The sequence below is a fragment of the Hyla sarda genome, chromosome 11 (assembly GCF_029499605.1).
Source record: "Hyla sarda isolate aHylSar1 chromosome 11, aHylSar1.hap1, whole genome shotgun sequence".
NCBI classification, from domain to species: domain Eukaryota; kingdom Metazoa; phylum Chordata; class Amphibia; order Anura; family Hylidae; genus Hyla; species Hyla sarda.
This window is the reverse complement of record NC_079199.1, coordinates 51,652,650-51,724,738: the sequence shown is the minus strand read 5'-3', so window position 1 is coordinate 51,724,738 and position 72,089 is coordinate 51,652,650. Positions and strand designations below refer to the sequence as shown.

General features: G+C 43.7%; 1 long non-coding RNA gene across 1 annotated transcript; it reads left to right on the top strand.

The window, feature by feature from the left end:
- The first annotated feature begins 15,679 nt into the window (after positions 1–15,679).
- Positions 15,680–65,717, top strand: LOC130294856 (uncharacterized). Its single transcript, XR_008848641.1, has 3 exons — positions 15,680–15,740; positions 52,432–52,499; positions 65,667–65,717. It is a non-coding gene; the product is annotated as an uncharacterized LOC130294856 (long non-coding RNA).
- The last annotated feature ends 6,372 nt before the right edge of the window (positions 65,718–72,089 follow it).

The window sequence follows — 72,089 nt, the reverse complement described above, 5'->3', positions numbered from 1 at the left end:
AAAATGTAGGGAAACCTTAGTAAATACTGTGGAAAATAAATAGTAGGGAATTAAAACCCACAAAGAAACCTACACTCCACTCTTAGTAAATAAGGGCCACTGATTATTCAAGAGGCGTGAGGGCCCTGCTTGTCAGAGCTTACTGTCTTAAAGGTATGGGGCTGAGACCAAAGTTAGCAAAGGCTTTGTATACTCAATGGTCCAGCCATGTTTTATAAATAAAGTGGATTATATAAAGGTGAGTGAACTGGTAACCAGCTAATCTGCGTGTTTAAAGTGCAAAGCGCTCAGGGGCAGTGCTGAATGATCGTAGGGTTGGTCAATTACAAAAAAGATATAGGACTGCTTGAGTCTTTAAGGTACATTTAAATCTCTGGCATTCGGTAAAAGTCTGAGGGAAAGAACTGGTGAGAGGTTCGGATTATAGAAGATGGAAGTTTTAGATCATTAGCAAGAGCGGAGAGCACATGTAGGATGGTAGACAGAATGAGGAGGAGATGTGGGGAGGTGCAGCACTGGGGAGAGCTTTGTGGGTAAGAGTGAGGATTTTATACTGTATATTGGGCTGAATGGATACAGTGTAGTGACTGGCACAGTGGGGAGGCATCGATGTAATGGCTGGCGAGGAAGATGAGTCTGGCTGCAGCATTTAGGATGGACTAGAGAGGGGAGCGATTAGGGAAAGGAAGGCCTATTAGTAGAGAGTTACAACTGTCAGGGCGAGAATGAATCAAAGCAATAATGAAAGTTTTAGCTGTTTCAAGAAATGAGCGGAATTGGTAGATATTTTTGAGGTGCAGGTGACAAGAACTTGAGAGGGATTGAATATCAGACAGATCAGAGTCTAGCATAACTCCAAGACACAAGCTTGCTACCCTGGAGTTATAGTAGTACAAACACCGAAATAAAAACATCAGGGTTGGGTAGTTTTTTTAATGGAAATAGTTACTGATGTTTTGTTGTTGTACAGGAGTGATGTCAAGGAAAGAGGTATAGAGTTGGGTGTAATCAGGGAAGAGATAGTACTGAAAACAAAATCTACTGATAGTTTGTCCAATGGGGCGGTGTAGAAAGTAGAGAAAACAAAGCTGGAAAATGATACACTGAAGAAGTGGTCAGAGATGTAGGAAAAAAAAACAGGAGAGAGCCTTTAGATCAATGGACAGAGACTACTGAGGAGGAGTTGGTGATCTAGGTCCCTGAGGAATGGGTATGAGCCCCAGTATGCAATGGATGTACGGTATTTAATAGATTTTTTTAATTGTTCATGCTGCAAACTGTGAACAACAGTATGTTATTGATACCTTACACAAAGCAGAACAATCAGTAACAAAGGCCTATTCTGTAAATGCTAAGCAGAAGAATCCATCAGAGGAGAAGTGGATGCAGCTGAAGATGCTTGCAGGAGAAGGATGAGATATGTGATCCTGGCCAGGGAGGATCAATACACCCTATTCCAAATTATTATGCAAATGATATTTAGGTGTCACAAAAATTAAATATTTTGTTTTTCAGTTTAACTCATGGATGGCATTGTGTCTCAGGGCCAATCTCGGACACCTGTGATAATTAGATTGCCAGGTGAGCCCAATTTAAGGAAAAACTACTAAAGGTGGGTGTTCCACATTATTAAGCAGAGCACCATTTTCAAGCAATATGGGGAAGAAAAAGGATCTATCTGCTGCCAAAAAGAGTGAACTAGTTCAATGCCTTGGACAAGGTATGAAAACATTCGATATTTTACGAAAACATAAGCGTGATCATCGCACTATTAAGAGATTTTTGGCTGATTTAGAGCACAGATGGGTTTGTGCAGATAAAGGCACATTGAGGAAGATTTCTGCCAGATCCATGAATCGTATCAAGAGAGCAGCTGCTAAAATACAATTACATAGCAGCAAACAGATATTTGAAGCTGCTGGTGCCTCTGGAGTCCCACGGACATCAAGGTGTAGAATCCTCCAGAGTTTTGCAACTGTGCATAAACCTTCTATTTGGCCACCACTAACCAATGCCTACAAGCAGAAATGGCTGCATTGGGCAAAAAAATACATGAATACTAATTTTCAAACAGTCCTGTTCACTGATGGGTGCCGTGCCACCCTGGATGGTCCTCATGGATGGAGAAGTGGATGGTTGGTGGACGGCTGCCCTGTTCCAACAAAGCTGCAACATCAGCAAGGCGGTGGAGTCATGTTTTGGTCCGGAATCATGGCACCTTTAGGGTCCCTGAAGGTGTAAAGATGACCTCTGCAAAGTATGTGGAGTTTCTGACTGGCCACTTTCTTCCCTGGTACAGAAGGAAGAACTATGCTTTCCATAATAAAATCATCTTCATGCATGACAATGCACCATCTCATGCTGCAAAGAATACCTCTGCATCAATGGCTGCTATAGGCTTAAAAGGAGCGAAAGTCGTGGTGTGGCCTCCATCCTCCCCTGACCTAAATTCTATTGTAGAGCATCCTCAAGCAAATTATCTTTGAGGGTGGAAGGCAGGTTACATCTAAACAGCAGCTTTGGGAGACATCTTACAAACAAATTGAAGCAGAAACTGTCAAAAAAACTCGCAAGTTCAAAGGATGCAAGACTTGTGAAGCTGCTATCACATAAGGGGTCCTATGTTAAAATGAAACGTGACCTGTTAAAATGTTTAAAAAGTTAAAATGTTATTAAAAGTTTTGTGGAGTCGGGGTGTTGCAATGGTGAATGAAGGGTCTTTTGGTATCAACCTTTACTTGTCGTGACGTCAGGGTGAAGTTTACTTAGTATTAAAGGACCTGCCGCCAACCGGCCCAGAAACGGCAGGGATAATAAACGGAATGTCCACAGCAGATTTTTTGAGACAACTGGAAACTTTTACTTGAACTTTAATGCAACAGTCTTTACAAGTATATAGTGTCTCTCGCCGGAAGGCAGGTCCCTCACAGGCTTTAAGCAGGCCATTGTGCTACTAATTATAAGATTTTAGTGGAATAGTAGTCACACAGGATTTGTAGGTTGAGCTTTATAACTCACAGTTTTAGTGGCTGCTGGTTCTTTAGGCTTTGGCCTAGTTGAGAGGAATGAAGATATGCTGATTGGGCTTGCTTTGGATCCGGGAGATAAGAGAGAGAATTTAGTGACTACAGCCCCTTATATATTAAGGGGGCTACACTAATCCCATTGGTTGCAAAGCCTGTACGTCCTGAACCCAGAGAACTCTGGGTACATCACATGACATGATCACATGACCCCGGAAGGTCCTACATCCATTATCATATACCACATGACCTGGGTAGGTCCTATACATTTATATACTTTACAAAAATATATTTATATGAGGCGGCCAAGGGGCAAGCCCTACAGTAGAGCCCTGTGGAATGGAGTGACTCTAGTTGAGGGGACTTTAGACAGGGACAGGACAAGGTCCTGTACCGGGACACCACAGTTTGATTAAAATAGTTTTTGATTTCAGGAAATATGCTGCAAACACAACAAATGATAACTTTAAGTTCTTTACAACCTATAAAGTGTTTTGAAACTTACTGTGCGTAACAATTTGGAACAGTGCATTGTAAGTTTTTTATGTTTAAAAAAAATACTGTTATCATTATAATATATTATGATGTCCAATAAAATTTGGATTGTACTCTTAAAGGGGTACTCCGCCCCTAGACATCTTATCCCCTATGCAAAGGATAGGGGATAAGATGTCAGATCGCCGCAGTCCCGCTGCTGGGGAGTACCGGGATCTCCGATGCGGCACTGCGCTATCATTGCTGCACAGAGCGAGTTCGCTCTGTGTGTAATGACGGGCGATACAGGGGACGGAGCAGTGTGACGTCATGGCTCCGCCCCTCGTGACATCACGGCCCGTCCCCATAATGCAAGTCTATGGCAGGGGACATGACGACCGCCACGCCCCCTCCCATAGACTTGTATTGAGGGGGGCAGGCCGTGACATCACGAGGGGTGGAGCCGTGACGTAACGATGCTCCTGCACCTGTATTGCCTGCCATTACGTGCAGAGCGAACTCACTCTGTGCAGTAATGATAGTGCGGTGCCGCAGCGGCGATCCCGGGGCTTCCCAGCAGCGGGACCGCGGTGAACTGACATCTTATCCCCTATCATTTGGATAGGGGATAAGATGTCTAGGGGCGGAGTACCCCTTTAATAATTGATAACATGAGAATTATGCTGACTGTTATTTAAATAAATTATTTAGGTAAATGAGAAAAATATAATTTGCTAAATAATTTGAAACAGGGTGTAGATCTGCTTCCCACAGAGAAGTAAGAGTAATGAGTTGATCGTTGGATGCTTTGTTGCATCCATGGAAACTGTAGCCTTCTCATTTTATCTTTATTGTTATTTGTATTATATGTTGCAATTTGGCAGGATTTCCAAGGATCACCAGGAGAATAAAAGTGGGCCACAGGAGTTGTGAACAATGATTCTTCTTAGATGTGATTAGTAGAAATTTACCACTCACCAGGTATAAATGAATTATTTTTACAAATTTTTTTTGCGGATGTTGGTGCATTCTCAGTGCCACTCAAAAGTTTATTTATTTATTTATTTATTTAGGTTTTCCAACTGGATGTGTCCAGTGCAGCCTCATGGTTTTGCCATCAAGCTGCTTGTGCTGGCATGAGACATCTGCAGCTTCATCTGATTCCTTGCAGGCCGCAAACATAAAGCTGCTTGTGTCCACATGGGAGATTGAAAGAGCAGGGAGCTGATGACTCTTCTTTTCATCACACTATAGCAGTGTTTAGCTGGGATCTGGGGCATATAGCCCTGGATTTGCTGATTGGGGTCCGCACCCTTATTTTAATCTGCCACTGGTGACCGATATAACTTTACGTCACATAGTGATCTTCTGAATTGGAATCTGTGGCCCCTGCAGAAAAAACTTTAGATTAAATTCTGTCATTCCAACAAAGAGTTATCTATGAAAATGCAATGACTGGCAAGCTCCACCAGAGTAAGGGTCACCTTGTGGGGGGGGAGCCCCTTTAAGGTCACTTTTTGTATAACATTTTCCATTTTTGTGGGGGGTTGACTCCCTACACCCCCATTGATCAGATGTTTGAACTGGCTGTGGCTCTCACATGAGCCTCTCTAATGTTTATCAGCCCTCATTCCTACACTGCCATACTATTAGTAGGGGTGGCGTAAGTTACTGCAACTTAATTCCCTTCAAGTGAAAAAAGTGACACTGCAGTACCTTGCACTGCAGTACCAGTGGTGTTGATTTGAGGTGCACCCGAGTGGAGTGACCAAGTAGTATCACCCCATCCGGCATTTTGCTGCTGGTTTAAAGTGAAAACTGGCAGCAGAGAGTGAGAAACACATTCTTCCTACACAAATGATGTATTCAAAGACCCCTGAGGGAGTGTCACCAACCTTAGTTACGCCACTAACCATCACTGCTAATAGTACAGTGATGCAGGTACAAGCACTGGTGACCATTGAAGAGCTCAAACAGCTAATCATCAGGGGTTGTCGAAAATTGGACCCCTCCCAATCTAATATTTCTGGTGGATCCTGATAGGTTATCATTTTTAAAAGCCCCCAAAAACCCCTTTAAGGATTTCTGGATAATATATGTCAGGTTATTGTACGGTAAGTTTTGTACTTATTGTATAATTATACAATATATTATGATGAAAGACAAATAGCAGAAAAAATATGTTCTATTAATGGATGTCCAATTAAAGCTATAAAGTCCTGAGGATGGAGGGGATTTGTCCTGGACTTGAAATATAATCTTATCATAACCCACTGCAGGAGTGGATCAGCCTGTCTTTGGGCATTCAGCACGTTCCATGTTTTATAACCTTTTCTTGGTTTCCGAGACTTCGCTTTGAATCAGTTCCAGTTTTTCACCTTTTCTCCGCATATTATGAAAGCAATAAATAAGCAGGGCTAAAATTGCGAGCCAATCAAAAACGGGAAGCAGAAATGTCAAAGCACTACATCACTTCTGTACCATTTAAGGTGTAGCCGTATATTCGGGTGACTTATGTTGTTGAGGCGGTACAAATTATGTTTAATCAAGCAGAGAAAAATGGATACTAACCTTTGCTTTGTCATTATAAAAATACCAAAAGCAAATGTTCTAAGGTGAACACATAGCTGAAGGTTGCAAATAAATAAAGTGAATTCCTGAAAGTCAAGTTTTATAGCATCCTTTAATGCCTCCGAGATGATTATGTGGGTTATCAAAACTAATGTTTCAAACGAAACAGAAAAAAAAGAAACTAAACAGCATAAAGGTCATGCACACTTTTGCAACAGCTTTTCATTGCTCTAGTGCATCTCCAAAAATAAAAAATTAAATAAAATAAAAGTCTTGATTAAAAATATCCCACCTTTAATGCTCTAGGTAGCTACCCTTTCAGCTGTTGCAAAATTACAACTCTAAAGGCTACAGGTTGGACACTTAGGTTTTAGGCACAGCTCCTACACAGACCTATGTGTTTCCATGGTTGCAGAACCATGGAAACTCAGACTGAATCAGTAATTTCTTTGCAGATGTGCTTCAGCTGCATTTTAGCTCTGGATTGTCCTTTGTACTGATCATTTGAGAAAATGGCTGTTTATTTATGGTGAAGGGCACAGGGAGACCATGCTCTTCACATTAAAACGTAAGAAGAAATCAATAGGGTATTCTGTATCATTGGCACAAGTGATTTCAACATCATGCTAACCAAAACTTGCTAACTCTCAACTGCCTGGCATATGTTTAATCTTGAGACCATACCAGTTGCAAATAGTGCGGGCTCTTCATGCAGATAACAAAAATAGAAGTTTAGTGATGCAATGTTACAGAACATGGAGTACCATAATGGTAAAGTTAACTGTTACAATATTCGCACATGGGAGACTTGGGGCTAGACTCTTGACCTCTGAGATCCTACTTTTTCTTGTGGGGACATGTCAAGTACTATGTTTTTGTGCCACCATTAGCATCTGTTTGACCTTAAAAACAGAATCATGGCAATTGTGAACTCTGTGAAAGAATACACTTTAAGAGGCATCTGTGTAGAATTCAACTATTATCTTGATGCTGTGTGTACAGTAGGTAGAGGGTTCATAGGGGGGGGGGGGGGGGGGGGATTTATCAAAACATGTCCAGAGGGAAAAATTGCAACAAATCTGATCGCTTCTATCATGTTAACCGTATGGACCTACAGAATAAAGATAAGGTGTCATTTTTACCGAAAACCCCAAAAGTTACAAAATTGCATTTTTTCTTCAATTTTGTCGCACATTGAAAGCAAAATTGAAAGTGTTATGATTTTTAGAAGGTGAGGAGGAAAAAATGAAAATGCAAAAATGGAAAAACCCTGCTTCATTAAGGGGTTAAACCATTTGTAAATGTTTGCATAAATGTAACATGTTTCTATCATTAGCAAAAATAAAAATAAAATTGCCAGCACAACTACCTAATACATGGGTGCACGCTGCTGTGGTAAATACAAAATATACAAAAAGAAGGTTGCAGCAGTACTCTTGGTCAAAAAATTGAGGCTCTTAGCGCACTTTTTGATCAGCGCACATCCACCACACGGAGGAGGAGGACATGGAGATGGCCTTACTTTGGATGGGACACTAACATGCTCTACGTGAGTAGAAGTGAGTAGAATAAGCGTAAATAAAGGTCTCATCCGAAGTAAGACCACCTCCGCATGGGGGATATGTTTTGATCAAAAAGTGCACTAAGAGACGTTTTTTTTTTGACCAAGAGTGTTGCTGCAACCTTCTTTTTGTATACTATGTTTCTATCATTAAATATACTGCTTTGTACACAGTGCCTTCCACAGAATGCAATAAATTTAATAGCCATGTTTGCCCTAACTATGTAGCCATGCCAAGGTTGTCTACCCTGCCATACAGTCCATACACTTTTTGGGCAGGGCTGTGCTTGGTTTCCAGGCAGCAGACCTGGTCTTACAACATCTCTGCATGGTAGGCTAGCTCCAGTACAAGCAAAAAAAACCTTAGGAAAGGTGAGCAGTAGGATGAGGAGCCGGAGGGAGCAACTTGCAAGCAAGCATTAGGTGGGTGGAACCAGTAAAGCACTAGGGTGGCTACCCAAAGGGACTCAATCTCCTACTTTGCTCCACTCTGGTGTATGCTGGGCAGCATCCTAGCATATAGCACATCTGCAAGCTACTGCAGTGCTTTTAAAGTGACAGTTGGTATTGTGCAATGGTGATGTCACATCGGGCAGGGATAAGTGCAGCCCTATGCAACGGATCCTAAACTGGATGACGGTTCCTGTTCTAAGTAAGCACAGAGGCATAACACAGTAGATACATTGTAGAGACATTGGGGAGAAACACACCAACAGATATATAGTGTAATTCATAAAGAAAAAGGCGTCAAACAGGACATAATTGACACAAAGTATACTTTATTAACATGAAAAATGACAAGACATTTAAAATAATTTAAAAGAATACATATATAGTAGTAAACATGAATCCAAGAGATGCTGAGAGAGAAGAACGGGGGCTATGCTTGTCTGCCAGGGAAAGAGTTAAATAAATAGTGCACATAAGTATTGTTTCCCATGAATTAATGAGGGAGGCTACGGCTCAAGGGTTGTGGAATAGATATTAGGAACTGATCCGGCAATGCTCGGATCGCAATTAAATACAGAAAATCAGAGAGCAAGAGAGAGCCCCAGGGGATCAAAAGCGCATTATAAGTAGAACAAACCCTAAGCTAGACAATATAAGGAAATACTTTACCAAGTGGAGCAGAGAGTACAATGCTACAGCCACCCGCCACCCAACGTTTCACCAATGAAGGCTTCTTCCAGGGTGTGGTCAATAGAGTGTGGGGTATGTATATATGCAGAGACTTAACCAATTAAAACCAGGGACAAAAGCACGTGATGTAATTAGGGCGTCGTAATCGCCCATAGGTCACTGTTACCAAGCCTCGCTTTCATACCGAGGTCCGGAAACAGATACGTCTGTCAGCGTGCATCACCTGGCAAACCAAGCCTCGCTTCCAAAGCGAGGCTCGGATGTACGGGCCAATCGTATACTGGGATGTGTCATTATCCAGTAGAGAGCCAAGCCTCGCTGTCAAAGCGAGGCTTGGAAAGTGCTCAGATGCGGAGATCCCTACTAAAGCGAAAATTCATAACTCTAGGTAGTTAGTTATAATTATATACAGGCACAATTCAAACATAAATAAAAAATAAAATATATTCATTTCTATATCAACATATTATAGATTACATATCAGGGACTAAAGTGTGTACTTAAGTGTGTACTCTTTATGTATTTACTCACAATATGTACCCATCATGATATTTAGTCCCTGATATGTAATCTATAATATGTTGATATAGAAATGAATATATTTTATTTTTTATTTATGTTTGAATTGTGCCTGTATATAATTATAACTAACTACCTAGAGTTATGAATTTTCGCTTTAGTAGGGATCTCCGCATCTGAGCACTTTCCAAGCCTCGCTTTGACAGCGAGGCTTGGCTCTCTACTGGATAATGACACATCCCAGTATACGATTGGCCCGTACATCCGAGCCTCGCTTTGGAAGCGAGGCTTGGTTTGTCAGGTGATGCACGCTGACAGACGTATCTGTTTCCGGACCTCGGTATGAAAGCGAGGCTTGGTAACAGTGACCTATGGGCGATTACGACGCCCTAATTACATCACGTGCTTTTGTCCCTGGTTTTAATTGGTTAAGTCTCTGCATATATACATACCCCACACTCTATTGACCACACCCCGGAAGAAGCCTTCATTGGTGAAACGTTGGGTGGCGGGTGGCTGTAGCATTGTACTCTCTGCTCCACTTGGTAAAGTATTTCCTTATATTGTCTAGCTTAGGGTTTGTTCTACTTATAATGCGCTTTTGATCCCCTGGGGCTCTCTCTTGCTCTCTGATTTTCTGTATTTAATTGCGATCCGAGCATTGCCGGATCAGTTCCTAATATCTATTCCACAACCCTTGAGCCGTAGCCTCCCTCATTAATTCATGGGAAACAATACTTATGTGCACTATTTATTTAACTCTTTCCCTGGCAGACAAGCATAGCCCCCGTTCTTCTCTCTCAGCATCTCTTGGATTCATGTTTACTACTATATATGTATTCTTTTAAATTATTTTAAATGTCTTGTCATTTTTCATGTTAATAAAGTATACTTTGTGTCAATTATGTCCTGTTTGACGCCTTTTTCTTTATGAATTATTCTATGTCTTGTGGCGTAGGACCTACTGTGTGGGAATTTTTTTCTTTGGGTATCTCAGATATATAGTGGTCAAACAAGCAAGGTCCACACCAAAATAGCAGCAGAGGAAACAAAACAATGAGCAGAGAATAGCAATGTCACAAGTTGAGGTCAAAATACACAGGATTAAACAAGCAAGGAGTATACAAGAATTAGTGCATAGTAACTGAACGCAAGCAACTTGAGATACAAACTGACTGGGTATTGCCATGCAGTGACCAGATGTCATAGGCTCTATGTCCAAGCCCACTGATAGACCTGGGCGTTGTCACAGGAGCACATTATGCTTCAGCCAAACACAGCAAAATAAACTCTTAAGTCAGCATCAGATCCTATTCTTTACTGGCAAAGCCCGAGAGGTTGGACCCCAGCCAATCTTCATTTTAAAAACTGATCTGATGGAAGTTGTTACAGGAAAGCCCTATTAAAGAAAGTCCATGACATGGTTAAAGTCTCTCTCCTTTTGAAGCCTTATGATCCACTTTTCAGGGTTGATATTCAACCATATTCCCTGCGTAATTCAAGGAGGCAGAAGGGCATATCAACACATACCAGCAGCAAAAAAATAAATATCATCTCAACAATCTTAAACTGCTCTTACTGTGCCATGAAACTGTTTTTAATTGTACCAAAAATATTATCTTTGTTAATTTTAGATCCCGATAAAAACCAAAACAAAAATATTTACTTACAGTATTTTTGTTGTTTTATTCAATATAATTGAGGCATCATCCTTCCATTTCAGTATGGCTTTATAGTGAACATATGGACTATATTCTCCTGAATGTTTTTCAATCTTCCTATCTTTCTAAAAAAAAAAAGCTGGTTCTACTGGATATAGATGCAACAGATGCATGTGAACATCCATGTCATAACTGAAACAAACATTGCTTTACTCTAGCAAATCGCATACATTAGCCTACATCTGTCAGAAGCCGTAAAAACAAAAGCAGAACTAAAAAGTTATATAGTTAAAGACGCCAGTTAAGTTACAGTCTGCATAAATTAAATAAACGATACAACATTAGGTGTTAAAACCCATCAAGAGCACAATTACAACCCAGAGGTTAATAATTAAAGAAAGGAAAGTAAAACGTGTCTCCATCGCGTTCCACTTGTTGAAAATCACTAATGAAGCTGTTACCACAAAAAACACATGACAATGAGGGGCATCTTCATACCTGCGGAGTAGTAGCGGCCACTGCTGTGAATAATAATTGGCAACTGCCAGAAAAAAAAGTGTTTGTCATCTTGATTCGAGTTTGACAAAAACTTTTAAAAAAAGGGAAAAGAAAAAAAAAAAAACTTTATTTCTAAAAACCTTCCTCTGAACTTTTGACACAAAAGAAAACAATGTTAAATGTGAATATTAAATGCATGAAAATAATTCTACAGAGAAGTCAAAGTAAAGTGAAGTTTAAAATGCCCACAGGTAACCTCTGAGCTCACACAAGCAGACTATAATTTTAAAGGCTTTACAACTTGAAAGTGTTTTTTGAAGGCAATAAATGTGCTAGTAAAAATGATTATAGTACAGGGGATTTTATGATAACAAACAAGGAAAAATAGACCTGGATTTGCGAGAGCTCAAGTAAGGTCATGCATAGGACATTGGACCTGTGGTTTTGCATTAGTTTATTTATACAAGGCATTGAAGAGATCCTCTGCCTACATTCCTTTTAAAATATCTGATAAATAAAGCAGGCTGAGATGGAGAATGGCTCGGGGGCTAGTGCCAGGAATACTTTGATGAGTTATCAGAGACAGACTGATTGCTATGGACACTCCACCTTATGAGAAAATATGTAAAATTTAATTGTAATGATATCTGGTCAGTGAGGAGTTATAGGCAATGGACCAATCAGCTGCTGAGGCAGGGTATTTAGTTTTCACCTCAGCATTCTGGGGGGGGGGGGGGGGGGGGGGGGGCTCTTGATTTGCAAGTTCTCACTTCTATGTCTTGATTTTAGCCTTGTGTTGTCTTTCTGTAGTTCTTTCTTTCATCACTTTTTGCTGTTTTTATCCTGTGTATTTTTACCCTGGCTTGTATCCTGACCTTTCCTCTGTTTTGCTTGTGTTTTGTACTTCACCTCAGTATAGGTCTGACCTGTTGCTTTTCTTGCTTTGCCCCTTGTCTTGTGTGATTGTACTTCTGCTTTATCTTGTTTGAACCTGATCCTGTCTTCTGACCTGACTCCAGCTACCTGTAATCTGATCTTTATACCTGTGTCCTGTACCTATTTGTCAGTACTCTGTAAGGCTGGGTTCACACCACGTTTTGTTAAATACGGTTCCCGTATAAGGTTGGGAGGAGGGGGGCGTGGCTTAATCGCGGCGCCCGCACTCAGCCGTATTCGGGAACCGTATTTAATGCAAGTCTATGAGCCGACCGGAGTGAACCGCAGCCTCCGGTCGGCTTCGTTTTCGGCCGTATGCGGTTTCCCGACCGCAGGCAAAAACGTGGTTGACCATGTTTTTGCCTGCGGTCGGGAAACCGCATACGGCCGAAAACGAAGCCGGCCGGAGGCTGCGGTTCACTCTGGTCGGCTCATAGACTTGCATTAAATACGGTTCCCGAATACGGCTGAGTGCGGGCGCCGCGATTAAGCCACGCCCCCCTCCTCCCAACCATATACGGGAACCGTATTTAAGAAAACGTAGTGTGAACCCACCCTAAACCTGCTGTTATATCTTCTTGGTTTCCTGTTTGTCAGTATTTTGTCTCCCTGCCCTTTATCTTCCTGGTTCCCTGTTCTTCAGTACTCTTGGTAAACCCTTTGTGTCCTGACCAGTTTGCCTGACTTTCACTGTTTTATTTTTTATTTTGACTTGTGACACCTCTGCACTTTGGTCCAGCGTAGGGACCGTTGCCCAGATAAAGAGTGTAAAGAAATTACACTCTGCCACAATGTAAAGTTGGGACTGCACAGTATCCCATATGGGCAAGGAAGGAGTTCACACTATTCTCACCCACTCCCCCTATACCTGCCTACTTACGTACCCGCCCTAGGTAGCGGGTCCATAACCACGGTGATGGTCCCTACTTACAATAAGTGAGGGCGGTCCAGTCAATATAATAAACCATAGAGGGGGCATGGCTTAGCAACCCTGGGGACCGACGCAAGTGCTGATAGCTCCGGCCGGGCCGTTTGTTCAAAGGCCTCTCACACAGTAATGGGTGGCAGTCACAGGGGCAAAAAGAAAGTTAAAGCCACTCAGGCATCGGCGCATACAATTACCGCCTTCTTCTGACCTTGAGATCCGGAGAAAACAGCAGATTTACAGTGGGCCCCCTGTCCTCCCGTCTCTCCGGCACGCAGCGCTGCACATGAAGCTCTCACAGCAATTGCGGCAGCACACAGATGCGCTCACACGCCGGCAGGAATGAGACCGGAACTCCTATAAGAGGCAGAGAAGGACCGGGGTGAGTCCCCTGCTCCAGGTAGGGCTCAATCCCCCTGTCCACAACATAAAACGGAGCCCTGTCCTCCACCCTCCTCGGCACCTGACTGTGTGGGTGCTATGGGATAACCCTCAGCCCTCTCCCCAGCCTCATCCACAGGCTAACGAGGGGACTTATATTGATGGGTCCCACCAGACAGGGACCAGCACTAAAATGCCGCCGATCCAGAAGTGGTCCTCTGACCCTCCCCAGCCAGCCGAGGGTAACTTTAATAATGGCTGCATCTCCTCTCAACCTCTCACGGTGATACAGCATCCTCCACCTCAGTTAACTCAGGAAGCTGCTCCTCATCACCACTGATGCAACCCCCACTTGGGAATGGGGGTTCTTCCTCACATGACACAGGCACACGGAACTCTGAATGCCGTAGATGCTCTCAATCCTATCTTTCTCAGACACCCTCTCATATAGAGACTACTTTGACTCCCCCACTTCCAGTAACTGGGCCTCAATTGCTGTCACCTGAAATGGTGGCGCATACCTTACAGAATCACCCAGAACTAAAGGCACTTCTGGCACTTCTGCCCACGAAAATGGACTTACTCACTCTAGCTACTGACTTTTGAAAATACCTTGGAAAAACGATCTTCGGCCTGTGCGTTCAGATGTCAACCAACTGAAACAGAAAGTGAATGATTTAGAGCAGTTTCGCTCCTCTATAACCGCACAAGTAGAAGACCTGCGCTCCTCCACCTGCATACTAAACTCCTGGCAAGCCTCCACTATGTCACACATAGATGGCTTAGACAACCGCAACAGGCTAAATAATATCAGGGTCAAGGGCCTTCCTGAAACAGTACTCCCACAGGAAATCCCTGGTACCCTACAGAAGATCTTCAATGAAGAACTACTAAAAGCTGAGGACACTCCCTTGGAATTAGGCAGGGCGCACAGGGCCCTCAAAGCCAAAAATCCAGATCCTAAAAAATCCTGTGACATTATATGCAGAGTGCACCACTACCAGACCAAAGACGAAATTATGCGGAAGGCCCGCACACTCCAACACCTCACTTACAATGGGACTGATATTCATCTTTACCCTGATCTCTCTCAGAGGGCCCTCCGAATCAGAGTAACTTTGAAGCCCTTACTCCTCATGCTGCAGAACATGAAAATTGGCTATTGCTGGGGCTTCCCCTTTTCCCTCACCGCCAAATATGGCTCCACTGTTGCCATCATTCGACACCCTGGAGACCTGCGGCCCTTCTTGGAGACTTTTAATCTTCCAACTGTGCCTCTCCCAAACTGGGAACACATGTACCTTACCCCAGTACCTCCTCCGCGATCCCACTCAGACTGGACTGGCTCCTTGTGGGCCACTGTTCGGCCCACTCCACCAACAACCCTGGTTCAACCTGCTGAATTGACCCACCAGAAATGCAAAATCTGAGACTTTTACACCATCCACCTGTGAAATACAATTTCTTCTATGAAGTTTGTTACCTGTGTGACGCCTTATGCCTGTTCCTGACATTTCAAGCCTCTGATACTATTGTTCTGTTTTGATATATTGTTGCTTTCTTAAGCCCTTATACTTGTCAACTTGTTGTTATTGTGACATGTTCCTGCATCACCCATATAGTTAGCCACTAGTGGCCTGTTAACCATTTATAGGTGATTGCCCTATTAAGCTAACCACCTGTTTGCGACGTAGTCAACCATTCATGTGTCCATACTTTATTAGGCCCTACACCCCTATCCCTATCTCCTCTTATTAATCATCTAAGGTCTCCTATGCCTTTGGTCCTCCTGGTGCCCTTTTGGTATGCCTTTCACGTTACCCCCCCTAGGATGATACCCGGACTGGTTGCGATGACGGTTATGGCCCTTATGACCCTCTCTCTTAGTCCCCTTGTAGCTGTCCCCTTACAGTTGCTGTCCTTCTGTCCTTCTATCACCTTCTCTTTACCCCTTCCCTCTCTTATGCCTCCTTTTTCTCTTCACAGTTTGCCTGGATCCATTTTTCAGTTGCCTCCTGGACTGGCTGCACTCCGAGCACTCCTGAGTCGTGGTAAGTTGTTTCCATCCCCTTCCATTCCCAATGGCTGATATCAAATTGTTCATCCTTAATGTCAAGGGTTTAAATACTCTGACTACTACTGAAAAGAGGGCTCAATCACTCTATACTTTCCACAAAGAGAGGGCACACATCCTATGCCTACAAGAGATGCATTTTAAAACTGGTAGCTTCCCTCCCATTTCGAACAGATACTACCCAAATTGGTTACATAGCACCAAACCTGATGCCAAAACGAAGGGGCTCTCCCTGCGTTTCCATAGATCTCTCCCTATAACGGATCTTGACTCCCAAATTGATTCCCTTGCCCGATACATCTTTGCCTACTGTGAACTGGCAGGACAGCGATTGACTATTGTTATGGTGTATGCCCCTAATCATAATCAAATATTGTTTCTTATCAAGGCATTGGACCTCCTTTCTACTTTTGCCACGGGACCCATTATTTTCTGTGGGGACCTCAATCTATCTCTATTCCCCCTACTTGACACCTCGTCAGGTCATTCATATCTGTCCTACCGCGGACTCCATGCCTTGAAGAGGAAACTTAATTTAATGCAATTAAGCAATGTCTGGCAGGCTTTCCATCCTGACACCCGAGACTATACCCTGTTTCATTCTCCTTCTCACTGCCCTCTTTTGCGAAGCCCCATGCGACTTGGAAACTCAACAAATCTTTGTAACTGGACGCTCTTTTCTTCAGGAACTTAAAGACTCAGTGGCTAACTTTGCATCAGACCACAGTAATGATGACACGTCTCCTACAATTAAGTGGGAAGCTCTGAAATGTGTCCTCAGAGGAGTCCTGATGCGACATGGGGCGCAACTGAAAAGAGAGGCGGCTGCTAAATATAGGGTCCTCCACACCTGATTGCGTGCACTCCAATCTATCCATAAGCAAGATAGATCTGAGACAGTACTACATTAACTCATACAGGTTTGTCACAACCTACTGGCCCATATGAACAGTCAGTATAGTTACCATAGGCAACTCACAGGTCGGAAATTCTATGAATGGGGAAACAAAGTGGGGCAACTCCTGACTAGCGCCCTGAGGGCTAAGAAATCGTCATTGTTCATCCCCTCCATCCGCACTCTCTCCAGTACCCTGACACATCTGACACATGTTGCTTGAGAAGAAAAAAGATGTTCTGCAGCGGCACTGCCCTTCTGAGATCAAATTTCAAATAGAGTCCGGGATGGTAAAGGTATTCACATTTATTGTGCATACATCTAAGAACAGATAAGCAATTGCCCTACTCTGGCTTCCATGGAGAGCATTACCTAAATCAGTAGTCTCTTCTCTTCCTCCTGTTAGGGCTTCCATAGCTTCTTCACGTATATCCTAACTGTGGTCCTCACATATTGTTCCCCCGAAGGGCCCACTGCCCCTCTATTTGGCAATCTGGACTTCCCTCTGGCTCTAAAGGCCCTTTCCTTCCTGGGTAGGACACGTGACTCGGGTACCGTAATCGGTGACCTTTTAGAGGGTTCAGCCCTAAAGTCATTAGACAACCTAACTGGAGATGGCGCCCCGTCCCTTATCTCCTCTTTTCAGTATGATCAATTGAGACACTTCTATGATGCCTCCAATCTACCGCTTCAACTCCATCGCCCCTTGACTCCTTTTGAAAAGTTATGCTCCTCCTCTGTAGTGTATCACCCAGTTAGCACTGTCTATAATCTCTTTTTAAATTCCCTCAGGGAGACTCCACTTCCTTTTAAACTCGGCGGGGAAAAGGTCATTTACATTCACAAACGAGGAATGGACGTCAGCGGTAGAATCATGCCATAGGACCTATATTTCATGTATGGCCCAAGAGATCAATTATAAGCTATTGACTAGTAGTGTTGAGCACAAATAATCGAATAGCAAATTTTATTCGGTAATATTGGTACTTCGCAAATGATGTGTACTGTGTAAACAGTGATGTGTACTGTGTGAATAAAAAGTGATCATCCCTCCCTGCTTCCAGCTTGTGTTCCAAAGAAGGCGAATATGCAAATGTGAAAATGAATGCGAAAATTGCGACTATTGACTGTCGGCACTTCCAGAGGTCACTGATCCCTCCTTTCTTTTATTTTGTGGGCCAATGAGAAGGATGCAAATACAGTTATCAGAGGTTATACAAACTTATGTATAAAAATTGATACTTTGAAATAAATAAATAATAAACTATAATGCAGACGGAGGTCGGGACACAGAATGGAATCACTCAGACTAACAGAAATAATAATTAAACATACACACAATAAGTCGCTGTCCACAGTCCGAGTCAATACCAAGAGGTTACAGATAAGCCAATTTGCAGAGCCAGGAGAAGAGTCAGAGAGCCAAAGGGCCAAAGGGACAAAATGCCAGATATAACAGATACAATACAAATGTTAGCTAGGAGTACACAGAGCTCCTTATCAGGCAAGGTGTGAGAGCAGACTGACAGCTTATATAGGAGCCAGAACAGGTGCTCTGATCAATGTTAGCTGACCAGTTTTAGCAGACAGGCGTAACCATAGAAACAAGACCAAACAAAAGGTATAAGCACCCGAGAGTATAAAGGTCTTGACTTGGATACAGATGGACCATCAATGTCCTCATCTGAATCCTCATCCTCCAAATCACACCACTCATTGGTGTCCTCACAGTCATCCTCCAAATCCTCATTACTACCCTCTGAACGCAAATCAGCTGGAGTCCTTTCCACACACTTCCCATGATGTCACAAGACGCCGATTCAGCAAGAGGCTCATACAAAACAGGCCTCATAATACTCTTAGATGTTAAATCAGTGTAGTAGGAACAATGCCCCTCAGAAGAACTCTGCAGGCGTAGCTCTCTGAGGTAACATACCTGTGCGCCCAAGCGGCCTCCACGATTGACACTTGGATGTGGATGCTTGACACAGGATCTGATGAAATGAGTGTCCTCTCCACAGTAAAAACACAGGCCATAGAATTGACGAAACCTCCTGCGTTCCTCAGGGTTTGAATGGACCCTTTCTGCATAGGTTCATCCTCAGGCACAGAGGAATCAAGCAGGAAAGGAAAGACAGAGGATGAGGAACACCCCCATTTGCATTCTTGCAAACATCTATCCAAACGCACAGCTAAAGTCATGGCTTGGTCAAGGGTGTCAGGAGAGGTACAGGTTACAAGCATGTCCATAGTCTGAACTGACAAATCAAGGCTGGAGTATTCAAGTTGGAGGCCACGCACCACTTTCTAAAATCTGCACAGTACTCCTCTACTTGTCTGCGACCTTGCTTTAATGTATGCAGTTTTTTTTTTTAAATGTCTCTCCACGGCGCCGCAGGGGGGAGGGAAGTTTTTGTGCACTGTGGGTGCACCTGAGGCTGGAACAGGACCTGCAATGATGTCACCGTCATTTGATCAATCACATGGAGGAGGAGTCACATGATCAGGGGCTACTGTTCTAGGGCTCAGCATACCCCTATGTCCCCCAGCATCCCTTAGCTTCCCCCTCCCCCCTGCGGCCCAGAGAGGGAAGGTATGCGGAAGTTGCGCCGGACAAGTTTAGTGACCCATGCCCCAGCGTCCCCCTGCGGCCCAGTGAATGATTGCCCTGCCGGAGAGGGGAAGAACGGGGAAGAAAAATGGCTTGCTTAAGATACTGTACCATATCCATCCCCCCCTCACCCATGTCCCCCCCCCCTCTCCCATGTACACCCCTCTGTTACCCCTTTACACCTATACGCCTAATAGATTTGTTTTGCAGGTTTAACGGTGCAGAGTTGTGGCTGGAAGAAATGGTCAGGATGGTCCTGATCAGAGAATATGTCACATGTGAGTTGCTGTATAAAGCAGCTCTTTAAACTGCATACCCACTACTAAATAGATATTGGAATTTGCATTATGTTTTATTAATTTTTTTTAATTTGCTCGTCAACTTCGGTGTCGGGGTGCCCCGCAAAATATATTTTTTTGGAGGGGTGCCCCGAGCCGAAAAAGGTTGGGAAACACTGATCTAAGCTGACCAGTCTCAGCAGACAGGCGTAACCATAGAAACAAGACCAAGCAAAAGCTCTTGTGTAGATTAGCCCTTTGGGTTCTTACACACAGCCTGCATAACACTGTGTAATGTTGCTGTCCCCTTAAAGTAACTCAATACACTGCCATTAATAACCTTGGCAACAAAAAAGAGTACACCCCTAAATGGAAATGTCCAAATTGGGCCTAAATAGCCATTTTTACTTCCCCGGTGTCATGTGACTTGTTAGTGTTACAAAGTCTCAAGCAGGTGTCTTAAATTTGGTGTTATCGCTTTGACACTCTCTTATATGGTTTAGTGGAAGTGCAACTTGGCACCTCAAAGCAAAGAACTCTCTGAGATACTGAAAAATAATAGTTTCTCTACACAAAAATGTCCTGGGCTATAAGGAAAATAGACATATGAGTGCTGCCAGCATTGCTGCAGAGGTTGCAGGCACTTTGGTCCCAATTTGGACATTTCTGTACTCACTTTTGTTGCCAATGTTTAGACATTTATGGTTGTGTGTTGAGTTTTTTTGAGGACACACAACATTAAACACTGTTTATACAGGTTGTGCACTCGCTACTTTATATTGTAGCAGAGGGTCATTTCTTCAGTGCTGTCACAAGGAAAGATATAATAAAATATTTACAATGTGAGGGGTGGATTCACGTATGTGAGATACTGTATATAAACATTTATTGACTCTTTTAAAACTTTGCACTAGTGGGTATGGCCATTTTTTTTATTTTATTTAACTATTAAATATCTGTTTCTTTGGCTTGAAAAGAGACCCCCCCCCCCCATATGTCCCAAAATGCAGTGCTTTCATTTGAGAATAAATAAAGGATATTTGATTGAAGAATAATACCGTCCTTTATTCTAATTTGATAGAAACACGAGCCAACAAAGTGTCTGCTTTTTCCTCTACTTGAAGTCTGTGACTAACAATTCTGCCTACAGTACAGGAGTAGTGTTGAGCGGCATAGGCCATATTCGAATTCACGAATATTCGCGAATATATGGACGAATATTCGTCATATATTCGCGAATATTCGCATATTCGTTATAATCTCGTTTTATTTTCGCATATGCGGAAATTCGCATATGCGAAAATTAACATAAGTGAATATTGGCATATACAAAATTAACACGTTCGCATATTCGCATATGCGAATTTGCACACGCCAGTCTCACACAGTAGTATTACAGCCTTCTTTACACCACACAAGCTGGAAGCAGAGAGGGGTGATCACTGTGATGTGTACTGTGAAGAAAAAAACAAAAAAAACAAAAAAAAAAAAAAGAATATTCGTAATTACGAATATATAGCGCTATATTCGCGAAATTCGCGAATTCGCGAATATGCGATATTCGCGAATAATATTCGAATTGCGAATATTCGCGAGCAACACTATACAGGAGCTATGGAAAATGGCAGATAGGACATTGTCAGTCAAATTAGAGTATTAAAGTAGATATCATGTATCAGTTTAAGGGTAGGGTCACACACAGGGCATGCACAGCATATTTCATGCTGCGGATGCTCCCTCCGCTGGCAGTCACAGAGCGTCTGCCGAGTGAGCTCCCAGCTGCAGCCAGGTCATAGTTGGGAGCTCGCTCTGCAGTCGCTCTGTGACTGCCAGTGGCGGGCGCATCCACAGTGTGAAATACACTGCAGATGCGCTGTGTGTGACCCTATCCTAAGAGAGAATGTATAAGTCATCAAAAAGTGGAACAGCTAATAAATCACTTAATTATTTTAGGCTTAAATGAGAAACATATACACAATAGTTCATTTGTTAGTTTCTCATATATGTTTCTCGTTTGAGCCAAAAATACATTTAGAGTGATTTACTAGTAGTGATGAGCGGCAGGAGCGTATTCGAATTTGCGATATTTCACGAATATATGGACAAATATTCGTCCTATGTTCATGAAATTCGCATATTCGCTATGTTCATTCTTTCTTTTATGCAAACATATGTAGTGAAATTTGCATAGTGCGCATGCACGATTATATATTTCACCTAAAAGAAGGGAGGGATCAGTGTCCTCTGACTGGAAGTGCTGATATTTGCATATTCGCAAAAACAAAACAAAAACAACAACAAAAAAAACGAATATCCATCATTATGAATATATATCACTATATTCTAAATATTCACGAAATCGTGAAGTGACGATACTCACGGTAAAAATTTGCATTTCAAATATTCGCATTCAGCACTATTTACTAGCTTTTCTCTTGTATACTGCCATTACATGATACAGCATTTTTAGCACTTTTTGAGGACTAATACCTTCTCTGCTAAACTGATACACGATGCCTACTTTAATACCTGCTTTACTACTATATTCTGACTGCCAATTTCCTATTTATTGCATTCTATAAATCTCTAGACTGCATTTAACCCTGTAAGCCACATCCTCCTTCTAGCTGCAATACACACTACTTATATCAAACCAAGATAGTTTTTGTGCAGACATCCCAATTCAAGAGATTTTAGTTTTTTTTGAGAACTGTTACCCCTTCTGTGTGGCTAAAATGCTGACTAAAATGCTAACCCAAATACTATGTATAAGCTCAGCCTAAAATAATGTCAAATGTCCATGGGGCTGACATATTGAGCTAAGACCCAGCAGCTACTGCAAATACTGGATATACAGGATAACAGGAAGCTATATTGCTGACCTCTCTCGATCACATGACATGAACCCCTGTTGTTTTGATGTGTAAGTTAGAAAAATCTTGTTCCCCAGAGAGGTGCTTCTTCATATGACCCCCTTGATTGTCATTTTGGGGTCAATTTTTTGGGTACTATTATATTCACTAGTTTAGGTAAGTTTACTGCCTGCTGCCAGGGTTGGACTATGTTCTCTAAACTTTAATTTCAATATAAAAAAACAAAACATATACCTGTTCTTTCTGTTGGCGACAGGTCTCTTTACAGAGCAAAACATGTCATGTATTCAGGAGCACAGCTGAAGTTCCTACGGTCTAGTGATCATGAATGCTGTATAATAAAAAGGGTTTTTTTTTTGTACGATTTGTTGAACAATAAAGTTTTTTTACAGCTAGCAGGAAAAAGTTACTGCCTCGACAAGAAATTTATTAATCTGCTGTGTATCAATTCACAGCATGGTCATAATAACTCTGAATTCCATACATTCTGATAGCAGAGATCCTCCCATAGATTTGTAGACTAAGGCATTTAGATGGGGCATGGCTATTTTTACAGCCAACATAAAAATAAAAGCTAGGTACAACAATAAGAACAACATGTCCAGGACACCAGATCATAGAATCCACAGGCAGGGGTGCAGCCTATCTCTATTACTATGATAAGGACATCATTTAGGGCTCAAAACACACAAAAAAAATAAATAAAACAAAGGCCCATACACAAATGGACAAGTAAAGCAACAACTTGAGGAACGTGGGGAAGGGGGGGGGGGGTAATGTGGGTCTAGATACAAGCAAAAATATAAATGTTTGGATGGGGAGGGGTAGGTGCGTGTCGCAAAGGAGGCTTAAACTTGGTGGGTGGAGGGAAGTCTGGCATTGTTGGGGCTTCATTTTGATGACTGCATTATTACAAGGCCCATGGAGGTGGTATACCCCTAGGAGCTGGTGGGTATTCTCAGAACACAGCTTGCAGGGTATGGTAAAAGGGCTCAAAGTGCTAGTGACGTGTCACAAGGGTGAAGTGTGGGTGGGGGGAGCACTAGCAATAGAGGCAGATTCAATACAATATGAGAGGCGTTTACTTCCAATCAGATGGCGGTCCTACCACAGATGAGACAAGGTGCCCGTCTCTCCTCAAAAGCACCAGCACAGCTTCAAGTCAGGCAATCCCATATGATATAATAGTTCAGTGGTTTTATAAAAGTGGGAGAGTAGTTTAAAATGGTTTTCTTGGGTTTTGATGCATTTCGGGAAGCTATGAGAGTTGCACAGTACAAACAAATGAAGCTCTTGTTCCCAGAAAGAGAAATAGGCGAGGGAGTCGTGAGAGTTCCTGGAATAGTATGGAGCAATAGTAGAAAAGTTGCAGTTTAGAGGCAGCTCTGGACAGTCAGGCCCTCCGCAGTCAAATAGGGTCTCTTTGCAAAGGAAATTTAGTTAAGATTGCAGAACACATGTTCTAAAGCAAGTGTAATGGAAGGAAACTCAGGATATAGGATGCCACCAGAGACTGGAGGTGGGAACCGGAAGGTGTGAGGCCCCTAGAGAAGAGATCTTAGAGAGTGTGTTATGACAAGAGTTAGGTGGAGTCCAACGTCTTTAGCATTGGGTGAAGCATATAAGACAAAAGATGAGCCAGTTAAGAAGGTAAGGTGAATATGGGTTAGGTGTGTAGTGTAGTGATGCCCTACCTTTAATGTGCCTCCCCCCCCCCCCCCATTAAAATTGTTAGAGACAGAACCGAAGGTGATGGGCGATGGAAGCCATAAGATGCATAGGGAATCCTTTCCCCGAAGAGGACCTCTCCATGGTCTGGTCTTGAAGGATATCCCCTGTCATCACAAGGTCCATCCAACACTGGGTATGTATTTCCTTCTTATACTTCTCCATATCTTGAAGGCCCAAGCCACTTTGGGGCTTCCTCCTAACAAGGTCTTTACAGGGGCAGCTAGGCTTTTGGGGGTTTCTAAGAAAAATTAGAAAGAGGTCAGCAAAAAAAGAGGTGGGGTAAGTCTATAGGTAGCACATTCCTAACATAGAGGACAATAGGCATGACATTTTTTTGTCTTTCATCCATGACAAGAAAGGGACTTTGTATGAGGAAAGCAGATTATTAACCTAGACAACAGGGGCTTGTAATTTAGGTTATTGTCTAGGGAAGAGGGTAATTGTATGCCAAATAATTTTATTGATGTGGGAGGACAGGTAAAGGGTTCTGTTTGAGGGCATCAACCTGCATGTAGGGCAGATAAACATTTAAGACTTCCAATTTAGAGTACTTAATTTTAAAAATGTAGAGAAGATTTTCTGGATACGTGGAAGAGATTAGTTAGGAATAGACAGTAAAAGTAGTAAATTGTTGACTAAGGCCGCTGTTAAGTGAATGTGTGATCCAGAAAAAGAAGCCCTCTAGTGAATTGTCATGCCTAAGACACTGCAAGAGTGTTTCCATCACTAGTATGAACAGTGTGGGGGAAAGAGGGCACCATGATGAGTGATGTTCTTAATTGGGAAGGGAAGGGAGAGTATGCCATTCACTCGTACCCTAACACTGGGCGTGGATTAATGGGTAAGAATCGTTGATATCAGTTATGTGGAAAAATCTAATTTCTCAAGTGTCAGGGACATAAAGTTCCATGCAATGTTCCTTTTCACTCAGGGAAATCCCTGCCAAGATCTTCCACTAAACTTCAAATTTCAGCAAACCGCTTCTAATTTCTAACACAACTAAAGCCTGAAGCACCTACAGATCGGCCGCCACACCCCCTCCCATAGACTTGCATTGAGGGGGCGGGATGTCACGATGGGGCGGGGGCATGACATCACTAGCCTCCGATCCCCCACATCGCCAGTCATCAGGCACGGAGCAAAGTTTTTTCCATGCACCAGATGGCAGAGGGTGCTGCAGGAGAGATCGCGGAGGTTCCCAGCACCGGGACCCCCACGATCAGACATCTTATCCCCTATCCTTTGTACAGGGGATAAGATGTCTAGGGGTGGAGTACCCCATTAATGACTGAACCCCTGCTCAGTCTGGGCTTAGGAGTCCAGTGGGCAGTCCTAATAAGTGACATCTGTCTCTGTATGTATACTCATATAGGGAAGGCTGTCACTTATTGAGTGAGAACAAGTTATACTACAGCTATCTATACAAAGCTATATATCAATCTGCCGAGCTTCCTCTGCTTTATCATTTAAGAAATGGTGATAGTTATCCATTTGTAATTTGGCTGTATTACAGAAAAGTCTAGCATAAAAGAGTATTAATCACTAAAGGTGGATAAAATAAGATATTAACTCCTGAGTGTCCAAGTCAATTTGAGCCTTATTGTCCAAACAGTTTTCTTTTTTACTGTCACATTCTAAGAGCTATAACTTCTTTAATCGAATAAGCCATATGGACTCTGACACGGCTGTACACCTGCGCATGCATGGCAAGTCTTGTGGCCTTCAGAAGGTCCTGGCTCCCATGGAATTCTACTGGCACCCATTAATTGTGTCCACAGTTTCCCTGTACGACACATCATGACTTGACCACATAATGTAAGTGGTAAACTGCCAGAATTGGAGATTTCTTTGGTCCTGCCAGTTGACACAGGGGCCCCCATAGAAATGCAGCAACCTAGCCCAAAGCCCTTTAAACCCTTAAGGATTTTTCAGTTTTTGCACTTTCGTTTTTCCTTCTTACCTTTAAAAATCTTTCAATTTTGCACCTAACAATCCATATGATGGCTTTTTTTTGCACCACCAATTCTACTTTGTTATGACAACAGTCATTTTACCCAAAAAATCTACGGCAAAATAGAAAAATAAATCATTGTGCGACAAAATTTAAGAAAAAACTCAATTTTGTAAATTTTGGGGGCTTCCGTTCCTTTGCAGTACATTTTTAGGTAGAAATGACACCTTCTCTTTATTCTGTAGGTCCATAAAATTTAAATGATACCCTGCTTATATAGGTTTGATTTTGTCGTACTTCTGGAAAAATACATAACTATATGCACAAAAATGTATACGTTTAAAATTGTCATCTTCTGACCCCTATAACTTTTTTATTTTCCTGCATACGGGACAGTATAAGGGCTCATTTTGCATAGTGATCTGAAGTTTTTAGTGGTGCCATTTTTGTATTGATCAGACTTTTTGATAGCTTTTTATTCATTTTTTCGTGTTTTAAAAAGTGACCAAAAATACACTATTTTGGACTTTGGAATTTTCCTGCGCGTACGCCATTGACCATGCGGTTTAATTAACTATATATTTTTATAATTCGGACATTTATGCACGTAGCGATACCACATGTGTTTACTTTTTATATACACAGTTTTTTTTTAAATGAGAAAAGGGGGATGATTCAAACTTTTATTTGGGAAGGGGTTAAATGATCTTTATTAACTTTTTTTTCACTTTATTTTTGCTATGTTGTAGCTCCCATAGGGGCTATAACACTGCACACACTGATCTTTTACATCAATCTTTGTTATCTCATAGGATAACATTGATCGATGATTCTGCCGCTAGACTGATCATGCCTGGATCTCAGGCACTGAGCAGTCATTCGGCGATGCAGGAGGCAGGTAAGGACCCTCCTTGTGTCTTCCAGTTGTTCATGATGCCGCGATTTCGCCATGGTGGTACTGAACAGCCCACTGAGCTAACCGGCAGTACTTTACTTTCACTTTAGAAACGGTGATCAACTTTGAATGCCGTGTCTAAAGGATTAATAGCATCACACCACGCTATTAGCCACAGGTCCCGGACATTGTTAGAGGTCAGGCCACGCCGTGGCCCCGTGTTATAGAGAGGGAGCGAACTCAGGGCGTACAGGTACGCCGTGAGTCCTCAAGTGGTTAACTGTAGAAATAAATATATAAGTGGACATTAGAGGTTAAGAGATCAGATAAGTTGGGAGATTTAGCCTGACAAGGGTGTAGGGCTAGTGGAGGCCCCCTGGGTGTCCATGCCTGTGGGGGTTCTGTATTGTCCTGAATCTGGCCCTAGTGATGGTCACAGTGATGGTTGGTTGTATTGCCACAGGTTGGACATTTCTGGCATATCCTACCAATGTACTATCATTATGTCTACTTAGACTGCTCCTTTAAGTGTGGCATGAAAAAATGCTGTCTACTCAGTTGTGCTAAATAATGTAACTGCTTTGAAAATGCAAATTACATGGGCAAACAATAATTAGGAATGCTTTTTTCCTGACTACCTTTGTTATCTATTCAATGCTTCTGGCAAACAATCTGAGTTTCATGTGAAGGTTCAAAGCACTGTAACAATTTCTCATTAAACAATGCCAAGAGTTTGAAGTGCTTAGCAATTTGTACATTCTTTTTTAGCTCTTGGGAAGCAGAATGTTTTATTCCATGTAATATAGATGATAAAATAAAGGATTCCTATAAAATATGCACCTCATTTGGTCAGGTGATATGTCACTCACATCCGTCTTAACCAGGCAAGAGATTATTAAAAGAGATGTAGATATATGATGCGGAGACCGGTGACTACGTGTTTTGTGTGACCACACGGCTAGCTGCTTTGTGTGCTGGTAAGGTGTTTATGTGTAGACCCATGTGGAGTTGATATTTTTTGTGGGATGAGGTTGACTTCTGCGTGACAATTTAACAATTCTACCTAAAAATACACAGTTAATGGGCTACAAAAATAGAAGGGAATTGAGTAATCTCTAGGGCTTGGATATAGTGCATGAAAACAAGGTGTTTTTTGTTTAGAAAACCCTTCTCCCTCCTAAGGCAATCTCATATGACAAATTGGTACCTCTATTGGAATATCCTTTAAGGGAGAAAAATGGTCACCCCAAGATCAGTTAGTTCCCCACCAAACACAAGAATAGTATTCAATTGTCCTCTACACACATGTACATCTTTCTATTCATTCGCTAGAGAGCTTCCAAACATTGAGAGTTCAGTACTCAACAATGTTTGGAAACCCCAGAGAGAATGCACGTTAAAGGAGAACTCCAACCAAAACTAACTTATTCCCTATCCACAGGATAGTGAATAAGTAGCTGATCAGCCCAACGGTCGCCCCACCCCTAGTCAGGATACAGCAATGGCTGCTCAATATCTAAGTCTGGGGTTACAAAGTTATCCTGGTCTGAATTAGCCTTTTTCTTTATAAATTACATAATTAGCAATCAAACATATATACAATGTACGGTGATACAGCACAGGCTAAGAAGCTACATAACAATAAATGAACACAATACAACAATAAATGAAAACAGCACTGATCTCTCTACACTAGACATTATACCGGTACACTAACATTACTGCACATGTTATAAAGCAAAGTCCTACATAACAGCATAACAGACAGTGAGAAAAGAGGGGGAAAGGGAGGGAAGATCACAGGTCTGAAGCTTTATTGATGGACAAACTAAACACAAGGGGAGAGAGGCGTTATAACCTCTTCTACAATGTTTGGACAGACCATGATGAAATAGTCTCTAAGCCGACTGTGGACCAGCCTTAGGCAGTCCTGTACGGACATCCTTTTTGAATAAAAAGTCAGGCATCTCCTGGCAAACCACAAAGTGGCTGGGCTCTGTAGTTCCTGGGTGAGTTCTGTGTGTGCTCACTGCTTAGCTTGCCTGTACAAGATGTCTGACCCCTATGCTATCTCCTGATTGGCCAGGGAGCTTGCAAGCAATGATTGGATACCCTGTAGTCATGTGATCATGCTAGTAGCTACTAAGTATTCTGGACAACCCTGGCATCATCTCAGTGTTTCTATCCCCTTATTCTCTGTATTCAGGTTCCAAATCGTCATGTATTCCTCATCCCTTTGCCTATAATAGAGCCATTGCCAGGCCTGTGTGAAGCGTACTTGGCAAAATTCTAATGTTTGCCGAACATCAATTCAGGTAAAGTTCTGAACAAAACCGGATTCTATGGTTTCGGCTTGTTCATCTCTATTGATGATAGTGAGGAGAGAGTGCAAACTTGTTTTTTTCTAGAAAAAACAGGATGTGACAGCTTGTTAATAGGCTTAGCGGCCAGAATAAAAACTGCAGGATTTCAGAATAAAGAAATAATAATAATAAATATATATATATATATATATATATATATATATATATATATATATATATATATGCTAAGGGCTGCACTCCAGCCATTCAGAGCGCCCCCTCTCCACTATGAGCTGTGGCTCCGGGACTCCCGCACGCGTGTCCCGGGCATTGCTATGGGCAACACTCCGGCTGCTCTGTCCAGCCTGTCAGTTACGGTGGCTCCGGGACTCGCTGTGCAGGATGCGCCCGCATGCGAGTCCCAGGCATCTCCTCACCTTCCTCTGCCTCCTGTTGTCCTCCTGCTTTGCATCGCCGGCGTTCCTAGATTTAACGAGCCAGTATGCCCTTAATTGGTTCTCTGCAGGGTGGACCCTTTATTATACACATAAGAAAAAAGTTGAGTCATTCATCAATTTATAGAAAACAATACACAATCTTTATTGACATATAGTTACATTAAAAATAGGAGGACATCCTCCCAGGAGGGGGATGACAAAATACACATGTGTCACAGGTGCATAACATGAAGCAAGCCTCATTGCAGCAGGTAAGTAGCAACAAACAGATGTAAACAAACATATAGTGCAAAATGTGCTGTAAAGTATATACTTAACCATACATAATTGTACATAGGCACAGGATACTGGAGCGACACCACCCCAATGCAGCGTTTTGGCAAACCAAAGGTTTGTGACCTGACCTTGCTTCTTTGCTGCCTGCCTCCTGACCTTGTGCCTGTGACCTGACCTTGCTCCTTTGCCACCAGCCTCCTGACTTTGTGACCCGAATGCGCTCCTTTGCGGCCTGCCATCTGACCCGTGCTACGTCTGACTATGCAACATTCTCTGTGCCAAGTTACATCTGGCCAACCTGTGTTGACAGATCATGCCAGGGGTAGCGACCTGGATGCTGCCTGCCACAGCAAGACCATCCCGCTTTGCAGTGGGCTCTTGTGAAATCCAGCAGCACCTTAGACTCCGCTTCCTGGTGCGGATCCACTTATCAGATGTTTACGGTAAGACCGGTACAATATATATATATATATCTCCTCCCAGGGCCCGTAAGAGTGGTGTGGTCTGCCTCAGTAGTAGATATGCTTTTGTCAATGCCCATTCTCCTAGTCCTGGTCTGTCAAGCTCTCTGCCACATTTCATCTGAAGGTATAAAGTCTTTAAAATTCTGTATAAAATCTTGTAGAAATCCTTGAAAATATGTACCATCAATCTGAAACACTAAATATTTAAATTGTTGGAATTAAGTTCATATAAACACAAACTTTCTACATTTTCCCTATAGTCCGACATCAGAAAGGTAAATTTATGAATTCTTATTGTAATCCCTCAGAAGAGCGTTATCTTGTCATATTTGTTCACTTTAAAGTCTTTGAGCACTTTGAAAAAATAATGATTTTTGAGTGAAAAGCCGACTGAATCAATGAACATGAAAATTTACTAAAAATTGTTTTATTTCCTTCACTGTAACCAAAATGTAAATGATAAATTATTAATTTAAACATCAAAAGCTTTTAAAGAGTCTGACTGAAAAGAATTCTTAATATATATATATATATATATATATATATATATATATATATATATATATATTGTATTATTTATTGTTTTAATGTAGCTGAATCTGTTCGGGATAAAAAAACAAAGGGCTGTTTCTTTGTATCCCTTTTTGGATATAGGCTGTGTCTAGCATTGCGCCTTAACATAAAGTCCTACTGTGTTGTTCCAGCAAAAGCCCTTCATGAGGCTGATGCCAATTGCACAATAACAGAGTTTATAAATTAAATCTTTAAAGGGGTACTTCACTGCTACACATGTTATCCCCTATCTAATGGATAGGGAATAACATGTCTGATCGTGTGGGTCCCTACGCAGCGGCATCCCAGTTATCTGGTGCAGTCAGTTTGCTCTGTGCCAGATGACTGGCGACCACATCCGCCACACCCCTCCATTCATGTCTATGGCAGGAGACATGATGGCTATGTACTAGCTGTCACGCCCCCTCCCATAGACATGAAAGGAGGGGGCGTGGCATGATGTCACGAACACGGAAGCCTCAGGCAGTGCCAGACCATCTATTCTTTCTCCTACCCACTCTTTCTCCCCTTCTAGTTTTTGTTCTGACTTTTCTAAACATGTGCCTACGGATTTTCTTTTGGAGGAAACTCTGATTTGGATAGTAGAAGAGCATTCTTTCTTCTAGGGGAGAGAGAATCTGCATTCTTATAAAGATTTTTCCACATGGATACCTGTTATAGAACATTTTTCTTCAAAGTAAAGTCAAGCAAACCACTATAATTGAGCCCCAAGTAAACAGTAAAATCTTTATAAAATCCCATGGAGTTTTTGGTTTATGCTGGAGCTTCATCTAAATTCATATTTATTCATGTGAAATTTTATAAAAAATCTAATGGGTCAAGAAAAAAAAATAAGTATGCCAGCTCCACTTCTCCAAGGCAGGTCATATGTTCACATACTGCTGTGGGGTCTCAGCTGTGGAGTCCCAGCTCTATTACTAAGGCCTTATAGCTGAAACGTGAGATTTTGTTCTATGTTCCTATCTGGTTGTAAGCTGTTTTAGCATTTGCCTTCTAAGGCTAGGATTCCACTTGGTTTTTTTTCTGGCAGTTTTTGGAAAACTGCCACTGAAGTTTTTGAGCCAAAGTCAGAAGTGGATCCATAAGGGAAGAGAAGTGTAAGTCCTTCCTTTATATGTCCTATTCCTTTTGAATACACTTCTGGCTTTGGCTCAAAAACTGCAGTGGAAGTTTTCCAAAAACTGCCAGAAAAAAAACCAAGTGGAATCCTAGCCTAAATAAAAAAAAGAAAGAGCAAGTCCATCTCCATTTTGCTGGGCATCCTACTTTTACTCTTTTTTGCTTGTCTTCTTTTTCAGTGAGTATGTCACAAGTGAAGCAAATGAGTTTGGAATTTGAAAGTTTTTTTTCCATATAGTTTTGACAAATTTAGACTGGGACAAAATATATGACCATAAAAACACATCTAAGGAATATTTTGTTTCTGTTTTGTCTCTTGTTTTCACTAGGAAAGTGCAAAGCGTAGCGGAAATGGGTTGGCACCACATTCTCCCAGAGAATCAATTTGACATTTGCTTTTTGCAAAGTATTTAGATACAGGGCTAGGAAAACAAGTTGAATAATTTCCCAGGTTAAAGGGGTATTCCGGCCAAAGACATCTTATCTCCTATCCAAAGGATAGGGGATAAGATGTCTGATCACGGGGTCCCGCCACTGGGATCCCCCACAATCTCCGTGCAGCACCCACATTCTACGTCTCAGAAACCTCTTTGTTTCTGGGATTGGAGATGCGACGTCACCCCACACCCCCTCTTGACGTCACGCCACGCCCCCTTCATTCATGTCTATGAGAGGGGGAGTGAAGGCCCTCACGCCCCCTCCCATAGACATGAATGGAGGGGGTGTGACGGGATGTCACATCTCCAGTCCCGGAGACATGGTATTTCTATACCATTTTTAAGCTCAGTATGCCCTGGTATATTCCTGAGGTTAACTGGTGTTTGCACAGGTTCTTATCAGCTTGTTTTTACTTAAGGATTTAACAGTGGGGATTTTAAATTTGTCTTACAAGCTTATCATCACTCAGGTGCCTCTTGGAGACTAAAAAAAAACTAACCCTTTGGATTTCCTCAAATCTCCATTTTCACCAATATGCTAACTGCATCTTTGTAAGTGCATATATCAAATGGAAACAGCCTTTAAGGAGAAGTCATTGTCTCTAAAAATATTTGAAGTCATGTACGTAAATGCTCATAGGGTACACTAGCTTTGAAATGTTGGGTCTATAAAGTGCTATTTTCTTGCTTCTTTATGGTGCAATAAAAAGTTTTAGACTTAAGCTCATGACTTTTCTAAACTTCAAATTGCATTGGGTTTCCCCAAAAGGTATCTTGTTGAAGGCTGTGAGCGAATTATGCTTAGCGCCGTGCTTGTATGAGACATTGAAATTGTCTGGCACTAACTCGGCTAATTCAACAGCTTCTATTACAGGGCACGGGGAAGACTGAATATATTAACACACTGCTGTTGCAAAAAAGCTTTTGGAAAAATAAATTGTACATTCATTATAGAATGTAATCAATAGAAGCAGATTTACGTTATTGGTTGGTAAACTATAGCGAGAATACAATAGTGATAAAAGACTGTATAAAGAGTAGGGATCAACGGTCAAATGCTAATGAAATAGGATTGATAGTAAAGAGATTTTTACTGTCTGAATATTAAAAATGCCCCTCAGGGCAGTAACATCTGTCTCTCTACCACATCTCATAATAAAACTAACACAGTTTCTTACTATGTCTCCACTGCCAAAATAGGCTTGGAATTCTAATTTTCTAGAGTCCTTATTCAGTACAATAGAGAAATTAATAGTTCGGTTAGAATATTTGAGAATATTAAGGATTCTTTTCATGTCAACTAAATTTTGATACTTGCCAAGTGCCAACCAAATAATACCAAATAACTCTACTAAAATAGATCACGGCTGAGCTCGAGCTTAAAGGGGTACTCCACCCCCTAGACATCTTATCCCCTATCTAAAGGCTAGGGGATAAGATGTCTAATGCAGCACCCTCAGACATCCAGTGCATGGAGCAAACTTTGCTCCGTGCCGGATGACTGACGATACAGGGCGGAGGCTTGTGACGGGCACGCCCCACTTGTGATGACATGGCCATGCCCCCTCAATGGAAGCCTATGGGAGGGAGCGTGTCATCTGACTCGCCCCTCCCATAGACTTGCATTAAGGGGGCGTGGCCATGATGTCAGAAGCCTCCGGTGCTGCAACCGACGCTCTAAACTAATGCTGGGTGCAGCAGGGAGATCCTTTGGATAGGGGATAAGATGTCTAGGGGCGGAGTACCCCTTTAACTATATAATCAAAGATAACCTCTGAATACAGAAATGGACTTAGGTGGCAATGTACCATATAGCTCTAAATTAATATAGAAAAGATTTGCTTGAATCAGTCATCTAATTTGGATTTATTTGGGATCTCTTAAAAAGAAGGAATCCTTGTTCATGTACAATGAGCAGTAAAGCACACATGGCATGCCTTAACACTCAGTTTACATTCACTAGGCCAGGACCAGTGAACACGAAGCAGCAAAAGTAGAGAGTGCAATTTCCTGGGACTCAGAGGTTAGAGCATGTAGGCCGGTTAATATACTCCATAAGTAATCATACATACAGCATCTCTACTTAATGTACAGGAGCAGGGACTCCTTTCTTTCACAGGAGTTGCTGTCCCTGTGGTTTTTGTGGCTCTCTATGCTATCAGCTAGGGATGAGCAAATCGAATCTGCCGAATCCGAATTCATTACGAATTTCAGGAAAAATTTGATTAGCAACCAATGTGAACATCGCTGCGATTAGATCGCGTGAATCGCTTCATTAAACTCCATTTAGTACGGTCCAGGCTCCAGGGGGCATCTGAAATGGTGGATCAAAATGTGAGGACATTTGGCAAAGAATCCTGGGAAGGTAGGAATAAGGGTTGGCAGGATGACCCTGAATCACATGCAGCTATATAAGATAGTGTTGAGCATGAATATTCGTAATGCTAATTTTTATCGCGAATATCGGCACTTCGCAATTTCGCGAACATTTAGAATATAGTGCTATATATACGTGATGACGAATATTCGCTTATTTATTTAGGTTTTTTCACATGCAAATTTTTATGAGAATTTTCCATGCAAATTTTCCATGCGAACATGTTCACATGAAAAAAAAAGTGAACGAACATAGCGAATATGCGAATTTCACGAACATAGGATGAATAATCGTCAATATATTCGCAAAATATCACAAATTTGAATATGGCCCCTGCTGCTCATCACTAATAATCAGCAGCCATCTTGCAACCAGTCACATCTGCGTTCTGTTACAGAGAGAGAGGGACAGACAGCAGTGTGTGTTGCACAGAAAAGCATTTTTACAGCAGTGATTCACATCCCAGTCACATCAGCGTTTTATTACAGAGAGAGAGGGACAGACAGCAGTGTGTGTTGCACAGAAAAGCATTTTTACAGCAGTGATTCACATCCCAGTCACATCAGCGTTTTATTACAGAGAGAGAGGGACAGACAGCAGTGTGTGTTGCACAGAAAAGCATTTTTACAGCAGCGATTCACCTCCCAGTCACATCAGCTTTCTATTACAGAGAGAGAGGGACAGACAGCAGTGTGTGTTGCACAGAAAAGCTTTTTTACAGCAGTCCAAATCCAGCCTAGAAGCACTGATAGGAAAGGGAGTGAGATTGAGAGAGAAAGTTACATTTTGGGTGTAGTGCACAGCGACTGTGTGCTGCAGCACTGATGTTTTCAACAACTGAAAAGCTAATAGTAGCCAGCCAGTTAGGGGGAGCAGAGCACTAAAAGTGTATTGTCCTCTATTAAGTGTAACCTGTACGTACATCTAAGTGGTGTACAATTTTGTTCCTCTTAAAGTCTTAAGGGCCTATGTAAAAAAAATATCATTGATCTTTTCAATTGTGAGGCCCTATGGTCTTGTCAGGCTGTTGCCACCTCCAGGCTCGATCATTCAGCCACTATATGTTCTCCTCATGCTGCCACCATGTCCATGCTGTGGCATTCAGCCACTAAATGGTCTCCTCATGCTGCCGCGAACTCCAGGCTGTGTTATTCAGTCACTATATGGTCTCCTCATGCTGCCACCACCTACAGACTGTGTCATTCAGACACTATAGGGTCTGCTCTTGCTGCCAACTCCAGGCTGTGTCATTCAGCCACTATATGGTCTCCTCATGCTTCCGCCACCTCCAGGCTGTGTCACTGTACCGCCATGTGGTCTCCTCATGCTGCTGGTACATTAAATAAAACTTTGTAGGTTCACCTATTTGAAATCTTCAATTTAAATATAAAAAAATATCTTTAATCTTTTCAATTGTGAGGCCCTATGGTCTTGTCAGGCTGTTGCCACCTCCAGGCTCGATCATTCAGCCACTATATGTTCTCCTCATGCTTCCACCATGTCCATGCTGTGGCATTCAGCCACTAAATGGTCTCCTCATGCTGCCGCGAACTCCAGGCTGTGTTATTCAGTCACTATATGGTCTCCTCATGCTGCCACCACCTACAGACTGTGTCATTCAGACACTATAGGGTCTGCTCTTGCTGCCAACTCCAGGCTGTGTCATTCAGCCACTATATGGTCTCCTCATGCTGCTGCCAACTCCAGGCTGTGTCATTCAGCCACTATATGGTCTCCTCATGCTTCCGCCACCTCCAGGCTGTGTCACTGTACCGCCATGTGGTCTCCTCATGCTGCTGGTACATTAAATAAAACTTTGTAGGTTCACCTATTTGAAATCTTCAATTTAAATATAAAAAAATATCTTTAATCTTTTCAATTGTGAGGCCCTATGGTCTTGTCAGGCTGTTGCCACCTCCAGGCTGGGTCATTCAGCCACTATATGGTCTCCTCATGCTGCCACCATCTTCATGCTGTGTCATTCAGCCACTATATGGTCTCCTCATGCTGCCGCCACCTCCACGCTGTGTCATTCAGCCACTATATGGTCTCCTCATGCTGCCTCCACCTCCACACTGTGTCATTCAGCCACTATATGGTCTCCTCATGCTGCTGCCACCTCCACATTGTGTCATTAATCATTATATGGTCTCCTCATTCTGATGCCACCTCCAGGCTCTGTCATTGTGCCGCTCTGTGACAGTGATTCTAATAGTGATGCCTCTAATCTGCATGTCATACTGAATAACAGTGTTATTTCACTAACCCAGCACACACCTTATGCGAGTTACAGCAAGGCAAAGTGTTCTACACCCCTATTGAGGCTCTCTGTAGGCCAGAAATAGCCATTTTTAATACTGATCCGCCACAACTAAATTCGGACTGAACCAAATTTTTTCGAAAAATTTGCTGAATCAGCCAAATCAAATTTTTCAAAAATTCGCTCATCTCTGCTATCATCATTCAGAACTATAGAAACTACATTCAGGAGCAGGAACTCCTGCCAAACAATGCAATCGTACTGTCTATAAAGTGTCTGCTACAGTGGTGGCAGGGTTCTTTGTGTGTTATATAATGTTGTTATATTCTACATTTTAGGGGTGCACTTATATTCTAGTGATGGCCCTGTTTAGCACACTATCCAGGTATCATTTTGCCAATACAATGAAGCCAAAGATCAAGTAGTGAAAAAATAATGGCAGTCCACTGTAATTCTGCTATGTTGCAGTAAATAAGCCAAGATGCAATGTATCAAATAATTCTAAATGCTGTCCACGTCTAATGATGATGTGTGACAGCTATTATTATCATATAGATATTTTCTGAGTTACACTTAGGAAAGCAGCTGATGGATTTCATACTGATAAAGTCATCAATATCTTCCTGCTGAACTCTTAGCTTAGAACGTAGAGCACAGCTGCCTCATGTTATAAAATAGTCAATGGAAGATTTATAACCATGTTTACAAGAAGAGGGGCTAGCTTTAAGCAAATAATCATATATCTGGAGATGTGTTGTTCTATAAATTTAATTTTGAATGATCTTATATAATTGAAAAGAAGCTTCTGGTGATATGGTACTGCCAAGTGCTAAGTACAGCTATGACTTGTATTGTATAAGGTTGTATAGAGGCTTTTTGAGGCGTCATCATCACATTATCACATTGTTATATAGTTCCCTTAACCCCTTAAGGACCACAGACGTATGAGTACGTCCCTGCGCCCTGGGTCTTAAGGACCAGGGACGTACTCATACGTCCCAGCGAATTTCGCATCCCGCCGCGAGCCGGGAGGGTTGCGAAACCGGACGCCTGCTGAAATCATTCAGCAGGCGTCCCAGGCAAACGCCAAGGGGGGTCCCGGGACCCCCACATGTCGACAATCGCAGCAGATCGTCCGCGAAATCGCGCGGGTGATCTGCGGTGATTCCGGTCATTCGGGTCAGTGATGACCCGATGACCTGGAAATAAACGGTGATCGGCCGGTGTACAATACACTGCCAATCACCTAACGTTGCTGGGGAGCGTTGACAAAACTGTCACCGCCCCAGCAACGCTGCTATTGGCCGGCGATCGTCCAGCCAATAGCAGAGCGGCAGAGGAGGGGTTAACGGCTCCTTCCCGCTGCTGTACCCACTCTCTGCGTTCAGTCAGCGGGTGCAGCAGTGAGGAGAAGACTATGGATCCCCCCTCGGAGCCGGAGCCCCCTCAGGAGCCATAGGGAGAGCAGTGTACAGGGACAGGTAGGAGTAATAAAGTGAAAAAAAAGTAAAAAAAAGAAGAAGAAAAAAAAGTACCCCCCTCCCGACCCCCAATAGGTCCCCAAGGGTCCTATTAGGGTCTGATCCGTGACCCCGGGTCCTATTAGGGGTTCAGGGAGCTGCGTGCGCCACCCTTTTTTTTGGGCCGCAGCGTTTCCCCCCCCCCCCAATTATAACACACCGTTATTTAAAGTAGTACACCAAGCACCACATACACACTTCCCCGTGCCCCCCCCCCCCCGCACACACCCCCTCCCCCCGCACACCCCCTCCCCCCCCCCCCGCCACCGTAGAAAAAAGGCGATGGCCCGCCGGGCGTTTTCGGCAGCGGAGGCTTACGCTTTTTTAGCCTCCGACTCCGAATCTGCCAGTGAGGACGATGAAGATCCTACATTTTTGTGTTCTTCATCGTCCTCCTCATCATCTAGCAGTGATGATGAGTCCCCTGTATGGCGGTGGAGACGCCGCCAGGTGAGGCCACGCATCCCCCATGAGAGTGACCCAGTGGCCGACACTAGTACGAGTGGCAATGCCGCTCGTAATAGGAGTCCGGCCCCCCAGACAAGTGCATCGGAGCCCCCTTCCGATGACCCTGTCTGGAGCCCCCCAGAGGATTATCAGCCACGGATCCTGAGTTTGTAGGAATCCGGATTGACACGGCTGGCTTCACTGATCTGGACTTTTTAAAGTTTTTTTTTCAGTGACAGCCTGGTCAATCTAATGGTGGAGGAAACAAACTTGTATGCCCAGCAGTTCATTGCCCACCACCCAGATTCCTTTTTGGCCAGGTCCAATGAATGGAGCGCCATTGATGCAACGGAAATGAGGACATTTTGGGGCCTCTCACTGCATATGGGCCTGGACAAAAAACCAAGTGCTCGTCATTACTGGAGCGGGGACGTCCTCGACCAGACCCCGCTTTACAGTATGGTGATGACACGGAGGCAGTTCGAGGCTATTCGGAAATGCCTGCATTATGCAGATAATGCGGCATGTCCTCCCCGAGGTGATCCCGCCCATGACCGGCTTTACAAAGTGAGGCCGGTCATCGATCACTTTGGGGCCAAATTTTTGGAGGCCTACGTACCGCTCAGGAGACTCATCTTCCGCCAGTATATTCCCTCGAAGCGGGCACGGTATGGCGTGAAGCTCTATAAACTCTGCGAGAGTACCTCTGGGTACACTTGCAGGTTTAGAGTATATGAGGGACGAGATTCCCGTATTGAACCCCCAGATTGTTCCCCCACTCTGGGTGTTAGCGGGAAAATCGTTTGGGACCTTATGCACCCATTGCTGGATAAGGGTTTCCACGTGTATGTGGACAACTTTTATACCAGCATCCCTCTCTTCACATCCCTTGCTGCCAGATCCATGTCAGCTGGTGGGACCGTGCGGAAAAACCAGAGAGGCCTCCCTCTAAATTTGGTCAAGACGCCTATTCCCAAGGGTGAGTCCCGTGCCCTGACCCATGATAACCTGTTGTTGGTGAAGTATAAGAATAAGAGGGATGTCCTTATGCTCACCACTATTCATGGGAATGGCAGCACCCCTGTCCCTGTGCGAGGTACCGTTGGACCGGTCCTCAAACCCGATTGTATTCTAGACTACAATCGGAATATGGGGGGAGTTGATCTCTCATATCAAGTCCTCAAGCCATACAACGCCATGCAGAAAACACGGGCATGGTACAAAAAAGTTGTGGTCTACTTGGTACAGGTTGCCATGTACAACGCTTTTGTACTATCCCAGTACGCTGGCAACACAGGGACATTCCTCCAGTACCAAGAAGAAGTCCTAAGGTTCCTGATCTTTGGAAAGATCAGGCCAGACTTCCCAAGGGTCTGGAGTTATAGGCGCCAGGATCATCCCCGGCCAGCACTTTCCAGGTGTGATCCCCCCCCACTGGAAAGAAGGGACGAACCCAGAAAAAATGCAGAGTGTGTTTCAGTAAGGGGATGCGCAAGGACACCACATATCAATGCGGCACTTGCCCAGATAATCCGGACGTCTGCCTAGGCTGCTTCAGGGAGTATCACACTTCCATGCAGCACTAAATTTTCCCTTTTCATTTGAATTTTCCGTGATTTGACCAATGTACCAAGTCCAGAGTACATTCCAAAATTTAACCCCCATAAATCACTAAATTGCCCCCCAAAAAAAAGAAAAAAAAAAAAAAAAACCTGATAAGACCTCTGGGGGTGTTTTTTCAAAAATGGGTCATAGGTCACTGAGTCACTATCATCGGGGACTTTTTATGTTGCCTCAAATGCGCAGCGCTCTCTCTCCACCTGAGCGGGTGCGCATTTGAGGCAACAGGTTAGGGATGGCCACACACATCACATTCCCAGAATGATGACTCAGAGCATAGGGTTTGGGGCGGACATATTTTTTTTAGTTTTGGCTATGCTCTGGGTCATCATTCTGGGAACATATCCTGTTTTATTATGTTTTATAATTTTCTGGCCCACTGTACCCCATCTTACGGGCCTCTGTACCCCACCTGTCTACCCCAGTTACGGCCCGTTGTCCCCCATAGTGTTCCCCTATTTTCGGGCTCAGTGCTCCCCCCATTAGCGCTCCTTGAGGGGGGTCCCATATCCTGGCTCCATATCAAGCTCAAGGTCCCTGACTGCGCTCCCACTCAAGCAAGACCTGCTGTGCACCCGCCAAGCCTAAATTATCAAAAAATAAGGTATGTCCTTACTCCAAAGAAATGTATTTACAAATTGTGGGGTGTCTTTTCTGCTATTAACCCTTGTAAAAATATAAAATTTGGGAGGAAACACACACTTTAGTGAAATTTTTTTTTTTTTTACATATGCAAAGTAGCAAAACCCCTGTGGGGTATTAAGGCTTACTTTACCCCTTGTTACATTCCTCAAGGGGTCTAGTTTCCAAAATTGTATGGCATGGGGGGGGGGTATTTTGCTGTCCTGGAACCATAGGGGCTTCCTAAATGCGACATGTCCCCCCCATTTCAGCAAAGTTGGCAAAATTGACTCCTCTTCTGAGCATTGTGGCGCTCCTGCAGTGCACTTGACGTCCACTTATGGGGTACCTCCATACTCAGAAGAGATGGGGTTACAAATTTTGGGGGGTCTTTTCCACTATTAACCCTTGCAAAAATGGGAAATTTGTGGGGAAACCCACATTTTAGTGGAAAAAAATATATATTTTTTTACATATGCAAAAGTCGTGAAATCCCTGTGGGGTATTAAGGTTCACTTTACCCCTTGTTACATTCCCCAAGGGGTCTAGTTTCCAAAATATAATGCCATGTGTTTTTTTTTTGCTGTCCTGGCACCATAGGGGCTTCCTAAATGCGACATGCCCCCTGAGCAAAATTTGCTTCCTAAAAGCCAAATGTGACTACTCCTCTTCTGAGACCTGTAGTGCGCCAGCAGAGCACTTTTCACCCCCATATGGGGTGTTTTCTGAATCGGGAGAAATTGGGCTTCAAATTTTGGGGGGTATTTTCTGCTTTAACCCTTTGTAAAAATGTAAAAACCAAGCATTTTCGGTAAAATTTTGTATATTTTTTTTACATATGCAAAAGTCGTGAAACCCCTGTGGGGTATTAAGGTTCACTTTACCCCTTGTTACGTTCCCCAAGGGGTCTAGTTTCCAAAATATAATGCCATGTGGGATTTTTTTGCTGTCCTGGCACCATAGGGGCTTCCTAAATGCGGCATGCCCCCAGAGCAAAATTTGCTTCCAAAAAGCCAGATGTGACTACTCCTCTTCTGAGACCTCTAGTGTGCCAGCAGAGCACTTTTCTTCCCCACATGGGGTGTTTTCTGAATCGGGAGAAGTTGGGCTTCAAATTCTCTGCTTTAACCCTTTGTAAAAATGTAAAATTTTTGGGAAAACAAGCATTTTATGTAAAAAAATTTTTTTTACATTTGCAAAAGTTATGAAACACCTGTGGGGTATTAAGGCTCACTTAATTCCTTGTTACATTCCACGAGGGGTCTAGTTTCGAAAATGGTATGCCATGTGTTTTTTTTCTGTTTTGGCACCCTAGGGACTTCCTAAAGGTGACATGCCCCCCAAAAACCATTTCAGAAAAATGTTCTCTCCAAAATCCCCTTGTCGCTCCTTCACTTCTGAGCCCTCTACTGCGCCCGCTGAACAATTTACATAGACATATGAGGTATGTGCTTACTCGAGAGAAATTGGGCTACAAATACCAGTAACAATTTTCTTCTTTTACCCCTTGCAAAAATTCAAAAATTGGGTCTACAAGAACATGCGAGTGTAAAAAATGAAGATTTGAATTTTCTCCTTCACTTTGCTGCTATTCCTGTGAAACACCTAAAGGGTTAAAACACTTACTGAATGTCATTTTGAATCCTTTGGGGGTGTAGTTTTTATAATGGGGTCATTTATGGGGTATTTCTAATATGAAGACCCTTCAAATCCACTTCAAAACTGAACTGGTCACTTAAAAATAGTGAGTTTGAAAATGTTGTGAAAAATTTCAAAATTGCTGCTGAACTTTGAAGCCCTCTGGTGTCTTCCAAAAGTAAAAACTCATCAATTTTATGATGCAAACATAAAGTAGACATATTGTATATGTGATCCAAAAAAAAATTATTTGAATATCCATTTTCCTTACAAGCAGAGAGCTTCAAAGTTAGAAAAATGCTAAATTTACATTTTTTTCATAAAATTTTGGGATTTTTCACCATGAAAGGATGCAAGTTGCCACAAAATTTTACCACTGTGTTAAAGTAGAATATGTCATGAAAAAACAGTCTCGGAATCAGAATGATAACTAAAAGCATTCCAGAGTTATTAATGTTTAAAATGACAGTGGTCAGATGTGCAAAAAACGCTCTGGTCCTAAGGTGTAAAATGGCCTGGTCCTTAACCCCTTAACGACGCAGGACGTATATTTACGTCCTGCGCCGACTCCTGCGATATGAAGCGGGATCGCGCCGCGATCCTGCATCATATCGCGTTGGTCCCGTCGCTCATCAACGGCCGGGACCAGCAGCTAATACCACACATCGCCGATAGCGGCGATGTGCGGTATTAACCCTTTAGAAGCGGCGGTCAAAGCTGACCGCCGCTTCTAAAGTGAAAGTGAAAGTGACCCGGCTGCTCAGTCGGGCTGTTCGGGATCGCCGCGGTGAAATCGCGGCGTCCCGAACAGCTGACCGGACACGGGGAGGGCCCTTACCTGCCTCCTCGGTGTCCGATCGACGAATGACTGCTCCGTGCCTGAGATCCAGGCAGGAGCAGTCAAGCGCCGATAATGCTGATCACAGGCGTGTTAATACACGCCTGTGATCAGGATGAGAAATCAGTGTGTGCAGTGTTATAGGTCCCTATGGGACCTATAACACTGCAAAAAAAATGTTAAAAAAAAGTGTTAATAAAGGTCATTTAACCCCTTCCCTAATAAGTTTTAATCACACCCCTTTTCCCATAAAAAAAAATAAAACAGTGTAAAAAATAAAAATAAATAAACATATGTGGTATCGCCGCGTGCGTAAATGTCCGAACTATAAAAATATATCATTAATTAAACCGCACGGTCAATGGTGTACGCGCAAAAAAATTCCAAAAAAGCGTATTTTGGTCACTTTTTATACCATTAAAAAAAATGAATAAAAAGTGATCAAAAAGTTTGATCAAAACAAAAATCATACCGATAAAAACTTCAGATCACGGTGCAAAAAATGAGTCCTCATACCGCCCTGTACATGGAAAAATAAAAAAGTTATAGGGGTCAGAAGATGACATTTTTAAACGTATAAATTTTCCTGCATGTAGTCATGATTTTTTCCAGAAGTGCGACAAAATCAAACCTATATAAGTAGGGTATTATTTTAACCGTATGGACCTACAGAATAATGATAAGGTTTAATTTTTACCGAAATATGCACTGCGTAGAAACGGAAGCCCCCAAAAGTTACAAAATGACGTTTTTTTTTCCGATTTTGTCGCACAATGATTTTTGTTCCGTTTTGCCGTGCATTTTTAGGTAAAATGACTAATGTCACTGCAAAGTAGAATTGGCGACGCAAAAAATAAGCCATAATATGAATTTTTAGGTGGAAAATTGAAAGGGTTATGATTTTTTAAAGGTAAGGAGGAAAAAACTAAAGTGCAAAAACGGAAAAACCCTGAGTCCTTAAGGGGTTAAGGGGTTAAAGGGGTACTCTGGTGAAAACCTTTTTTCTTTTAAATCAACTGGTGGCAGAAAGTTAAACATATTTGTAAATTACTTCTATTAAAAAATCTTAATCCTTCCAGTACTTATTAGCTGCTGAATGCTACAGAGGAAATTCATTTCTTTTTGGAACACTGATGACATCACGAACACAGTGCTCTCTGCTGACATCTCTGTCCATTTTAGCAACCATGCATAGCAGATGTATGCTAAGGGCAGCATGGTGGCTCAGTGGTTAGCACTGCTGTCTTGCAGTGCTGGGGACTTGGGTTCAAATCCCAAAGGACAACAATAAATAAAACGTTATTATTATTATAATAACGTCAGCAGAGAGAACTGTGGTCGTGATGTCATCAGAGAGCATTCCAAAAAGAAAATAATTTCCTCTGTAGTATTCAGCAGCTAATAAGTACAGGAAGGATTAAGATTTTTTAATAGAAGTAATTTACAAATATGTTTAGCTTTCTGCCACCAGTTGATTTAAAAGAAAAAAGTATTTCACCGGAGTACCCCTTTAAACCCTTCCCGCAGAATGGCATATATAAACGCCGGGTTGTGCAGTGCGTTCGTGCATCCCAGCGTTTATAAATGACATTCAGTTAACCCGGCGATGCGCAGCATCGCACGGGTTAACTGGCAGAAGTCCCGCTGTTTCCAGCAGGGGACAACTTCTGCTTCACCCCCAGGACCATCCATTGATGGTCCTGGTCAGCGATCACTGTGATTGGTCCCTGTGGACCAATCACAGTGATCTAGGGTGAAAGTTCAGACCCCCCGCACTGCCTGCCCCTGGAAGTCGGGCAGAACGGGGGACGATGGCTGCGGGGGCTTGCGGCATAGGTGGGGGAACACGAGCAGCCTTACCAGATCCAGCGGCGGGACCGAGGAGCAGCGTGGGACCGGCCACGTGGACGAGCAGCGACGGGACCGGCAGGTGAGTATATGGTCCTCAGAAGCAGCAGTGAAGAACTTCACTGCTGCTTCTAGGAGTCTGAAAACTACAACTCCCAGCATGCCTAGACAGCCTTTGGCTGTCTGGGCATGCTGGGAGTTGTAGTTTTGCAACATCTGGAGGGCCCCAGTTTGGAGACCATTGTATAATGGTCTCCAATCTGTGCTCTTCCAGCTGTTGCAAAACTACAACTCCCAGCATGCACTGACTGTCCAGGCATGCTGGGAGTTTTGGTTCAGCAACATCTGGCCCTTCACATATTGCCGAACTACAACTCCCAGCATGCCCTTCAGCTGTCTGGGCATGCTGGGAGTTGTAGTTTTGCAACAACTGGAGACACACTGGTTGGGAAACATTGTTTCTAACTCAGTGTTTCCTAACCTGTGTGCCTCCAGCTGTTGCAAAACTATAACTCCCAGCATGCACTAACAGACCATGCATGCTGGGAGTTGTAGTTTTGCAACATCTGGAGGGCCCCAGTTTGGAGACCATTGTATAATGGTCTCCAATCTGTGCTCTTCCAGCTGTTGCAAAACTACAACTCCCAGTATGCACTGACTGTCCAGGCATGCTGGGAGTTTTAGTTCAGCAACATCTGGCCCTTCAGATGTTGCCGAACTACAACTCCCAGCATGCCCTTCAGCTGTCTGGGCATGCTGGGAGTTGTAGTTTTGCAACAACTGGAGACACACTGGTTGGGAAACATTGTCTGTTTCTAACTCAGTGTTTCCTAACATGTGTGCCTCCAGCTGTTGAAAAACTATAACTCCCAGCATGCACTAACAGACCATGCATGCTGGGAGTTGTGGTTTTGCAACAGCTGGTGCACCCCCCACCCCTGTGAATGTACAGGGTACATTCACATGGGCGAGGCTTTTACAGTGGGTTTCTCGCTGCAAGTTTGAGATGCAGCAAATTTTGCGCTGGGAAACTCGCTGTAATCCCCTGCCCATGTGACTGTACCCTAAAAACACTACACTACACCTACACAAAATAAAAAGTTAAAAACACTACATATACACATAACCCTACACAGCCCCCCTCCCCCAATAAGAACGTCCGGTACACCACTGTTTCCAAAGCAGAGCCTCCAGCTGTTGAAAAACAACAACTCCCAGTATTGCCGGACAGCCGTTGACTGTCCACGCATGCTGGGAGTTTTGCAACAGCTGGAGGCACCCTGTTTGGGAATCACTGGCGTAGAATACCCCTATGTCCACCCCTATGCAAATCCCTAATTTAGGCCTCAAATGCACATGGCGCTCTCACTTTGGAGCCCTGTCGTATTTCAAGGCAACAGTTTAGGGTCACATATGGGGTATCGCCGTACTCGGGAGAAATTGCGTTACAAGGTTTGGGGGGTATTTTCTTCTTTAACCCTTCATGAAAAGGAAATGTTGGGGTCTACACCAGAATGTTAGTGTAAAAAATTTACATTTTTTACACTAACATGCTGATGTTGCCCTATACTTTACATTTTCACAAGAGGTAAAAGGGAAAAAAGCCCCCCAAAATTTGTAACGCAATTTATCCCGACTACGGAGATACTCCATATGTGAGCGCAAAGTGCTCTGGGGGCGCACAACAAGGCCCAGAAGGGAGAGTGCACCATGTACATTTGAGGGGATTTGCACAGGGGTGGCTGATTGTTACAGCGGTTTTGACAAACGCAAAAAAAAAAAAACCCACATGTGACCCCATTTCGGAAACGACACCCCTCACGGAATGTAATGAGGGGTGCAGTGAGAATTTACCCCCCACAGGTGTCTGACTGATCTTTGGAACAGTGGTCCGTGAAAATGAAAACCTGTACAGCCCACTGTTCCAAAGATCTGTCAGACACCAGTGTGGGGCAAATGCTCACTGTACCCCTTGTTACGTTCCTCAAGGGGTCTAGTTTTCAAAATGGTATGCCATAAAACACACATTTTAGTGAAAAAAATTTTTTTTTTTTACATATGCAAAAGTCGTGAAACACCTGTGGGGTAATAAGGCTCACTTTATTACTTATTACGTTCCTCAAGGGGTCTAGTTTCCAAAATAGTATGCCATGTGTTTTTTTTTTTTGCTATTCTGGCACCATAGGGGCTTCCTAAATGCGACATGCCCCCCGAGCAAAATTTGCTCTCAAAAAGCCAAATATGACTCCTTCTCTTCTGAGCATTGTAGTTCGCCCGTAGTGTACTTCAGGTCAACTTATGGGGTACCTCCATACTCAGAAGAGAAGGGGTTACAAATATTGGGGGTATTTCCTGCTATTAACCCTTGGAAAAATGTGAAATTTGGGGGGAAACACATATTTTAGTGAAAAAAAATTAAAAAATTTTTACATATGCAAAAGTCATGAAACACCTGTGGGGTATTAAGGCTCACTTTATTCCTTGTTATGTTCCTCAAGGGGTCTAGTTTCCAAAATGGTATTCCATGTGAGGGTTTTTTGCTGTTCTGGCACCATAGGGGCTTCCTAAATGCAACATGCCCCCCAAAAACCATTTCAGAAAAACGTACTCTCATTTTCTCCTTTTACCCCTTGTAAAAATTCAAAAATTGGGTCTACAAGAACATGCAAATGTAAAAAATGAAGATTGTGAATTTTCTCCTTCACTTTGCTTCTATTCCTGTGAAACACCTAAAGGGTTAAAATTATGACTGAATGTCATTTTGAATACTTTGGGGGGTGCAGTTTTTATAATGGAGTCTTTTGTGGGGTATTTCTAATATGAAGACCCTTCAAATCCACTTCAAACCTGAACTGGTCCCTGAAAAATAGTGAGTTTGAAAATTTTGTGAAAAATTGGAAAATTTCTGCAGAACTTTGAAGCCCTCTGGTGTCTTCCAAAAGTAAAAACTCGTCACTTTTATGATGAAAACATAAAGTAGACACATTGTATATGTGAATAACATTTTTTTTATTTGTAATATACATTTTCCTTACAAGCAGAGAGCTTCAAAGTTAGAAAAATGCAAAATTTTCAAATTTTTCATCAAATTTTAGGATTTTTCACAAGGAAAGGATGCAAGTTACCACAAAATTTTACCACCATGTTAAAGTAGAATATGTTACGAAAAAACAATCTCGGAATCAGAATGATAACTAAAAGCATTCCAGAGTTATTAATGTTTAAAGTGACAGTGGTCAGATGTGTAAAAAACGCTCTGGTCCTTAAGGCCTAAATGGGCTTGGTCCTGAAGGGGTTAAAATCATTCCAGGAACATTGTAGGCAAATAAATATACAGGACAATATTGGCATGAGTCGGGAAGGATTTTTTCCTCTGTCATGGGGCAATTGGCATCAGCCTCGTAGGGTTTTTTGCCTTCCTCTGGTTTAACACAGTAGGGTTTTACTTTGAACTTGATGGACTCTGGTCTTTTTTTTTTTTCAACCTTTCAAACTATGCAACTATGTAACTATGATAAGTTTATGAAAACTGTCACACATTTATGACATCTTATGTAAATGTATGGCATAGCCGCCAGGTAGTTAACGACACATGCCGTACATTCATGTCATGCAGAGCATTGTGCCTATGAAGCTGTTTGCTACAGCAGCCGCAAATCACAGTCAATGATGGACATCAGCAAACACAGTAAGCGTTATGACCAATAGTGATTGCATAATTATAGAGCTTAAATGACAGGTTGGATGCCCGATCAGCACCTATGCAACATATTTGAATGCATCCAAGCTGGGCACTCAGTGATCTACTAAAAAAGTCTGCCTCAGACAGTCTCTACTAGCAGAGTGCAAATCTAACTGATCAATGCTATTCAAAAGCAAGGCATTTATCAGTATAAGCAATTCAAGTACCACTTATAAAAGTCCCCTAGAGGGACTTAAAAAGTGAAAAAAATAATACTTCCCCTCCCATAAAAATCAAATCACGGGGGGCGTGGCTTGACACGCTGGAGCAAGGAAGCACTGTGTGAGAGTTCCGTCCTGGCCGGTTTTCTAACAGGCAGCCGGTGAGGTTATGGGAGGCAGATCGCACGGCAAAAAGAAGAAACGGAATCCTAAAGGACCCAGCAACTGCCCGACCCAGATCACAAGTTTCTTTAAGCTGATTCCGACTCCCCAGAAGCCGGAGAAGACGGCGCGCCAGGCCCACACTGCTATGCAGGCGCCGGGACACGTGACAGCCCCGCTCTCTACCCCTGCAGCCTCCGTAATGGCGGCGGCCGCCCACACAGGAGGAGGTGAGCGAGACCTCGCACCACAGCCGCACAGGGCAGCAGCCCAAATAAAGACTCCCTCTATGCCACCACCGGAGAAAACAGTAAGCTCAGCTTCCTCTCCCGATGTCACTGTTAACCTGTGTGACGCTGGCCAGCAGAAGCTCACTCCTCCTGGGTCCCCTCGGTCCCCTGCCCTAGCAGCCTTACCTGTCATGGAGCACGGACAGAGATCTGAGTCAGCCCCTACATATGCAGCTGCTACCACCAACAAGTCAATCTCCCTTAACACCCTGGCCAAGGCTGTGATTTCTAGCAGCCCTGCTGTTAACCCCTCGTTGCATGTTGCCCAGGCTGCCATGCCCTCCAGCCCTGGGGACCCAGATATGGGACTGCACCCGCAACCACTTGCTGTTAACCACCCCACATTAACTCCAATAGGCCTTCCTGCTATAACTGAACAATGGCAGACAGTTAAGCGTAAATCTAAACCTGGGACATCTCAACACTCACAAAACAGCCCTGCTTACCTCCTCTCGGGGGAGCAGTCTCGGGCTCCAACACTAGGACCCCCAACCAGAGATGTCACAGGCTGGTCGGGTGAAATGGACTCTGATGCCTCCAACTCGGACAGGGGATCGCAAGATTCCTCTGCGGACAGTGATGTGCCAGACTACTGGGGTGAAAGCCCACCAGCGAAGAAGAAATTATTTAAGACACCATCTAAGCTGCGCCCCCTCAGGAGTTGCACTTCTGACTGTTCGTCCTCAGATGGCTCCCTCACCCCTCAGGGGGGCTCACCTACTAAGCATCCTGCACCCATCCTGATTGCACCTGCCTCAACCCCTACAACTGCGTCATACGCCTCACCTGCACCTATCTTGCCTTCACCTGAGGCGGCGGTTAATACGCTCCGGAATTACCCAGAGTTGCAAGCCTTATTGGCCCTGCTCCCGACCAAGGCAGACATGCAGATACTTGCCACGGATCTCCGCTCTGCATGGGCCCAAGACCTCAAGCCGGTGAAGTCTGCGGTCACCTCACTACAAGAGAGGGTGCATACTCTTGAGAAACAACAATCTGCCACAACTTTACAGATACAGAAACTACAGGAGACCACAGCGAACCTGACCATCCAAAATACCCTAACTATAGACCATATTGACGACATGGACAACAGAAATCGCAGGAATAATATTAGAATCAAAGGCTTGCCGGAGTCGGTACTGCCCAATGACCTACCTGCTACGCTCCAGAGGCTGTTCAATGAAATCATTCAGAAGCCAGCGGATTCGCCAATCGAACTGGATAGGGCGCATAGGGCTCTGAAGGCCAAAAACCCTGACCCCAGAAAGCCGAGGGACGTGATATGCAGAGTGCATCACTTCCTCCAGAAGGATGAGATTATGCGTAAGGCTCGTCACCTTAAGAATATAACGTATAATGGGACTCAGATATACCTGTACCCTGACCTCTCCTTGCGCACGCTGCGCCTACGGGCCTCCCTGAAGCCGCTACTTCAAGTTCTCCAAAATGCGCAGATTGTCTATAAATGGGGATTTCCCTTTTCCTTATCAGCTAGACACGGGACGACTTCTGCAACTCTCAGATGCCCCGCTGACCTGCCGAAATTCCTCGCTACGTTCAAACTCCCTCCGATGCGCCTGCTGGACTGGGATCAGATGTTCGTTTTCCCACCACAGAAGCCTCCTGCGACTTCTCCTGCTGGACATTCGTCCTCACCTGGACACCATGAGAGTTCGCTGCCCCCTCTGCCCCAACGACAGAAGTGCACTACCTGACTCTGTTGGATGCTGTTGCTCTCCTCTTTATGAGTACTCAGGACTGGTTTGTATGTGTGTACACTCCTGACACCTTCAGACCTTCATCTTCCTATGACAACACCTGTAGTGCTGAGCTCTTCCTCTTTGTTTAATGCACTTGCTGTTAACTGTCCTACCTCAGCCTGCTTCTTTGTAGAACTTAATATGTTGTGAGATTTCCCTGAACATCTGCCTCCCGTCACGTAGTCATCACTCGGGTCCCCTTACCCGTCCAGCCTCTCCATTGCCTGTTATCCATATGCGCCCATCACCCCACGGGATGGATTGGGCTCCTTTAGTTATTTAACGGTCATACCCTGTTTTGTATGATGTTACTTATGTTTATGTTTATTTACGTGTGCTCCTTGCCTTGGTGTGCCTTCTACGCTACCCACCATAGTGTAGACATCGGACTGGATCCGATTAGGTCTCAGGTCCTTATGACCTTTCTCTTTAGTCCCTGTATGTCCGTGCCTGTGCGGATATTGCTCTCTCCTACTGTCCTCTTCTCATATCTCTTTTTTTTTTCCCCTCTTTTCAGCAGGTTACCTGTCATCTCGTGGTGCTGGCCTCCCGGACTGCTCATCCCCTCGATCCTCCTCCTCCCGGGTGAGTCGACTGATATCCCTACTCACAGCTATGATGGCTGACATTAATGTTACGTCCCTCAACGTTAAGGGATTCAACACCCCTGAGAAAAGAGCACAGACCCTATACACATTGCACAAACGGAGGACACATATAGTAGCCCTGCAGGAGACCCACTTCAAAGAGGGCCACCTACCTTCATGCACTAATAGATATTATCCCACCTGGCTAAACAGTGTTAACCCTGAATCCAGGACAAAAGGAGTGTCGCTGACCTTTCATAAATCGCTCCCAATCAAAATAGTATCCTCCTCTATAGATCCGAATGCTAGATTCATTTTCGCTAACTGCTCCCTCTTTGACAAGACTATTACCGTGGCATCAATATATGCTCCAAACCGTGACCAAGTACCCTTCCTGATTAAAACTTTAGACGCCCTGGCTCAGTTTGCAACAGGGCCTGTAATACTCTGTGGGGACTTCAATCTCCCCCTCTTTCCTGCGAATGATACCTCCTCAGGCCATTCCTGCATATCGCATGGTAGGCTGAGGGCCCTGAGACGGAAACTCCACTCCCTGCAGTTGTTAGATGTCTGGAGAACGCTGCACCCACAGGATCGTGACTATACTTTCTACTCACACCCTAGAACATCATACAGTAGGATTGATTACATCTTTTGCTCTCACTCCCTACTTCCTGCGTTTCACTCAGCTGACATAGGGTTAATGACTATCTCCGACCACGCTCCTGTCACCTGCTCCTTCTCGATGCCCTCCTTTGTCAAACCCCATGCCTCCTGGAGGCTTAATGAATCTCTACTCCTAGATGAGTTATGTCTAAAAGACTTGCAACAGACGATCTCAAATTTCCACCGGGATCATCTACATGACACCTCTTCCCCACTAATCAAATGGGAAGCACTCAAGTGTGTCCTAAGGGGCATCCTAGTGAGACATGGGGCGAGACTTAAGAGGGCTGCTTCTGAGAAACTTTCAACACTGCTCTTGCAATTAACGACTCTTGAAGCGCAACACAAACTGTCACAACAAGACGCCACCTATAGGGACCTGATTAGGGTTCGTCAGGAACTCCTGTCCCTCTTGAACGCCAAACACCGCCACTACAAACAGGTCACAGGTAGATTGTTTTATGAGTGGAGTAATAAGTCGGGATGCCTACTAGCTAATGCCTTGAGGGAAAAGAAATCTTCCCTATATATTCCTGCCATCCGCACTGGATCCGGCTCAGTTACTCACCTGACCCCGAGCATACTGGAGGCGTTCCGTAGTTATTACACGGCCCTTTATAATCTACCCAAACCACAGGCCCTGCGTCCCTCTAATACCACATCTTTCCCCCCCTTGGAACAATATCTTTCTGACACACCTCTTCCCCGACTCTCCCCTGAAGTTATTGCCAATCTGGAGACTCCGTTCACTGCTGAGGAACTTGAACTAGCTATTTCATCCTTGCCGACGGGTAAGAGCCCGGGGCCTGATGGCTACACAGCCAAATTCTACAAGGTACTTAGGGCTGAGCTGACTTCTCCAATTCTGGCAGCCTTTAACGACATATCGGCCACCGCCGATATCCCACAATCCTTCCTGAGAGCCTACATTACAGTGATCCCCAAGGAGGGAAGAGACCCCCTCTTGTGCCCTAGCTATAGACCCATTTCCCTGATAAACTCAGACGCTAAACTGTTCGCGAAGTTAATAGCAAATAGACTGTCTGGCCACATGGGTTCCCTGATTCATCCGGATCAGGTCGGTTTCATCCAGGGCAGGGAGGCGAGAGATAACACGCTTCGTGCTTTCTCCACGATACACCATGCTCGTACTCAGCGCATACCATTGCTATTGCTGTCCCTGGATGCGGAAAAGGCGTTTGACCGGATGGACTGGGAATTCATGTCCGCCACCCTGTCCCAGATTGGCCTAGGTCCCGTTACAATGCAGCGTATTATGGCCCTGTATAGACACCCCTTTGCCCAGATCCGTGTTAATGGTCAGCTATCCGCACCTTTTGAGATTTGTAATGGCACGAGACAGGGATGCCCCCTCTCACCCCTCTTATACGTCCTATGTATGGAACACCTACTTAACGCGATTCGCAATAATCCAGATATCAGGGGATTGGCGCTGTCTCGTGACCATTACAAATGCTCGGCATTTGCGGACGACGTACTCTTGTACCTCTCTTCTCCCCTCACATCCTTGCCCTCCCTGATGGCCTCTTTGACCATGTTCTCGAATTATAGCAACTATAAGTTGAACCTCACTAAAAGCGAGGCCCTGAATGTTACCCTCTCTCCACATGATATATCCTTAATTAAATCCCTATACCCATTCAAATGGCAACCGATGGCTTTAAAGTACTTGGGTGTCCATGTGCCCACTAACCTTGCTGACACCTTCAAAGTCAATTTCCCCCCCTTATTGCAGACACTACGTAGGGACTTGGCCAGATGGGAGCGCAGGGACTTCTCCTGGCTGGGGCGGATAAATATATTCAAAATGAATGTGCTCCCCCGACTCCTATATCTATTTGCTGGGATCCCAACGCACATCCCTCGCTCATTCTTTAGGGAACTCTCTGCGCTCCAGTCAGGCTTTGTATGGGCTCGAAAGAGACCACGTATAGCTAGGAAAATACTGTGTAAACGTAAAGCCGATGGGGGACTGGCGTTGCCGGACTGCCTATCATACTATCTGGCTGCAGTCCTGGTCCGCGTACTAGATAGCTTCCAAGACGCTTCCACTAAGCTATGGGTCAGAATTGAAGGGCGCTCTAGTGGAAAAATCCCCAGGAATTTACTATGGACATTAAAACCCCACTCAATTCTCCGCTCCGCTTCCTCCTTGCCTCCTGTGATGGACTCGATCGCTAAAACATATTCGACGTATCTGGTCCATCACTCTCTGATAAGGCCGGATGGTCCGCTGACCCCCATCTTTGGTAATGAATAGTGTTGAGCGGCATAGGCCATATTCGAATTCGCGAATATTCGCGAATATATGGACGAATATTCGTCATATATTCGCGAATATTCGCATATTCGTTATATTCCCGTTTTATTTTCGCATATGCGAACATTCGCGTATGCGAAAACTATCATATGTGCATATTAGCATATACAAAATTACCATACGCGAAAATTCGCATATGCGAAAATTCACATGTGCTAATTTTCGCATATGCGAATTTTCGCGCGCCAGTCTCACACAGTAGTATTAGAGCCTTCTTTACACCACACAAGCTGGAAGCAGAGAGGGATGATCACTGTGATGTGTACTGTGAAAAAAAAAAAAAAAAACAAACGAATATTCGTAATTACGAATATATAGCGCTATATTCGCGAAATTCGCGAATTCGCGAATATGCGATATTCGCGAATAATATTCGAATTGCGAATATTCGTGAGCAACACTAGTAATGAAGCCTTCCCCCCGACCCTCTCTTCCGCTACATTCCTATCCTTCCGTAGATCGGAGGGAGCCACTTTTTCCTCTACCATCACGCGAGATAACTTGAAACCCCTCCCGGACATATTAGGTGAAACACCACACTCTATATTACACACCTTCCAATATAACCAGTTGAGGCACTTCTATCATTCCAATAATGTCTCCCTCAGTCTTCATAGAGAGCTCACTGCTTTTGAAAACTTATGCACTGCCTCCAATACTGTTCCCCACGCTGTGAGCGTGTTATATTCATTGCTCTTGAATATAGATTCCTCTACTCCTTTGCCCTTCAAGACAGCTTGGGAGAGGGAATTAGGCAGTGAGCTCTCGGATGTTGATTGGCGTGGAGCCTTGACCCTCTGTCATAGATCTTCCATCTCCTGCAGATTACACGAGACTAACTATAAAATCATCTCCCGTTGGTACAGAGTGCCTGCTCTTCTCTCCCGTATATACCCCTCTGTCTCGGACTCTTGCTGGAGATGCGGAAATCGAGGGGGTACTATGACCCATATATGGTTGTCTTGCCCCCAACTCGACAACTTTTGGACCTCCGTCTTGGACACGATCCACATACTCACTTCCCTCGCCCTCCCACGAAACCCGACTACCCTACTGCTCTCGATCCTCCCGCGAGATGCACCAAAACTTGCTATCAAACTAACACACTTTTTACTGATGTCTGCCAGATCAGTAATCCCTAGGCTCTGGAAGTCCTCTGTAACTCCCACCCATTCATCTTGGCTTAGGGAAGTCTCACACATCTGTAGAATGGAGGAGCTCCTGGCTGACTCCAGGCGCCAATACACCAAATTTCACGAAATATGGGCTCCCTGGCTAGCTTATGTGTCCTCACCTGATTTCAGAACCCTTCACCTGGGTGACTAGAGGAGGGATCGATGGATGGGGACCAGTCTGGAGAGGTATTTGCACCGCAAGAGAATCTCACTAAGCTACTTTCAAACCTTTTAGATCTATCTACTCACTTCCTTGTCTTTCTTTTCAGTTCTTCTCTCCTCCTCTCTCTCTACCTTCCTCCCCCTCGGGTCACTTCTCGACCTGCTTGTCTTCTTCTGCCTATCTTCTTCCCTCCCCTCATGCACCTACCACTTCCCTTCCCTCTTTCTCCTCTCCCTTTCTTCTTTCCCTCCCTCCCCTCCCCTTTCCTCTCCCCTTCCTCCTCCGACCCTTGCAACCTTCTTAAGCTCAGACTTGCTTCCGATATGCATCTGCTTCATTTCTATACTTGTTCCACGACTAAATACAAGTGCTATATATGTTGATTACTTAAAGCCTCAGTGTTACGTGCTGACTTAGATGGAGTTTCTCTCTCATGACTGCCACTGCCACGGACATGCGTAGTTTCTGTTTGATTGCATTAATTGTGGAAGCACGTTTTGGATACCATGAGGCGATGCTGTAACAAGTGCCTATAGTATACTACTCTTGCTTAGCTCGTTATTTCCAATGCTGTATGTGCCTTTACTTGCTGGCAAGACTTTCTCTTGCTTCTTTGCCATTGTTGTGATTGATATTTACTTAATAAAAATGTTATTCTGTAAAAAAAAAAAAATCAAATCACACCCTTTTTCCCATTTTTGAGAAAATAATAAATATTTGAAATGGCTGCGTGTGGAATGATCTGCCTATTAACATATAATAATATTGATCCTGTATGCTGAATGACATAAATGAAAAAAAGAAAAAAAAACTGAAACGTGACCATAAAGTGGCAGGCCATATAAGTGACAATAGTTACTTCTAGCAATTTACAGGTGACATTGTCTTAGAGTAAATCAAAGAGGGCATCTTCTAAGTGAATAACAGGGGACGTCGTCTCTAAGTGAATCACAGGGGACGTCGTCTCTAAGTGAATCACAGAGGGCATCTTCTCTGATCGGAGTCGTTGACTTGTAAAGAAAATTGCATTTTGTAATTTCAGGTATCTCTGGGTATATGCAATAATGGGTTCTTTGAAGACTGTTATTTTACAAGGCAATGATTATATTTCTTTGTGCAATGTTGTATATTATGGATATATGTACTCTGCATTTTTATGGATTCTCTCTAATTGTTTATGAAAGCCTAACTAATATTCTAATATATGCAGTTTGCACAGTTTGCATATGTATTTTAACATTAGTATACAAACTATTAGCCAGCCTTTTCTATAGATTTTACATATATAAGGTATTTATCAAGACCATGCAAACTGAAGCTAAATGTGTAGATATTGTTGTATACAAATACAATAAAATTTGAGAATGGGATTTTCATGCAGTACAAAAAGTGAAGGCATCTTCACATACCAGAGCTGAAATGCTTCAGTTGTCTTAGGGTCATGTTGATAAGATTTGAAGGAATTGCTATTCTCTTGCTGTCTGTCAGTTTTACTTCATGTAAGATGTTTTTCTTTTTTTTTTATTCTTCTACTTTTGAACCTTTATAACATTCCTTCCAAGAAGCAGAGTTACACTCATGTTCATGTCAACCTGTCATCGGTATATGATGCATTGATGATCCACAACGTAGCAGCAACATTGTGTGTAGGCTCCATTTATACAAAAGTTTCTACCATCAGAAAATCATAGATTGTAGCTTTGCTTTGTTTTGTCTTTAAAGGTGTATTCCAGGAAAAAACTTTTTTCTATATCAACTGGCTCCAGAAAGTTAAACAGATTTGTAAATTATGTAGGAAAAAGTTGTATAACCAATCCTTCAAGGATTTTACCCCCAAAAAGGTACACAATGATATTTAAATCAAATATTGTAGGAATACTTCAATTATGATTAATAATTTTTATTGTTAAACATTTATAAAACAATATAATAACAATAATAATAATATCCTGGCACAGATATATAAAAAAAAGGTGAGAATCCACTGGGCCCTAGTGGTATTAATCACCAAAAACTTTATATTAAGGCAACCATATGGTATATGATAGAGATTGCTATATATCCCAGTCTGGAAAAATATGTTCAAAAGTCCTCTTCAATATGGCTAGTAAAAAAAGAACTTTTGCATTGGATATTGTAGCAAGTAAAATATGTTATGATAAATAATGTAACATGGATATTGTTACTTGTTGCAGTCTTTGAACTGTAATAGTCTTTTAGATGAGCCGTATAGAACACTGCTGGTACAATATATCTCACCCGCTCCTGGTAGATGTTGTCCTCTCCGCTCACCACACGCCGGCAGCCCTGGCACAGGGCTGGCACTGATGGTAGGATGGACCTGTGCAGGGGTGCGTTTGGCACAACGTCCCCAATAGCCTCCGTACTGCTCCTGTGTTGTTACTTACAGGGCGGGCACAGCGTTGGCGTCCCTCGTGGTGAATGTGATGAAGTCTCAGGGCGGATGGATAGAGGGATCTCTCCTGGCAGGTTCAGGCTGGAGCAAAACACAGTGAAGATCCGGACCGGACCGTGGCTGCAGTGGTTGCCGGTTTCAATGGATAGTAAAATGCGGTGCCAGGTTCACACCATGAGTATATTGCAAGGTGCGATAATTGATATAACTTTGTCTTAGATGCGTTTCAGGGTTCTTCTGCTATATATCGCACAACCCTTTCTTCAGTAGGAATTCAGATAAATGTATATTGAAGCTTAACCTGTAGGTCACTTTTATACGGTGGTTCACATTTGAATCCAATTCATCAAGAGTCAGAGCTAATATCTGGCCTGGATTACACATCTAGATGCCATTATATTATATTCTTATAACAGTATCTATGGTCAAATTCACATTGGGCCATAGTATTTTTGTATCCTAGTTAATATATACATATACATAACGGGGAAAGCAGTTAATAGCAGCCTATATTGAATATCTATGAACATACTAAAATATAATAAAATAAAATATATTTAAAATATACATATATACCCTAAATAAAATTAGATTGGAGATCATACACTTACACGTCTAATTTTTATTATAGAAAATCTATAAATGAATAAAAGAACTACATATTGCAAAAATATATCACATATGTGTACAAATATAAAATAGAATAAAATAAAATAAAATGAAAAATAATAAAATGAAAAATAAAAAATTTAAATAAGTATAAAATTAAATAAAAATGAAAATAAAAATAAAATAAAAATAAAATAAAAATACATAATATAAAATATAAAAGTAATAATAATGATAAAAATAAATAAAAATAAATATAAAAATAATAATGAAAATGAAAATAAAAAATATCAAATAAATATGACAAAGTGGACAATAATATAGGGGATGGAGATAACTCCTTTTGTGAAAATGAGAGGGGTTGAGTCGCCTCCAATGGGCGCTTCACTATAATTTACAGAGGCGCACAATGGTCGCGAAGCAAACCCCCTCAAAGAAAACCAAATAATTCAAGACTGGAATTAAGACCATTAGGTTCCAGAGTGCCAAACTCAAATATCTTCTTGCTTTCAGCTTTTGACATTTGGATCATATAGCTTTCACCTCTCCAATTGGGTCTGACAGTTTGGAAACCTATGTATGTTAAACTTGATGGATCCTTTTTATGAAATTTAGTGAAGTGTACTGATAAGGGATGCTTTTGGTCTCCTCTTTTGATGTTATTAATATGCTCAGCAATTCTCATTTTTAATGGTCTTTTCGTTCTGCCAACATATTTTTTATTGCAACCGCATTTCAGTATATACAATACACCTTTTGAGGTGCAAGTGATATATTCATTTATAATCCATTTGAAATCATTACTTGAAAATGTTATTTCAGAGGTTTTTCTGGGTCCTATAGTGTTTTTACAGTTGTTACACTGTCCACAATGATAAAAACCCTTTATGGCCAACCATGTCTCACTTCCTTTTTGTTTTACAGGGGGTTTTTATAGAGGGTGCTATTATTAACCCTAGATTGAGTGCTTTTTTTTAATGAACTTCTGCTGGGTGTTCTGGTACAAGAGTTCCAATTGTTTTGTCTTCTTTTATAATTTCCCAGTGTTTAGAAATAATATTTTCTACTTTTTTATAATGTCCATTGAAGGGTAAGATTATTTTCAAATTTGAGACAGAATTTTTATCTTTTTGTGAATATGGTTCAAAAAACTTACTTCTATCCATTTGTTTTACCTTCTCCAATGAAGTTTCTAATGTTTCATCTGAATAACCTTTTTCTTTAAATTGAGATGTTAAATGATTGGCCTCCTCGAGAAATTTTTTGTCTTCCGTACAGTTACGCTTTAAGCGTCGAGATTTGTAAATTATTTCTGTTAAAAAAATCTTAATCCTTTCAGTACTTATGAGCTACTGAAGTTGAGTTGTTTTTCTCTGTTTAAGTGCTCTCTCATGACAAGTGTCTCGGGGACCGCCCAGTTTAGAAGCAAATCCCCAAAGCAAACCTCTTCTACTCTGTGCAGTTCCCGAGTCAAGCGGAGATGTCAGCAGAGAGCACTGTTGCCAGACAGAAAACAACATCTCAACTTCAGCAGCTGATAATTATTGAAAGGATTAAGATTTTTTAATAGAAGTAATTTACAAATCTGTTTAACTTTCTGGAGCCAGTTGATATAGAAGAAAATGTTTTTTTCTCCTGGAATACCCCTTTAACTGGCATAGTTGCGGCCACCAAATGTAACCTCTCTCTACAAGGGCGCTTGTTGGAATACATAATAAAGATAAGGACTGCTTATACATTTCCCAAGTCCTTTCTAGTCTTCATACACTGCCCATTGCTAATGTTATGAGAATTGATATATTTCTGCCAGCTTGGTATTTTGGATACACCACATTGTTGTGCCAAGTATGCTAGATCACAATATTATTGGAAACAATGTGAACCTGTAGGGGGTTACTACTATTAATACCTAAGGGGGCTGCTACTATTCATACCTAAGGGGGCTACTGATTACTACCTGAGGGGGCTACTAAATAGTACTGATTACCAGGGCTGCCATCAGAAATTTTGGGGCCCCTTACACAGCTCAAAGTCTGGGCGTCCGTCCTCCCAACCTCTTGTAGCCTTCCCCATCATCCATAAAAAAATTTTTAAACACAGGACAAGAAAAACAAGAGCCAGTGAGTTCAATGAGGAAGGAAGGAGGAAATATCACCATACATATTACCATCAGATCATACTGTTACTGATCAAAGCCTGTATACTACAGAGCTTAAAGGGCTACTCCCCTACCTTACTTCTAATCCCTTGCAATATATATACCATAGTGTCCTGCAATTGCAATGCCTGTTTTATACTGGCCGTGGTTTTGGCAGCAAGACATTGATTACAGGTTCCCTTTAGCTGTAAGTAACTATATTGAAATATACTTTATTAACCTCTTAACGACCAAGGACGTAAATGTACGTCCCGGTTCGGTGATACTTCGGAGCGATGCTTGGGTCATGTACATCAGGTCCCGGCTGCGGATAGCAGCTAGGGACCCGCCGGTAATGGCCGACATCCGCAATTACGCGGATGTCTGCCATTAACCCTTCAGATGCTGTGATCTATACAGATCACGGCATCTGCGTCAGCGCGACTACATTTTATGCTGATCTGATCGCCCGCGGCACATCCGTTTGCCCGCAATCTTATTTTTTCTATATATGCAAATGTGGCTGTAACTGGCATGGGCGGGGTTTTCAGTAGCCTAGTGGCACTGTGACGTCAGCTCCGCCCATCCACAGCACCGCCTGCTTATGAATATTCATCCCCCCTCCCTCTGGCTCTCCCTCTCCCCGCCGCTCCTAAATGGTCTTCACTGCGCATGTCAGGAAGTGGCACCTGCGCAGTGAAGACCAGTTAGGGGCGGTAGGGAGGGGAGCTGGAGGGAGGGGGGATGAATATTCATAAGTGGGCGGTGCTGTGGAAGGGCAGCATTAACGTCACAGGCTACTGAAAACCCTACCCGTGCCAGTTACAGCCACATTTGTATATATAGAAAAAATAAGATTGCGGTCGAATGGCCAGACAGATCCGGGCACGGTAGGGATCATAAAACCGTCAGTACCTGTGGTTAGAGCAGGAGTGAACATGTGACAGTTTTCCTTCAAGGTCAAAATGGGCTTGGTCCTTAAGGGGTTACAAGACAATAACTTGAATTGCAAAAAAAAAAAAAAGAGAAGCAAAGTGCCGCCTCCCTCAGGGGGAGTAGTAACAGCAGATATTCACTCCCAAGACCATCCTCCCCTCCTTATAACAGGTCTGCCCTCTCCAGCCCCCCCTCCTTACTCACACATAGCAGGACTCTTTGCCCCCCCCCCTATCCAGTCCCCCTCACACATAGCAGGACACTCAGCCCCCCTTCAACACATAGTAATAAGATCAGGTTACTGCAGCTCTGCTTATATTCACAATTACAATGCATTGCTTTTTGCTCTGTGTCACGGTGTGTTCAGGTACATCTGATCAGTGGGGTGGGGGGGGGGGGGGGGTGTCAGGTGTCGGACCCTGACTGATCAGATTTTGCCCAGAAACTCCTTTACCTTGTATATGTACAATAGTTATGTACAGTATATATCTGGAGATTAATTTCTCCATTTATATTGCAAGACTTTTTTTGCACATCCCAGCAACATAAATCTACACCCTAGAATGGATTAATCATTTATGATTTTATGCTCCAGTGAGAGAAAAAATGTGCAATGCCTATGACAGATACAAGCCTTCACTTCATGGCCAAACAAACAGGCTCCCTCTCCACTGGTGATGGAATTTGCCATCAGAATTGGCAGAATCTCCAGCATACTGCTGCATTTTAAAGGGAACCTGTTATCAGTTTTGTCATGTGTAATGATGCTGTAGGACATGTAAATAACATCCTGCACATGCCCTTTTTTAAAACATCCCTTTATTATTCCGAGAGAAAAAGTACTTTTAGTGCAGTGTAGGCACTATGTCAATCTCATATCTGAAGTCACTTGAATGGGCCTGTAGTCTTGCTGAGTCTTCCTGAGTGCCTACTCCCATTTTGAAAGTAGTAGAGAGTCGGCACTTGTAAAAGTGGTGGTGCACGTGGACCAGGGGTGCAAATAATAGGTAGAAGAAATCCCGGCACTCACTGGGTATGCTGAATCATAGTAGTTTATTAATACATATGCAAGGTAATGCAAGATAGCGACTCGCAGGACGCGTTTCGGCCAGGTGGCCTTTGTCAACTGGTCTACCTGTTAAGGTTCACAGGTGTACATGTGGCCTCCATGGACTCTATCCTGTCACCCCTGTCTATCACACTGGAAACATGCCTTACCCCTTTGATTAAAAATACCACTGCCTTTTTACTTGACACCTCACATTTTTTAGAGGTGGTAAAAGGCTTACACAATATCTCTGAAAATATGTGGTTAGTTACTATAGATGTTGTTAGCCTCTACACGTCTATTGAGCATGAAAAGGGAATAGAGTCCACTGGATGGCTACTAGAATCTAGTGATTTCAGCCCACAACAGAAAGATTTTTTTTATTGGGACTATTGAGGCTTGTCCTGTTTGAGAATTATTTCATGTATGGTGACAACTTTTTCTTACAGCAACGCGGATTGGTGATGGGCGCGAACGTGGCCCCTCCCTATGAAAACGCTTATATGGCTCATTTTGAGAATCTTTTTATCTATACCAATACATTTTTTTCACAACATGTTAGATGTTGGAAATGATATATAGACGATATTTTTTGTGTTTGGGACGTTCTACCCTTGATCTGTTTCTGGACTTCATGAATAATATCAGGAGTGAATTACAGTTCACCATGTCATGCAGCCAGGAAAGCATTAACTTCCTGGACACACTGGTTGTTAAAAATGGCAAGGGCGATCTTGAGACTGATCTCTACAGAAAGCCCATTGATCGGAATAGTCTACTCCACTTCTCCAGCTCACACCCCAGTTCGTTAAAGAAATCCCTCCCGAGAGCACAGTGACAAAGGGTGGAGAGGATTGTACATGATCCACAAAAGAGGGATGTGAGACTGCGGGAATTGGAGGACAAATTCCGCGAGAGGGGTTACCCAGAAACTGTCCTGGAGGCAGCTAAAATACCTTCCACTAGGGTTGCCTCAACCAACCCTAGGATTCCCTTTGTAAAAAATTAACATCCCCTCTCTTATAAGGTGGACAATGGGATCAAAAAATATTGGTATCTCCTTAATAGATCTTACCCTCAGATTGCCGAATTTGAAAACCCTCCCCTTATCTGCAACAAAAGAGCACCTAACTTACGTGATAAATTAATTAAGGCAGATATAGGGTCAACTAAAATTTTGCTACGACAAACCTTTTTACAAAGTAAAAAGAATGGCACATACCCATGTCTGCACTGTACAACATCCACATAGCGGCGAAAACATTAAAATTTGATCTTTTTACACGTGTGTCCAAGAATGTCATCTATACCATCAAGCGTCCGTGCGGTCTCCTATACATTGGGGAAACTACCCAGCGTGTGGGGGACCGCATTAACAGACACAAATCCACAATCCGTTGCAAAAACCTTTTGTTTCCCATCCCTTTCCACTTTGACAAAATGGGTCACAATATCTCACAACTGAGATTCCAGGTCATAGATCATGTTGATAAACCACGAAGGGGAGGTAACATCAAAAAACTCCTACTCAAAAAGGAAACATACTGGATACACCGCCTCAGTACTATTGAACCTAGGGGTCTTAATAGGGACTATGAAATTAGTCAAATTCTATAAAATGTCATTGCATATATTGTTGTTTTTTTAACTGATTATGTCTCCTTCTTTTTTTAGAGACCACATTGATACTCCTTCTTCTTGTCACTCATCACTGCAAGCATAGAGCACGGTCAGAATGATTCCAAATGAATCTCTATATAGTCAAAGTACAGATCTTTTGCTTCCTCTTGATGACTATTGCATATAATGTAATTTATGCTGCTCCATTATTATTGCTATACTTTTGCTTACTTTGCCTATGAATGCATTATTTATTTTCATTTTATGTTAGATGCAGTCTCCTCCCGGCCCAGCCTTCAGGTGTTTTCACCTATGAGCCGGAAGGGGAGGGCTTCCTCTCTGTATTTATGTACACCTGTGAACCTTAACAGGTAAAATCAGTTGACAAAGGCCACCTGGCCGAAACGCGTCCTGCGAGTCACTATCTTGCATTACCTTGCATATGGATTAATAAACTACTATGGTTCAGCATACCCAGTGAGTGCCGGGATTTCTTCTACCTATTACCTACTCCCATTTTAACTTGATTGAAATTTCCTTGGATATCGGCTTTTGTTGACTCTCTTCACTATCCCAGTCTGGGCCTGATCAGTGCCCCATGCACATTGCGCATGTGGTGGATCCTGCAGGACTTTGCAAATGATTTTGTCATGGCACCCTTGCCCATTTCAGACTGTGAACAGTCAACATGAGATTTCAGCTAGTGTGGGCATCAAATGCCTAAGGGAATAGAGAAGAATGAGAACAGGGAAACGAGTAGGCTTCAGGCTCCTTCTGGTGAATCCATGTATACAATGTACATAACTACTACAGTAAAAATACTTTTAGGTTGGCCGCAATGAAAAAGTTCATACAGTAGCATAAACAGTATGGTTGAAAAAAGACATATGTCCATCAAATTTAACCAAGGTGGTAGAGACAAGGGATACTGGAGGATGAAGGGGAGAGGATGCTATGTTTCTTCATATACATTAATGTTATTTTGTTTTGGGAACATATCTAACCCTGTTTTGAAGCCCTCAACTGTTTTTGCTGTGACCAGTTCCTGAGGTAGAGTGTTCCATGAATTCACAGTTCTTATAGTAAAGAAGGATTATCGTCCCTGGAGACTAAACTTTTTTTTTCCAGATGGAGGCAGAGCCCCTTTGTCTTTTGTGGGGGTTTTACCTCAAATTGTATTTGTTATGATTCGGCTGGCTGGAGGTGGATCCTCTGTGTCAGAGAGGGATTGGCGTGGACCGTACCGGTGGACCGGTTCTAAGTTGCTACTGGTACTCACCAGAGCACGCTTTCTCTGGCACAAGGCAACAAGATCCGGCAAAGCAGTGAAGGGGAAGTGAGGTTATATGAGCAGGGAGCAGGTGGAGGCTAATTAGACTGATTGGGCCAGGCACCAATCATTGGTGCACTGGCCCTTTAAATCTTAGAGAGCTGGCGCGCGCGTGCCCTAGAGAACGGAGCCGCGTGCGCCAGAACGTGACAGCCGGGGACCGGGACGGGTAAGTGGCTTGGGATGCGATTCGTGAGTGGGCGCGTCCCGCTATGCGAATCGCATCCCCATCGTTAATGTCAGTGCAGCGCTCCCGGTCAGCGGGTCTGATCGGGCGCTGCAGAGAGGAGAACGCCACGAGCGCTCCGGGGAGGAGCAGGGACCCGGAGTGCTCGGCGTAACAGTCGCCCCTCTTGGGTCTCCCCCTCTTTTTGTCTCCTTGTCCCTTCAAATGAGACGAGAACATAGGGGATGACTCTTGAGTCTCCTTCCGGAAAAAAAAGAAGTCCTGGGTAGCTACATCAGCGGCAGGTAATCCAGAAGAAGTGGGAATGGGGAGGGGGGGCAGAGGGTGAAGCTTGTCACGGGGCAGTCCACCAAGAAATGTTCGGTACTAGCGCAGTACAGACATAAATTTTTATCTCTGCGGCGAGTCCTCTCTTCATGGGTCAGACGAGACCGATCCACTTGCATAGCCTCCTCGACGGGAGGCACAGGGGTAGATTGCAAAGGATACTGGGAGAGAGGTGCCCAGAGATCAAGGTCCTTTTCCTGGCGGAGCTCCTGGTGTCTTTCAGAAAAACGCTTGTCGATGCAGGTGGCCAAAAGGATAAGTTCAGACAGGTTAGCTGGAATTTCTCATGCGGGCAGTACATCTTTGATGTTGCTGGATAAGCCTTTCTTGAAGGTCGTGCAGAGGGCCTCATTGTTCCAGGCTAGCTCAGAGACAAGGGTACGAAACTGGATGGCGTGTTCGCCTACGGAAGAAGTTCCTTGGACTAGGTTCAGCAGAGCAGTCTCGGCAGAGGAGGCCTGGGCTGGCTCTTCGAAGACACTACGGACTTCAGCGAAGAAGGACTGTACTGTGGCTGTGACAGGATCATTGCGGTCCCAGAGCGGTGTGGCCCAAGACAAGGCCTTTCCAGACAGAAGACTAGCTACGAAAGCCACCATAGACCGTTCTGTAGGAAATTGGTCCGACAACATCTCCATATGTAGGGAACATTGAGACAGGAAACCACGGCAGAGTCTAGAGTCCCCATCAAATTTGTCCAGCAGGGACAAGTGGAGGCTAGGAGCGGGCACTCGCTGCGGAGGAGGTGCAGGAGCTGGCGGAGGAGATGGTTGCTGCTGTAGCAGTGGCAGAAGTTGCTGTAGCATGGCAGTCAACTGCGACAGCTGCTGTCCTTGTTGGGCGATTTGCTGAGATTGCTGGGCGACCACCATGGGTAGGTCAGCGAGACTTGGCAGTGGCACCTCAGCGGGATCCATGGCCGGATCTACTGTTATGATTCGGCTGGCTGGAGGTGGATCCTCTGTGTCAGAGAGGGATTGGCGTGGACCGTACCGGTGGATCGGTTCTAAGTTGCTACTGGTATTCACCAGAGCCCGCCGCAAAGCGGGATGGTCTTGCTGCAGTGGTAGCAACCAGGTCGTATCCACCGGTAATGGCTCAACCTCTCTGACTGCTGAGACAGGCACGGTACAAAAGCACATCCAAGAGCAAGGTCGGACGTAGCAGAAGGTAAGGGCAGGCAGCAAGGGTCGTAGTCAGGGGCAACAGCAGAAGGTCTGGAACACAGGCTTGGGACATACACTAAACGCTTTCTCTGGCACAAGGCAACAAGATCCTGCAAAGCAGTGAAGGGGAAGTGAGGTTATATGAGCAGGGAGCAGGTGGAGGCTAATTAGACTGATTGGGCCAGGCACCAATCATTGGTGCACTGGCCCTGTAAATCTTAGAGAGCTGGCGCGCGCGCGCCCTAGAGAGCGGAGCCGCGCGCGCCAGAACGTGACAGCCGGGGACCGGGACGGGTAAGTGGCTTGGGATGCGATTCGCGAGCGGGCGCATCCCGCTATGCGAATCACATCCCCATCGTGAATGTCAGTGCAGCGCTCCCGGTCAGCGGGTCTTACCGGGGCGCTGCAGAGAGGAGAACGCCGCGAGCGCTCCGGGTCCCTGCTCCTCCCCGGAGCGCTCGCGGCGTTCTCCTCTCTGCAGCGCCCCGGTCAGACCCGCTGACCGGGAGCGCTGCACTGACATTCACGATGGGGATGCGATTCGCACAACAGTGTTTAGACACAAACATTCTGCCAACAGGTTCCCTCACCATAAATACAATGTCAGTGGGTAAACCTTTGAGTAGAATTGCTGTGTAAAACACACATTTGAAAATGAATGGATTAAAATTTGCTACACATAAGTTACACTTAGAACAGGGGTCTCAAACTGGTGGCCCTCCAGATGTTGCAAAACTTCAACTCCCAGCATGCCTAGTCATGCCCAGACTGCCATTGGCTCTAGAAAACGGCTGTCGGGCATGCTGGGAGCTGAAGTTTTGCATCATCTGGAGGGCCACCAGTTTGAGACCCCTGACTTAGAAGGAATTGCTCTCACAATGTCAGCTTTGTGTAATGCTCACTGAGTGGGAGAGCAGAATAATTTCCAGATGGTCAATCAGAGATTTTCTGGACATCTGTGTGACTCACATCTCTGCAGATGTCCGGATTCCTAGAAGTCAGCCGCTAAAATGCTATTTTTTACTTGTAAATATATTTCCACTTTGCTATCTAGACTGGAAATATACTTGAAAGACAGCAACCAACCTCTATGGACACTGCCAATTCGAATCACGAGTTTTCATTAAAGAATGTAACTTTTTGAAATTTTGTTCAGGAACTGAATTTGCATGACATTGGAATGAAATGAGAAGAATTCAAGATATCTACACAATCTGCTATTATTTTACAATTTATGATGTATTGGTTATAGCTAAATGAGAACTATTGTGCAGGGAAAATGTATCCACTATCCAAAGCATAGGGGATAAGTTTTAGATTGCCGGTGGTCTAGCCCCCGCCCCCCCCCCCCCGCAATCTCCTGCACAGGACCCCGGCTCTCCCTGGGAATAGAGCTTGTCGACCCCCACAGGAAGCGGTAGTAGACAAGCCCTGCTACTTTGTACAGGAATCAACACGCTTCGTTCACGACGAGAACCGGAGTCCTGTGCAGGAGATTGCAGGGAGTCCCAGCGGACGGATCTCCCGTGATCAAACACTTATTCCCTATTCTATGGATAGGTGATAGGTTGCCGGGCACAATAGTTCTGCTTTAATGAATAAATTAATATACTGTGCACTTCACTTGGGTTGTGATCCAGTGTAATGAGCCAAGGTGAGAAAAAGAGTCTTTGAAGCTGCTTAGGAGCCTCTGGAGTGGGAGCCATGAATCAGCCTAGGCCAACAGTGAATCTAGCAATATAGAGGCAAGAATAGACTGAACTCAAATAATAATAAATGGGACCAAGTCTGAAATATGCAAGGTCAGCACAGATGAAATCTATTAAAAGACTGGCACAGCTTACCCCTCCCCATAGAAGAATCATAAACTTTGTTTATGTATAAAGTTCATGTATATGGAAGGGGGGGGGGATAGTTGTCAGTGAAAGTGTATGGACACCTATAGCTTAGGCATGAGTGGTTATACAGTACACATATCATAAGTGCAGCCTGTAGAAAACAGTGGGCCACTACCACCTTAACAATATACACAAACAAACAGACTGTTTGCAAGGGACTTTGAAAATGATTTGCATGTCTGATATTTTTCTGATGGATTGACATGTCTGTGAGTAATTTTTTCTTCTATTCAATATGAGTGTTATGATTCGGCTGGCTGGAGGTGGATCCTCTGTGTCAGAGAGGGATTGGCGTGGACCGTACCGGTGGACCGGTTCTAAGTTGCTACTGGTACTCACCAGAGCCCGCTGCAAAGCGGGATGGTCTTGCTGCGGCGGTAGCAACCAGGTCGTATCCACCGGTAACGGCTCAACCTCTCTGACTGCTGAGACAGGCGTGGTACAAAAGGACAAGGCAAGAGCAAGGTCGGACGTAGCAGAAGGTCAGGGCAGGCAGCAAGGGTCGTAGTCAGGGGCAACAGCAGAAGGTCTGGAACACAGGCTTGGGACATACACTAAACGCTTTCTCTGGCACAAGGCAACAAGATCCGGCAAAGCAGTGAAGGGGAAGGGAGGTTATATGAGCAGGGAGCAGGTGGAGGCTAATTAGACTGATTGGGCCAGGCACCAATCATTGGTGCACTGGCCCTTTAAATCTTAGAGAGCTGGCGCGCGCGTGCCCTAGAGAACGGAGCCGCGTGCGCCAGAACGTGACAGCCGGGGACCGGGACAGGTAAGTGGCTTGGGATGCGATTCGTGAGTGGGCGCGTCCCGCTATGCGAATCGCATCCCCATCGTGAATGTCAGTGCAGCGCTCCCGGTCAGCGGGTCTGATCGGGCGCTGCAGAGAGGAGAACGCCGCGAGCGCTCCGGGGAGGAGCAGGGACCCGGAGTGCTCGGCGTAACAGTACCCCCTCTTAGGTCTCCCCCTCTTTTTGTCTCCTTGTCCCTTCAAATGAGACGAGAACATAGGGGATGACTCTTGAGTCTCCTTCCGGAAAAAAAAGAAGTCCTGGGTAGCTACATCAGCGGCAGGTAATCCAGAAGAAGTGGGAATGGGGAGGGGGGGCAGAGGGTGAAGCTTGTCACGGGGCAGTCCACCAAGAAATGTTCGGTACTAGCGCAGTAAAGACATAAATTTTTATCTCTGCGGCGAGTCCTCTCTTCATGGGTCAGACGAGACCGATCCACTTGCATAGCCTCCTCGACGAGAGGCACAGGGGTAGATTGCAAAGGATACTGGGAGAGAGGTGCCCAGAGATCAAGGTCCTTTTCCTGGCGGAGCTCCTGGTGTCTTTCAGAAAAAGGCTTGTCGATGCAGGTGGCCAAAAGGATAAGTTCAGACAGGTTAGCTGGAATTTCTCATGCGGGCAGTACATCTTTGATGTTGCTGGATAAGCCTTTCTTGAAGGTCGCGCAGAGGGCCTCATTGTTCCAGGCTAGCTCAGAGGCAAGGGTACGAAACTGGATGGCATGTTTGCCTACGGAAGAAGTTCCTTGGACTAGGTTCAGCAGAGCAGTCTCGGCAGA